Genomic DNA, 61176 nt, shown 5'->3' with positions numbered 1-61176 from the left:
AGCAAGTTCTCACGTTCAGAAGGACTAACAGAGCTATAGAAACTACTCAGTAGAGTAGCTCCCTCCTTAGGTAGTCTACTTAGAACAAAAAGCCTATACACAAAGGCCAGTAAGGTGAGAAGGGTGATATATGCCCTCAGGGTAGCAAGCTATGGACTACTAGAACGTTTCCATTTGCCAGGGAATGCACACCTAATGCATGAATTTATATGTTTAAATTTACTTGGGGTATTTTCGTCAGGATCACAAAACTTAAAAGGTGACCTCATCTTCTCATCATCCTTCTGTTCAGCAGAAGGGAAAGGCTGAAGAAAAGCACGTTTCCTTTCTGCTCCCCGCTGCTCCCCTGACAGCTCCCCGCTGCCTCTGTGCCACGTCCCACCACAGCCACCCGCGGACAGGCCGTGGCCTCGCCGGGCGTTCAGCCAGGAAACCCCTGCGGTGCTCACACCCCGCCTCCGGGTGGAAGCCACGGGAGAAGCTCCAGCCCCAGCCCAGCCTTCACCCCGCCGCCCCCGGACACGCCGTGCGGCCGGGAGCGGGGCCGTGCGGCCGGGGCTCCTCCTCCTCCTCCTCCCGCTGCCGCCGCGGGGCCGGCGCCGCTCGCAGGGTGGCAGCGCCGCGGGGCCGCCCGCCATGGCGGCCGCCCGCCGCCGCCCGGGGAGCTGACATGGCCCGGCCGAGCGGCGCGCAGCAGCTGCCGGCGGAGGCGGCCGCGGAGCCTCCGGAGAGCTACCAGCTGCGGCAGGAGAACGAGCTGCAGGCGCTGGAGTCCATCTACGGGCAGGACTTCCAGGATCTGCGGCAGGGCCGGGCCTGGAAGGTAGCGAGCGGGGCCCCGCGGCGCGGTGCGGGGAGGCGGCGGCGCTCGGTGGCCGTGCTGTATCCGCCCGCCTCGCTGGGCTTTATTTCATTTACTGTTTGCTTTATCCACGCGGGCCCTCGTCCTCCTGCCTCCTGGCTGAACGGGAAGCCCAGCGAAACAGGTCTCCGTTCTGGAGAGGAACAGAGCGGGTTTTGATTAACTGGCTTTTTATTTTTTTATTTTTTAATGCTTCCGAATTTATTCTTTAGCTGACTAATTACATACCTGCTTATCTCATTCATCTCGTCGGCATACGTGTTGCTGATCTCTGCACATTCACTCTATACTGTGGCTTATTCTCACTGTGGCTGTTTTCCATCAGAACTTGATACTTACACTTTATTTTTTTACAGTATTATTTTTTTTTAATTACAATTGATTGCCCAGGTCAGCTACTCATTACTCTTTTCCATTTCTCTTTCATGTCTGCAATGTCTTCTTGAGAATTTTTTTCCAGCTGCATCTGGTGGCACTGTTCTCCTGTACCCGGAGGTACTGGTTACTTACATCAGTCCCCCAAAACTTCACTGTTACTCGTCTGTCTGTCCTCTTTTGGCTTTAGTTTCTACAAAGTATCATGGCTGCTAATGTTTTTTCTGCCATATACACTAACCTAAAATTCTTGCAGAAACTGGTGACTTTTTTGTGGGGAGGAAAGGGACTGGAATTTAATGCTAGCAATGTCAGTAACTTCCCAAGTTCTTAGAGTTCATAGCAGTGCTGCTGGTCTCCCTCCCTATTAAATTTATACCTGACATGCTTTTGACTTTACCTGTACTTTTCCCACTTGGAAATGCAAAGGCAAAGTAGAGGGGATATTGACCATCTTTTAACTCATTCCCATATGTGTTTTTCTACGTCATCTTATTTCCATACCTGCTCCTAACATTACTAAGGTCTCTTCCCTTTAAAAAAAAAAATCTACTTGAAAATAAAAAGTTTAGAATGTTTATATGGGAATGTTCTACTTTAAAAACAAAACAAAACAACAAAAAAAAAAACTTCAAGAGAATGGCAGGAAGGGCAATGCTAGTTAAAATTACGCTTTATGTCAAAAATAAAAATATAAATACAACAAATCTACTATTTATTTGGCCATGCAAGATGTGATGTTGTCGTCTATCGTCATGTCAGAAAATAATGATTGGTGTTTGTTAGTGAGCTAAAACAAACAGAAAAGAAACAATTTTATTCGTATGTTGAATGTATTAATTTGCGATATTCCACAAATAATCTGTCACAGATTGTTAACTTTTTTCTACTACTAGCCTACAGTAAGCAAAATAGGAAGATTTTATTAGTAAGCCTCCTCTTTGCTTAGTCTGACTCATCTTTCTATTAACTGTAACTGCAAATTTATCAGATAAGCTGTGGTAAAGAACCACCTCACCTTCATTGAGCAGCATCAACACTTCAATGTATTACTTCCATGGTTTGGATGGTCTAACCTGAATTCTGCCATGATACAGGTTGTGAGAGTTGTGTGCAATAACTCCTGCTTCCATTATAACAACAACAACAAAACTTTTAAATCAAAGCTTTGTTTTCCATTTTAGGTACGACAGCCTCCTGAAATTAATTTAGTTCTGCATCCTCAGGGATTGACTGGTGGTAATGAAGTATATGCCAAAGTTGATCTGTGGGTCAAGTGTCCACATACCTACCCCGATACGTGAGTATACATTAAAATATAACCTTTTTTTTTTTTTTCTGTGAACATTTATCTCTTTTTCATATTGAAATGTATGTTGAAAGAACATGTGGTTTTATTTGTTGCTTATTTTTGCTTTCTGCATGTCTGTATTTGTTCAGCCTGTGGTATGAGGGGTGACCATAAATCTTTTTGCCTGAATTGGATGTGGTCTCTTGTGCAATGGAGAATAATAGGGCTACATTTGTCAGGAAAAGATTGCAGCCCTGAGCTGTAACTTAAAGATAAGTAAGTACAGGTGTACCTGTTAACATCTTAGTGCCCTTTTGAAACTTTTTCTCTTCACGGCCTATTCTGCTAATAGTGGGACTGACTATTTGTAAAACAATCTGTTGTCCTACTTGCACCTGGTATTCCTGTTTTCTGCTCTTGGAAGAGATCTCCACAGAGATAGTAAAAAGAATTGCATATAGTGAGCACTCCTGGTGTTTTGGGTCAGCAAGTAATTTTGGGGTATAGAATTGCTGTGCAGGCACAGACCAAAATGTTCCATTCAGTCCTTATGACACTGACTGTGTCCACAGCAGAGCTGCCTTTACCCATCCATTTGTACTGTGGCCTGAGGGGCGTTGTTCCCAGCCAAGTAGTAGCTCAGTTATACCCTGTAGCATGGGGCACAGCAGTCCCTTTACTTTCTTTTGTTTGTTTGTTTAAGTTACCATAGCTATGCAGGCTTCTTTATGTTTTTGTCACCTGTACAGTGGTGATAAATTTTAAGCACCTAAATATTATGCTAGTAATATTTGCAAAGAACTGTTACGTAAGTCACTAGTTAAGAGCTGGCTGAATCATAAGAGACTGCAGGGAGAAGACCTTGATAGGTCTTCTGTTACTTGTAGCTGACAAGTAATGTGCAACTAGAAAAACTAATGAGTATAAAATCAGATCTCTGACTTCATATCATGTATGTCATATTTATGAACTGCCTCGTTGAGTATTGACCAATTGCCAAGTGACTATGAACTCCATTCCTTTTCCATCGCTGACCATTTTACCTGCCTTCTGTCTTACACAGGAGTTTTTTACACTTCTTTTTTAATAAGGCCATTCTTTATGTTCTGTTGCTGTCCCCCAGTGTCCCTGAAATAGAACTGAAAAATGCAAAAGGCTTGTCAAATGAGAAAATAAATGAATTAAAATCCAGACTAGCTGAACTGGCAAAACAGCGCTGCGGAGAGGTAAGAACTCTTCACTTGAGAAATATGCTCTGGTCCTAAATAGTTCCAAAAATGTATAATATAATGAAATACATCCATATTGGAAGTATGATTTATCTTTTTATTATAAACGTTTCTGTTTAATGAAAGTTCAGAATTTGCACACTTCTACAATAGTGTATATGTAAAAATGCAAGCTTTATTCCTGTTTAAAGGCAGATTTAAAGGCTTAGTTTGTTCCTAGTTATTTCACAGTATGAAAGGCAAGAACTTACTCCAAAACTGAGAATTTTGTGCACTTTTCAGATTAATCTGAGTACTGTAAGTGGATATAGCTTTTAAAACAAACTGACAACATAGGGAGTTTGTCAGTATGATCTGCTTCATCCAGTGCTGAACTGGAGGGTGAGAGACCATGATTATAATACCAGCTCAACAGCTGACTTCTTCTGGGGCTGTAGCACAGTCACTCTTTTGTGCCTTTTTTCCTACTGTGGCTAAGAATGTTGATACATGACTTCCCCACTGAATATGGTAAAAAGAGAAAGGTGGATAAATATGTGAAGCATAGAAGTTGTATTTAGTTTTAAAGGACCTTATAGCTCCCCGGGTGTATTTGGTATTAAGGATACCTTTTTACATTGCTGCTGAGAACTGAAATGATTCAAAGAGTTAGTAGCAAACATCAAATTCTTTGTGAAAGCAGTGTTTATGGCATATTTCTTATCTCTATGTGGAAATGTTACAGGTGAGCACATTTGATTTGCTCTATTTGCCTTTTTGAACATGAAAGATACACAGCTGCAGAAGTTACTATATGCTGCAATAATATTCTGCTTTCAATTTCATAAGCCTGTCAACTTCACAAGTTTGGCAGGGGTTGCTCCGCTTCTAGTGTTGCCACATCAATGCCTTTTTCCATTTGTATACTACACTGCTATTTTATTTTATTTTTTGGCCAACTTTAATACAGATACTTTCAAAAGAACTCTTCTGATACTGTTTTGTTCGTTATATTTAATGCCAAGATTTCTTTTTATAATGACTGCACTATGGACAATTATAACAAACACTAGAAACAAGGTTCAAACTTTCAAAGTAACCACAAAGCCATGACATACATTCTCAGTCTGCTCACAACTGACCCTAGGAGAGCAATCCTATTGGCTTGTAGGGCTTTAAATACCATTTTGATTTCTGATCTAATTGAAAGAGGCTACAAAAATGTTACACGTTTTTCTAATAATTATCCAGAGGGAGGATCTTGCTTGATCCAGAAACAGGCAGGTACAGTTGTGAGTTACATATACAGTACATTTTTAATGAATGCAATACACAATGTAGTCTTGCATTATTTTCTCTGCAGGGAAAGGGAGTCAACTATTCTCTCTGCCTTGGAAGATATGCTTTATTAAACTGTATTCAGCAATATTGAAAAAATTAAAATGCTTCAGTTACCTGTCAAACTGAACAACAGATGGATTTTTTTAAATTACTGGGATTTTTTTCTTTTTTTATACCTTTGCACATGCATGTTTGCCTTGCATTTTTAATAGTAACCTGAGAAAGATAATCTAGTTTGCACGTCAGACATATGAATATTGTGCTATTCTTTCTATTCTGAATTGCCTTCTGTCTTCATTCTTATTTTTAAAAAAGGTGTTTCATTGTTTGAAGATGTTTGAAATGTCAGTCTGTTAGAGGCAGATGGTATAATTTGGTATGGCAGTTCTTCCAGCTATACATGCAAATTGAGCTCAGTGCTGCTTCTGAGTCTGTTGGGATGTATCTTTCTAATGCGTTCTTTGGTTTTGGAGTTGTAGTGGTCTACGAGTGCTGTGGACTGCTTGAATTAATAGAGAAATGCTACTAGGCTGAAGAAAGCTTAAGTCCTGACAGGTCAATAGGCCATCAGTGTATAACTAGTTGAAGTAAACAGTAACTGAAAATTTATTTCATCCTGGCAAGCTGTGCAGCAGAATTTAGCTAAGGTTTCAGTGCAGTTCTTATTTTAGTAGTTGTAGTTTTAGAAATGTGAAATGCCTTATGTGGCTTTACAGTTCTAACTGTGAGGCTAGATTAGAGAGAAAGGATTGGATTTATTGTTAAGAATGAAAAAAAGCAACTATTTTGTAGTAGTAGTAGCTACAGTGATGGACAATTTTAAAGGATTTATTGTTGTAGTTGATATGTCTTAAACATGTATCTTTGTGAATAGGAAAATATACCTAAAAGGAGATAAAAAAAAAAAAAAAAAAAAAAAAAAAAGATTTTGCAGGGAGGGAAGAGGGAAAGTGCTTAAATCTGTCTTTCAGTAATTTTCACCGTCTGTGCTACTGTGGTCAGGGATTTTTATTAATGAACCGTAACATGAAATAGCTCTGACAAAAAGTATTGAAATACAGTAAATTAATCTGGTAAGTAACGAAATGAACAGTCACACACAGTTGCTGCTGTATTGCTTTTCCAAGTGGGGTATCATTTTACAATGTTCTTTGAACTTGTTCTTTCAACTAGTTTGAGCTCTGCATGTCATTCATGTTTATTTTCTTTCAGGTGATGATATTTGAACTTGCAGGTCATATACAATCATTTCTCAGTGAGTATAATAAACCACCTTCCAAGTCATTTCATGAAGAAATGCTAAAAAATCATCAGAAAGAACAAGAAAGGCTGGCTCAGGAGGAATTGCGTAGGGCACAAGAAGTTAAAAGAAGAGAAGAGCAGGAGGTAAGAGAAATTAAAGAAATAACCCTGTATTGTTTATGTTATTTTAACAATCTGTAGTAGATTTATGTAGCAAAGTTTTGCTAGTGGGGGGCTGAAGGGGTGGCTTCTGTGAGAAGAATCCAGAAGCTGCCTTGTGTTAGGTAAGGGCCAGCCCCAAAGGGACCGGCTTCTGCCCAGACCCGAGCCAATAAGCGATGTTGTTTGCACCTCTGTGAGAGCAGATTTAAGAAAGGGAAAAAAACAACTGCTGCACAACAGCAGCTGGGAGAGTGAGGAGTGAGAAACAGCCTTGCATACACCAAGGTCAGTGAAGAAGGAGGGGGAGGAGGTGCTCCAGGTGCCAGATCAGAAGTTCCCCTGCAGCCCGTGGGGTACCACAGTGGAGCTGGGTTCCACGCTGCAGCCCATGGAGGAGCCCCTGGTGGAGCAGGTGGATCTGCCCTGAAGGAAGCAGCAGCCTGTGGAGGACCCCTGCAGGAGGAGGCCCCAGGCTGGGGCTGTAGCCTGTGGAGAGGAGTCCACACAGGAGCAGGTGACCTGGCAGGAGCTGCTGTCCGTGGGAGACTGATGTTGGAGCAGTTTGCTCCTGATGGATGGACCCATGCTGGAGTTCTTGAAGAGCTGCTGCCTGTGGGAAGCCCCCACAGGCTCAGTTCAGGAAGGACGGCATCTCATGGGAGGGACCTCACGTGGAGCAGGGGCAGGGAGGGACCGTGAAGGAGAAGCGGAGACGAAGAGTTAGGGACTGACCTCAGCCCCCATTCCCTGTTTCTCTGTGCTGCTCGAGGGAAGGAGGTGGAATGGGGTGGATAGGGGAAAGGTGTTTTTAGTTTTTGTTTCTCACTTCTCTAGCTTGTTAGGATTAAGCAATAAATTTCTCTAATCTCCCTACACTGAGTCTGAGTTGCTTGTGACAGTAACTGTTGAGTGATCTTCCTGTCCTTATTTCAACCCTTGAGTCCTTTTTATTGTTTTTTTCTCCCCATTTCCCTTTGAGGAAGAGGAGTGAGAGAGCAGTTGTGGTGGAGCTCAGCTACCCACCTGAGTAAAACCACCCTCCACACAGTCATGATTTTGTAAATCATCCTGCATAGCCATAGGTTTTAAGGAATTATAATTTATCAACTGACACTGACAGCTCTGACCAATAGGTACTATGTGAACTATCTGCTGCTGTTGTTGTAACATTTTACGGATGAATTTTTAACCTTGAGAAATACTTGTGTAAACTTGAATGTTTGCACTACTGAATGTTTGCAATACTGAAGCAAACTTGAATGTTGTTTACTGATCCTATGGAAACCATTTATAAAGGGGATCTTATACAAAAGTGTGAGTAAATACATTCAGTGTGTTCCAGCTTAAACTAGGAATTATTATCCAGATACATACATAATCCTACCTTTCTTCACCATAGATTGACTGCTATATTCACTATGACAAACTCCTCTAGAGAGCAGTAAATTCAATCTAAGGAGACACATTTATTCTGCACTAGAAGTGAGGGCATTCATCTGGGTCACAGAGAATTGTGGTGTGAAATCTCCACACTGTGGCAATATGGACATAATAGCTATTAATCTAAAAAATAACTTTTTAGCTTACTTCTCGATATCTTCTATGTATGAAACTTTATTCTTGGGTCTGTCAGTAGAAGTTATTTTCTTTTATCTGAATTCCATTAAACTTCATCATACAATTGATGCTATTTTGTCTTAACAGTTGATATCTTTTTATTATTAATGTTACTTTATTTTATTCTTCTGAGATCTACAAATACTCTAACACTTTCGTAAAGTCAATATCCTAGATTTTTGACAAGGTAAGATTAGCAGTTGCATTGTACGCACTGTTTGTTGCATGTTAAACAGCACTGAAATTCATTTCAGCAACGTGAAATCCTTAACGAGATTCAGAGACGGGAGGAAGAGAAAAGAGAAGAAAGAAAAAAGAAGGAAATTGCCAAACAGGTACTCTTTCTAAGCAGATGTCCTAAAAACATTGCAATACCTCTTTGTCAACTCCGTAGCACACAGGAATTTGAAAGAATAACATGACTCAACTGTTCTTGATACCTTCTCTCATCTCATGCTTTTATTAGATCTAGGTTAAAGTAACATCTGTTCTTGAATTCATGGAACTTTTTTCTGAAATAAAACTAACTGTAAGGGAAAATAATTTAGTGGCATCTTTTTAGTGTTCTGGGATGGATGTTTTTAAACAGACATAGAGTAAATCTAGTATGGTAATGTGTTAACTGTTTCATTCCAAAGCATCCTTACAGTCCTGCCCAGACAGTGCTGAAATGTGCTTTCTGAATCTCAGCACTTCTTCCTCAGCTTCATCTGTACATTTATTATGGAAATCTATTTTCTTCTCTGATCTGGATGACTTTATAGAATAGTAGTCAAGTATACCCGCATATTCTTCTGTACTTATCCAGTATTTGTCCCGATTTACAGGAACGTCTGGAAATAGCTGCTCAGACAAGTCAAGAAAATTCTCACAGGAGAGATACTGCAGGGTACAGAGTTGCTTCCAGTTTGAATGGGAACTGTTTGGAACGTGGAGTGAATAATAAACACCGCCCAAATTCAGCTGGACGTTCAAAGTATGTATGTCTCTTTGCATGTGGATTTTTTAATCACAGTTTGCATTTGGCAGTTGTTTCTGTATAGTATTTGATAATCCAGAAATCCGCTTTCCTATCTCATTGCTAATCTTAGTATAATCAAATGAGATGCTGTCTTTGCTTGTGGAACAAGACGTGTCTCAAAAGTTTGTGTTACTATGCTTTAACATCAAACGCATACAATGGACTAATACAGACTTACCACAGAACTGTTCTTGCATTATGCCTTCTTTGCATTTTGTGTTCTTAAAAAAAAAAAAAAAATAAGAGAGAGAGAGAGAAGAAAAAAGGGCAGAGTTACTTATTCTAACAATGATAAAAATAATCAAAAATGATCTAGAAGTGCCCTGGTACCATATTTGTAGAGTTAAGCAAAAGCTCAGCCTATTTAGTTTTCTGAGGTCTGTCTTTACAAGGACAGTGGTTCCCTTTGTTTGTATGTTCATGAAGCCTGAAATTTTGGCTACTGGGACTTAAACATTCAGAAGTTTATTTTAAATGTTTTTAATTTCATTTATAAAGTACATTTGAGTTCAGAAGGCCAGATGCTTTTTTTGTATATTGTTCTTTATACAGCTCTAGTGAAGTGACATCTCCAATGTATGTTTTTTTCTTTCTTAAATTCAGTATTTTGAAGGAGTTTCTACATGACCCTTCATATACTCTTGTGATCTCTATACATAATTGCATTTATTTGGAGGACACGCTGTATAATGGTGATAATTCTATTTTGAAGTAGATTGTACTAAGATATAATGGAGGTTAGTTTACATTAGTGGTTTTCAGTTCTTTCTGATCTTAAATGCAGCTCCATACATGCATGTGAGAAGGTTTGGAATGTACCACTTCATTGGTTTTTGTTGTTGTTGTTTAGGCATTTTGTGTGTGTTTTTTTTGTTTGCTTTTTTTGCAAAACTTTCTCCTTGCAGGATTAATTTAGAGGAGTAAAATCAAAAGGCAAATCCATTTTAAGTTGGGAAAAATAATTACGCTAAAGCTGGAATGATCTTTAAAAAACTGCATATATTTGCTTTTTGTTATGTTTTGAAAGATAATACAAATCAAGACACACTTAGGTATTTCTCAGAGCAGTAGTATGTTTGTTGTGGTGGTTGGTGTTATTATTTCTGTTATGTTTTCCAAACTGAAGATGTCATCCTCAGCTGCAGAAGTTTTAAGGTTTGGATTGAACTCCTTGCTGATTCAATTCCTGGCTTTGATTTTAGACACCCAGTGCAAAATGTTGTTGTTTGTGAAATGCTGGATTTCTACTCAGATGTTTACGTTTACACTAACTTTGATGAATGTTATGATTGAGTACAAAAGTGCCTGAAAACTAATCCTGTTACAGAAATGATATGTTTAGGAACTAGGGACTGCAACAATATTTTTTTGAGACAGAGAAAAATGTTCTGTCCACGTTGCAGACGAGAACGCCAGTTTTCTATTGGTAATAATGAAGAGTCCACCAGCAATTACGAGGTGTTGAACTTCAGCACAAGCGCTGGGCAACTTACTGTTCATAAAGGAAAATGTTTAGGTAAGCAAAGTAACATTTGCAGCTTGACATACTATTTTGGGAGCTGTTGTTTTTTGGGAGGGGGAAAACCTGAACAATGTTACCAGGTACAAAGTAGCAAGGGAGAGAAAATATTGTTGTGGTATATGAAATGTCATAGCCAGGACTGGGAGAGAGTAATATGCAAAATTACTTTGTGATAAATATTTAATATTTTCTTAAGATTATTTTAAGTAAATGTCCATTTCTCCTGAAACAATTACATAACTGAATAGCTATACCAAAAAAACACCCATTCAATGTTTTATATTCTCTTCATAACTAAAATAACTCCCTAAGCAGATTTTTTTTTGAATTTAAATGAATAGCTAGCTTGTCAAATACACATTGCCACCAAGCAAGAAATCATTTAACTTCAGGAAATGTGAAACCAGTGGTAAGAGCAGGGTTAGGGATACAGGCTTTTTTCTGCACCATCACAGCTGATAGCAGTGGGATGAAAGCAGCAATTCTAGTGACAACTAAATACATGCAAGAGTAGGAGACTTTTGGAGATGAAAGGCCTCCATGGAGTGCCATGTAAGTGGACCATAAAATGTTCTTGTTCTTTTTCAGCATAGCGCTTCCTCAGTGGCAGGATAAGCAATCTAAAAGTCTCTGATGCAAAAATAATTTTATTATATTGCAGTTTTATGTTAAACAGTTATGTCCATAAGAGTTTGGCATTTGTTCAGCAGGAAGAGTAATCAGTTATTGAAACCTGAAATTCTTAAAATGTGCAGCAATTTCTGCCAATTTGCTGTAGTTTTAATTTGACTAGTATTAGTTTATTTTATCTGCATAGAATTCACATTCATCAGAACTGATAATTTTCATGCCACATGTAGGTACAAATTTTGTTTAGTTGTAAGTAGTTCCGCATTTCAGGAGTTGTAGAAAGCAGTGTTTCTTTAGCATTTGCAGGAGCTCTTGTCAAGCCTTTACCAAAAAAAAAAAAAAAAAAAAGAAACTGTCTTCTCCTTCTCTCCCTTCATGTATAGGCAAGGATGAACAGCTTGGTAAATCAGTCTACAATGCATTGGAAATTCACAGTGGAGACTTTGTTTTAGTATATGAGTGGGTTCTGCACTGGCAAAAAAAGATGGGAAAATTTCTTACAACACAGGAAAGAGAAAAGATTGAGAAGTGTAAGAAGCAGGTAATGCCCATGTGTTGCACTTGGCTTGATAAAGTTTAGGGCGTGTTCGATGCTTTTGATAAAACTCTTAATTTATATTAAGCTTGGGAGGGTGGTGATGAGTCTGAAAAGTTCAGAGTTTTCCACTTCAGAGCAAAATTAACATATTGGGGTATTCAGGAGTACATTTAAAGTAATACAACTACAAGGAAGTGTACCTGCAAGCATGCATAAATAAAATAATAAAATATTACAATTCTGAAACAAGAGGAAATCAGATGTGCCTGGCAGAAACCAGAGTTGTTCTTGCCCCTTGTCTACAATGCATTTTTTTCACATGAGGATGAGGATGTCATATACTGTATATATTTTTTTGTATTATCTATTTTAATTGTGCGTTCATGAAATATGACACAATGCATGTTATGTTGTTTTTCTCTAACAGCTTCAGGGTGCAGAGACAGAGTTCAGCTCACTGACAAAGCTAAGTCACCCAAACATAGTACATTATATATGTATGAACCTTAAAGAACGGGATGATTCAATTGTGGTGGACATTTTAGTGGAGCACATAAGTGGTTACAGCCTTTCTACATACTTGCACAAAGAGACTCCGGTTCCAATTGAGCAGTTGCGCCATTATGTGACCCAGATTTTGTCAGCTCTCGACTACTTGCACAGTAATTCAGTAGTGCACAAAGTTCTTTGTGCTTCCAGTATCCTGGTAGATGCTGAAGGAAACATCAAGGTGACAGACTACAGCATTTCCAAGCGCTTAGCTGATATCTGCAAAGCAGATGTTTTTGAGCAAACCAAAGTCCGTTTTAGTGAGGATGCTCTTCCCAGCAAACCTGGAAAAAAAGGAGATGTGTGGAGTCTGGGCTTGCTTCTGCTTTCACTCAGCCAGGGCCAAGTAACGAAGGAATATCCAGTTGCTGTTCCTAGCAATTTACCTGCTGACTTCCAAGACTTTCTGGAAAAGTACGTGTTTGCTGCATTCCTGCATCTTCTTCTCTTCTATATTATTATTATTTTTATTTACTTTTAAGGCTTGAACAGTTTTTCAAAAGATCGGCTAAATCCCCCTGTGTCACTAGTCGTAGTTTTTTAGAGAAAAGGCGTTTTCTTGCTGCAGGCTCAGGCTGCTAATCTGGGATTCAGGAGAACAGATCTGGTGCTCTCTTTTGCTCTGTTCTGCCACCAGCTTTGTGTGGATAAGTCATTAGTCTCTCTTTGCCTCTGATTCCATCAGAATTGATAAAGGTGATCATTCCTTAACAGAAATCTGTTTGAACGTTTAGGTCTGATCTGGGATAGCTCTTTGAACAGTTCTCTTTTTGGGTTGCTAACAGATGTGTCTGCTTAGAAGATAAGGAAAGATGGACTCCTCAGCAGCTGTTACAACATAGTTTCATAAACATTCCACAAATGAAAACACCTGTAGCAGAAGAAAATTTAGATGGTGAGAAACTCGGTTCTTTGCGTTATGTTAAATAATAACTGGACCACATGCCTGCAGTAACAGAAAAGTTGGGCTCTGCTAGAGCATCAAAATTGTGCTTATGCAAGTGCTTTGCAATAGCTACTCCAGAAGCTAAAGACCACACCAGCTTATAGGTCCATGACTAGCTGGGTTGGTCTGACTGTTGCTTTCTCATCAGTAGAGAAAGCTGATGCTTTAATTAAGCCTGGAAATTCCTCCACCTTCTGCATGATGTAAATGTGTCAATTTCTTGTAAATTTCTTCCCCTTATTGCCTTACCCCTGCACTACTACCAGTGCTGGTAACTGTGATGTCCTCATTACAGATTCAGCAGGTGTAGATTGCATGGAAACAGTTGTACCCAGCAGTCAGATATCCAGCGCTTCATTCTTCACAGAAACACAGAGACAATTTTCACGCTATTACAATGAGTTTGAAGAGCTAAAATTACTTGGCAAAGGAGCTTTTGGAGCAGTCATCAAGGTATGGTATAAAAATTATTTCCCACTATTGAATCCTTTTTGGAATGTGTTTGTCTCCTCTGAAGCAAAACAATGTACTCAACATTTACTTGGTTTTCTTGATGATTTTCTAGTGTGCTGTGCCTGTATTATGTTTGTTTTATCTGGAATTGAGTAGGCTGATAAGTTTTGTTAGGAATTACTGGGATCATAGGGAGAGGTCCATCAGTATGGGGAAGTTTGCATTTGAATTGCAGACATTTCCCAGGTAGAGGAGGGAAAACTTCCCACTTCCATTAAATTATTCTACTTCTGACTCCATTTATTTGGTAGAGCGTTTATAAGCATTTGACTTCAGATTTGTTCAAATTTTTCAGGTGCGAAATAAGCTTGATGGTTGCTATTATGCTGTTAAACGTATCCGTATAAACACTGCCAGCAAGCAGTTTAGGAGGATTAAGGGGGAAGTAACGTTACTTTCCCGCTTGAACCATGAAAATATTGTGAGGTATTACAATGCTTGGATAGAAAAACATGAAAGTCCTGCTCCCGTTGCTCCATCATCTGAAACAGCCGAAGAGAAGAGAGTGCCCACCAAAGCAGATCTCATCCTTAATACTGAGGAGTCAAGTGATGTGGAAGCCAATGCTCCTCCCCCAGTTCTGACAAGTTCAGTTGAGTGGAGTACTTCATGTGAAAGGTCCTCCAGCAACAAGTTCAGTGGAGCTGATCAGGAGTCCAGTGATGATGACGATGATGATGGCGATGGGGTGTTCTCACATTCCTTTTTGTAAGTAGTCTTCATCATTAGCTCTGTAGGGAACAGCAGCGTGGCTGAGTATTCCAGGCTTGTGTCTTTTACCATTCTCATTTGTGTCAGATACAATTCACTGCATTTTCGTTCTGTCCTCTAGCAATAAATTACTGTATTTGCCAGCAGTTGGATAGCCAGGGAGAGGAAAATTTGTAGTTAAAGACTGTCAGCATAAGAGGAAGATGTTGGCTTAGGCTTTTAGAAATTTCTTAGCATCTGTTTCAGAATGCATGGCTGTTTACTTTTATGTTGGACTATCTTCCAACTTTAAGACATACATTTTTAATAAACAATATCAGAGAAATATTAAAAATCCTGAAAAATACCTTACTCATTCTCTCTTCTTTTGATTTTATTAACATATTCAATACCTATCACTGTGTGGGGGGTGGTTTTTTCACTTATGTTTTTGTTATTGTTGTTTAAGCATTGGATCATAAGTGAACTTATCTCAGTTTTTCTTATTGAAGGCAGAAATGACATTTTCCTCATGTAAATATATGCCTGCATTTTAAGAGGCTGAGCTGTCGAAAGAAGTTTGGCTTTGCAAGCAGGATACTTTTGTTTTCATATGTTTGTTTAAGGCATATAAGGGTCCTTCAATAGAAACTTAAATAAAAGAAGGATTTTTTTTTCCGCAAATATAGGCTCCAGGTTTCATAATAAATATTTTGGTAATATTTACTTTAGGAATACCAAAACATTTTTTTTTTTTTTAATAGGCCAACCACAGATTCTGAAAGTGAAATAATTTTTGATAACGAGGATGAAAACAGTAAAGGTCACCCTCCAGTAAGTATAAAGATAAAGGTAGTGGAAATGCTGAGATCATAAAATAGCCTTTGACATGCAAACAGGTTGGTTGGGAGGTTTTGTTTGTTTCATGTAAACACAGACTCACAGGTTTATGTTCATGAAAGCAAATGTGCCATCAGGAGCTACATAAAAATACACCTGATGCTACTAATCTGAATTCTGTTTCTCACAGTGTCATTGAGCTAAATGTGAGTCACATTTCATAGTCATGAGCCTGGTTAGTGTAAGTTTAAGACATGCATGTGCGTGATTTATCAATTCACCATCTGGATTGCCTTACATCAAGTGGAAGTTGAAATTCTTTTCTCTTTTTAGGGGACATAAATCAGTGTATTTGCTCATACTAGACACTTTCTGAAAGTGGTGACGTGTTTGTAGCAGTCAAAGAGATGGGAGGTCAGCATAATGTATGCGAGATTTTAGTTGTTCTTAAGATTTTGAATCACACCACTTTTAGTGAAAAGTCAGAGCACTGTATCACTAGAAAGCTAATACAGAACTAATACAGAACTAATACAGAACTAATATAGAACTTTCTACAGCATGTAGAATCTGTCATTGCCAATCCTGATGATTTGTAAAATGCTCCAATTGATTCTTGATCTCCTTTCTGTTGAAAGGTGTATCAGTATGACAAAGCTTTCAACATATATTTAATAAGATGGCAGTATGCTTACTATCATGGAAGGATAGAGAGGATTTATATATCAAAGTTACTGTTTTTCTGTTCATTATTAATTTTACTAGGTATGCTTTGTATATTGCAGTTTCAAAGGTGTTGTTTGTTCGTGTTGCTTGTTCTGTTGTTCGTGTGTTTGTTTTAAATATGACACATTTTGAGATGCAGATTTTATCTAGATCTTCTAGAAGACTTTTCTTCCAGTGTCTAATTATGACAAAAATGTTATTCATTCTCACTTTTGAAAGTAAGAGTTGGGTCATATCTGTTTTTCTAGCAGATTTAGAAGCAGCAGTGTTATAAAAATGTCAATATATTATTTTGCTAATATTAAAACCCAGTAGTATGCTAGTATGCATTAAAAAAAAACTGGACAGCTTCCTGTAGCTATCTCTTCTGTTATTTTTACTGTGATACAGGGTGAAGAAGGCAATGAAAAGAGTAGCCATGAAGAGGAAGACAAGATACCAGTCATTCAGACAGTGCATTACCTGTATATTCAGGTCAGTCTGCCTGTAGCCCTGGTCTGGAAGGGAGGCATAACTAGATGGAATTAGATTTCTGTGATTGTTTGCACATGCTGTGCATACACCTCATATAATTGGTTAAGGATCCAAGTAAAATAAAGCCAAAGATACTTGGAAGTTTGGTTTAAACATAGATTATGCCTAGACAGCTTTCATCTTGTTTTTAACATTCATGTATGAAAATGGACTACTAAACAAGCTAGTACCATTGTCCCTGAAAATGGAATAGGACCCATAAGTGAGATCATATTTTCTAGTTAAAATACACCTCTCCATAAAAATTCCAAACAGCTGAATATTTCCATGATAGCTGCTTCTGAACTGTGTTTTACAGAACCAGGCATTAATATGCTCACATACTCAAGTTTCTGTGATTTTGTTTGTTTGTTTGTTTACAAAATTGCTCTTTTCTCCCTCTCTTCCCTACATATGCACAACTGAAGATGGAGTATTGTGAAAAGAGCACCTTAAGGGATACCATTGACCAAGGATTATATGAAGACACCAGTCGGCTTTGGAGGCTTTTCCGAGAAATTTTAGATGGGTTAGCTTACATCCATGAAAAGGTTAGTAAGTATGACAGTTATGACCTGTCCATAATATATATGTTATGATACATTCTGCTCTACTCTACTCTATTCAATTTTGAGCATTTGATTCTGTATAATTGTCTTTATTAGCAAATTTTGTTCCTTATTCTTCCTACTATTATTCAGTTCTAGGGCTTTAGAATGCATTATCATAAATTTGAATTTTGTAATGATTCACTTCAAACCTTTCCCTTTGTCATAAAAAAAAAAACAAAAAACAAAAAACAAAAACAGCCTACCTTTAAAAACATTGCATTAGGTATCTATTAGCACTAAAGATTGTTTCTATCTTCTGGGCTAGTGGCTGTAGTCTTACTTCAAGATTAATCATCAGTGACTTAATGCACTAAATTTTCCACTCTATATGGAATAATTAAATTATGTAATACTGCTTTTCAGTCTACTGTAAAGACTTACATTTTGCATTGTGTTTCTTGTTTCATATGCTGTTGGTCTTTTTTTTGTTTTTCTCCTGCTATAACAGGGAATGATCCACAGAGACTTGAAACCTGTGAACATTTTTTTAGATTCCGATGATCATGTGAAAATTGGTGATTTTGGTTTAGCTACAGATCATCCAGCAAATGCAGTAAGTACAGCTGAAAGTGAATGAAGCAACTTTCACTTTGTGTCGTAATATTACACGAATGCTCCATGATTCCATGTAATATTACATGAATATATTATATATTACATGTAACATTACATGAATATACATTGAATATACATGAAAATAGAAAGTAATGCTCATCAGACTTTATTGTGAATGCCATAAATATTTTTATTTCTAAGAGTCTAGAATTAAATTGTGTGCTGCAAACCAAAGCAGCAAGCAAAGCCAACAGAAGCATTTCAAGTGCCATGTACAATATATCTGTTTTCCTGATTTCAGGCAATTTCTAAACAAGAAGAAAATCACTCCAATAGTTTTGCTAAGTCTGACCCATCAGGTTAGTATACATTGTAGCTTGCTTCAAATGATGTTAAGCAAAGTTCTGTTTTCTGCAATACTGTGTACACTGTTAGAACTTTGAGTCACTGTTTGAAAATGACTTTGTGTGTGTTTTGTTTGTTTGTTTGGAGAAAAAAAACACACGACTTCTGAGTGGATATGTTACATATAATCTGGCAGTTTTGCCAATTACCTGATTGAATTTGTTTCCACTGCTAGCTTTCTGCCACAGACTGGTGCTTTTATTATGGTGGGTTATGTAGAGATCCTGTGTATCTGTTCTATCTGTACTTACGTTCTCTTAACTGTGTGGCACATTTTAAGACTTCAGGGAGTTTGGTTTGGTTTTGTTGCTATTGGCTTTGCTCCATATTAGGCTGATTTTTTTGTTTGGAGAAAATGTTAGTATATGTGTATCTTAAGATGAGTGTATTGTAAGTGATACTTAGTTGTATCGTGTACTGACCTACTACAATTCTGTAAAGCAGTAGGTAGGATGTAGATAGTACAGACAGACACTTATGCTTGACATATGAAAGTAAGAACTGTTTTGCAAACTGTTCTAGCCTGGGTATCTCTTATGAAGAACTGCATTCCACCCTGAAAGCAACAAAGACAAAAGATTAGCGAGATTTCCTGACTTGGATGCTGCATTATTTTCCTGCTTTCTTGAAATTAATGTTTTTTATCTTTTGATGCGTAGGTAGTTTGACAGGAATGGTTGGTACTGCATTGTATGTCAGTCCAGAGGTCCAAGGAAACACTAAGTCTACATATAATCAGGTATGATTAAATAGACTTAATAAAAAGCCAGCATGGAATCTAAGGTACTATGTACAATGCAGGTCGCTCATGCTCAACAATGGTGAATTTGAGGTGGAAAAGGATGTGGTAGGACTTTTGAGATAATCAAGGGAATGAGAAATTTCCACCTTTGGGACCAAGGTGAAAGGATATAGGCAAGGCAGTTATTTGCGCTGTGCTGTAACTGTGTCTACATGCAAACCACCTGAAGTTGAAAGGTGGGTCTTTCTAAGTGAATGGGTTAGAAATCTTACAACCTTTAGCTAAAGTAAAACGTCATCATCTGAAGTATATATTGCTCTCCTGGATTTCTAGATTGTGATTTTGGGGGGTGGTAGTACTTTTTTTTTTCTTTACAGAGGATCCTGTTTATATGCAAATGTATATATTTCAAAGCAAGAGTGATTTCGAAGTGAAACAGAGCCCTTTATGTCATGGCAGTGCTGCGAAGATAAAAGATACTGAAGTTTTCCAAATCTGAATTGATTGCTTCATTTAACAAAAATTAAACAACAACAAAAGCCAACCCACATCTCTATTATGCTCTCTAATGTGAAATGTAAACAAAATATTATTTTTCTCTGCTGTCATCTTTGGCAGAAAATTCACAGGTACTGCATTTAGATTTCCATTTTGTCTTCCACAGAAAGTGGACCTATTCAGTCTGGGTATAATATTCTTTGAAATGTCTTACCACCCCATGAGTACTGCATCAGAAAGGATCTTTGTTCTTAGTCAGCTAAGACTGGTAAGTTTACAGGTATAAAAGATTGAATTCTGTGCATCACATAGTTTAAGAAAAGGAAAAGGATTCAAAACAGCAAAAATGTTTCCATGAGGAGTGCTTTTTTTTTTTTTTTTTTAAGGAAAAAAAAGTTAAAATATCTAATACAAAGGAAAGGATAAAGTTGGAGCTGCTAGTGACATTCTCTTAATGTAATGTAGATTTCTTTGTTATTAACATTAGTCATTATTTCAGGCATTTCAGTAACATTCTTTCTGTTACCTCTTCAAATTAACTATGCCATGTTTTTTTGTTTGTTTGTTTTTCCCCCATTGAAATAAAAATGCTTGGTCTTTCTGATTAAAAATATGGAACTTAAAAATAAGACCAGCTTGCGTAAGCTGGAGTGACTGTTCAAACTAACTGTGTTTTTTGTTTTTTTTTATAGCCCAATATTGTATTTCCTCAAGACTTTGACGAAGTCAAGCATGCAAAGCAGGTAATTTTGAAGGCATTTTAACTAGTAGGTATTCTCTGTGAATAAGAATTAATTATTATTTTTTCCACTTAAGTCTAAATTAGTAATTTCTGCCAAGCTGTTATTACCTGATATTAGAACAAAGTGAAGAGAAAAAAAAAATAAAGTTGACATGGAAATATGCTTATCCACAGAATTCCCTGAGTACAGTCATAAAGAAATGCAGAGTTCACCCATGTATATGTATCTTTTAAGCTGTCATGGACAATTTTTACTTTTTAGGCATAAACAAATTGCAGCTATGTTTTTTTAACCCTTAATTTAAACTTTAGAAAGAGATCCATGTCACAGAACAGGAAGAGATATATAGCTTAAATTGACACTCTTAGTTTGAAAATTGCTACCAAGAGCTTTTTGGGCAACTTGGGACAGCAAGAATTCAGTGGATTTGAATAGAGTTTTTGTTTGTTTGTCTTTTTTTTTTCTTTTTGTCTCATCATATTTAGTTCATGCCTCCATGGCAGAGGAATGAAGTGATAAGGTGCAGTGTAATTTTTTTCTGAACCATCTAAGAAAAATTCTTTGTTGTGCAAGGACTCTTTCATTAACCATTAGAATTAACTTTTTGTCTGTTTTGCTAGTGGAACAGCAATCTGTCTGTCACTAGTACCATAGAAATATTCCCTTTTTGTACAGTTTACCAAAATATGCTGGGAAGATTCTCTCTTTTTTTAGTGTCTGTAACTCTCTAACCTATGCATGTGACCGTGTTTTCTCTTAACTTTGTTAATAAAATGCCAGAGCTTGTATAACATATAACAGCAAAAAGCACTACATATTCTTGTCACCCCTTGAGACCTAAATGGACTAACAAATTTCTAATAATTTTAGTCATTTTTTTATTTGGATACTACCGTAATAAAAGATACTTAGAATAAGCAAAGAATTACCCACTTAAATATTCAGACCCTGCTTTCTTTTTTTTTTCCTGTATAGTCTGATGCATGTATCATTCTGTATATGTGATGTGTCTAAGAAGGTTTTTGTAAATACTGCTAGCATAAAAAAATATATAAAATTTTGATTTAATTTGTAGAGATCAGTTATTACATGGCTCTTGAACCACGATCCTGCAGCACGACCAACAGCTGTGGAGCTGTTAAAAAGCGAACATCTTCCACCACCACAGATGGAAGAGTCTGAGCTTCATGAAGTACTCCACCATACCTTAGCAAATGTGGATGGAAAGGCCTACCGGACTATGATGAGTCAAATATTTTCACAGCGTATATCTCCAGCTATAGACTATACCTATGACAGTGATATGCTTAAGGTTTGTAGGTGTTAAGGGGATGTTTTTGAGTTTTCTCATGTATTGGATTTAAAAAAAAAAAAAAAAAAAAAGTGAAGTTGATGTGGTTTTACTCAAAGCATGTTTGAGATAATTGCAATCTCTTAAGATTAACCTTCACATTAGTTCCCATTTAAAGCTACAAATCTGTACTATGGGGGCTGAATACCCTCTTCCCATTTAACTTTACATTAATTCTTCAATGATGAAATAAGCTTTATTCTTAATTTATGTCAAACTAATGCATCTGATTGCCAACGTAAATTGTGGGCTTTGGCTATTTTCTTCCTTTTCTAATGGTGGCAAAGTAACCCTTCTCTGTCTGTAAGCTCATAAATCTTTCTAAATCAAAATACAAGATAACACAGTAAAATAATGCTTTGTATAACTGTAGTTTTTTATTGTGTAAACTTTACAATTGATGATAGTGAGAGAAGGTAGCAGCGCACTTATTACCTATATTGTATAGAGTGTTCATCGCATATAAATTATATGTGTACTTTTTATTTGTGATGGTTTCAGGGTAGTTTTTCTATTTGGGCAGCCAAGATACAGCAGCATGTATGTGAGATTGTCAGCCGGATATTTAAAAGACACGGTGGGTGTGTTTACAAAAGTTGTTCATTTCCTTTTTTGTGACTGAATGGATTCAAGGGAATGGAATGGTTTTGTTGCTATCACATGAGTCACAAAGTATGTTCAGGAGTTGCATATCATTTCTAAGTTTTGTATAGTTTTTGCTGTTATTTTGGCATCCCAATAGCTGTTAACTTCAAATCTGAATGATTTAAATTTTCAATAGAAAGGACAGTCAAAATCTGAATTATGTCTTTGATTGTATCTCATTGTTCTGATGCGTCTGTGAGAGCTTTTAGATGTAGAGAGTGCTACGTAAAATGTAGGTATGAGTACGGGGATAGCTCTGTGGTGAGAAACCAAACATCCACGTGCATAGTAACTTGCCTGTGAACAAAGCCAGAATATGAATGCCTTAAAAAAGAATGTAAAAACAGAGCAAGTGTGCCTTCAGCTATACTGCCCTTAGATTTGCAGTTCAGGAATTAAATGAGCTGGAGCTAGTGTCATGATGATTTTCTTTCCGTTACTTTATCCAAACAGTAGTAATAGTATTTAATTAATTTTTCTTCCTTTAAAAAAAATATATATATATATATATATGTATACACTGTCCCATTCAAAATGTTTTAATTCATATTATTTTATAGGAGTTAATTGTGTTTTCTATAAAAGTGGATAATCTTTAAAATAGAAACTGGAAGATTTCCTAGTAGATATACTAGTAGCAAATAATCTGATTAAGTATAAGGATATGGCAATACAAAATAAGAGAAACAGAAACCTGAAGTGAAATAAAAAGTTACCTTTTTTTCCCCTCCATTTAAAGCTTGACAAACTTTGGAAAGCAAAGTTTGGATATCTGATTTTTTTCAGTCTTTTAGTGGGGGGAAAACGTTTTCCATTAGTTTTTATCTCTATCTGCAATGATTATAAGCATTTCCCTATATTTGGGAAGCTTTCTGGTTGATTGCGTTGATTTAAGGCTTGTGTTGAAATCTAGTTGAAGATTTTGGTAAAGCATCTATAATAAAGTAGCAGTTTAAGAGTCAGTAGAGAATTTAAAACAAGAAAGTATTTTCTAAATGATTAGTAATTATATTGTTTATAGTAGAGTTTCCTCTGAGGATTAGATTCATGCAGATAGATGGTTGCAAAATATATATAAAAAAAAAAAAAAAAAAAAAAAAAAAGGTATTTAATGAGGATTTTAAAATGATCCACAAACATTTGAGGCAGTTTTTGGAGAAATGGGATACATTTTTGAACAAAATTTGTTCCCTACAGAAGTGCCGCTAGACCAAAACAGTACTACCACTGTCTATAGAGTTTTTAATTTGTCCCTTTTGCATGTTTTTCTGAAACGTGTTTAAAGAGGGAGGGCAAGGTGAGGATTCTGCAGGGGCTGTGGAATTGGCACTTCTCTGTTTATTTGAGGGCTGCCTTTTGATTCCAAGAACTGTGGAAGATAGAACATCAGAGTTTGGTTGATGTGTTGCTTTAATAGACTTTCCTCTTCCACCACTAAAGGATGTTTAAAATAATGCAGTTTTTTTAAAAGTATTGGCTGAGATTAAGCAACCTTGCAGAGTATGATATAAACTTGTAAAAAGTAGATGTTAATTTTGAAATGGAAGATTAATGGGAGATTTTACTATTTTTATGTAGGAGCCATCAAGCTGCATACGCCACTGCTCATGCCTAGAAATAAAAAACTGTACGAACATAACGAAGCTTCATATTTCATGGATCACAGTGGGATGCTTGTTATGCTTCCTTATGACCTCAGAGTAAGTAGTATCTTCTCTGCAGGCAAAGCTGGGTTTGAAGAGTGCTGTGGTGTTTGTCAATACCTTTGATTTACCGGTTATGAATTCGGTTTATGCTTATACTTCCTCAAACTACTGAAGCAGTCTATCTTTCAGTGCCTGTTGTATTCTTCTTAGTGCTCAGAAAACCAGTCATCCTGGTTTTCACAGCTGGAACTGTTAAAAGAAATATTTTTTTTATTTTTTATTTTTTTTTACCATAGGTGAAAATAATACCGTATTATCAATGTGGTAGATGTCACTGCTGCTTTCATTTTTTGTCTTGCACATGTATGAGACAAAGGACTTTTCCTATGACCAGTGAAAATATTCTTATCCCCTATTTATATGTCTTTTCTAGAGAATGTATGTAACATTCTGCCCAGTTTTATGTTCCCCTTGAGCATATATTGTAAAGGGTCATTCTCCTCTGGAGAGGAATTGTATGTGCAGTTGAAATTTTAGTGTCTGTGATTCAGTACTGCCCAATTAAATGCAATGTTGGTGTAGTTAATTGCTTTGCACTTAATTAAAACCTAAATGCTTTAAGTTATATTTTTTCATTTATTACTGACAGTTAAAGAACCTGACCTTTTATATTCCATATTATTAATTTAAGGTCAATGTGACTCACTCTTCCTTTGCATTTATAACATCAAGCTATATATACAGTGTGATTCACAGCTAAGGACTTGTGCAGGATCTACAATATTGATTTTTCTGTTGGATTTGCTTGTTTTGGAAAATGTATTGGCCAAAGTTTTATTAAACAAATACTCCTTTATATCTTCATGTAAACGAAAAAATACTTGCTAGTACATTTCAATAGGCTCATAGTCAAGTTAATGATGATGCATTTTGCATTCATTAGGATACTTAAGAAAGGTCCTTGTTTCCTTCTCCAAGCTATTAGAGAAGTTTTTTTGTTTGTTATTTTTTTTGCCCTTTTTTAAGGCTTGTCACAAAGAGGATTGATCTTATTTGGCTTTGGCAAATATTTAAGGCATTATTACACATGAGAAGTGTTGACTATGTGGTAGTAATTCATTTCCAGTTTAAGAGCAGAGCCAGACTGAAGGTTTTGTTTCCACAATTTTTATGCATTCTATTTTTCAGATTCCTTTTGCGAGATTTGTAGCTAGAAACAACATATCAAACTTGAAAAGGTAAGGGACTTAAAGACACTTTGCACAGATGAACTGCTTTATGACAGTGAACACTGAAGATGCTGATTCGTTCTTCAATGTTTCCTTTAGATACTGTATAGAGCGAGTTTTCAGACCTCGGAAGTTAGACCGCTGTCATCCCAAAGAACTTCTAGAATGTGCATTTGACATTATTACATCTACTGGAAATAGTTTTTTGCCTATAGCAGAAACAATTTATGCCATTTCAGAAATCATTCAAGAGTTTCCAGTGCTACAGGTAGATTCTCTAATGATGCTTCTTGATTTTTTAAAAATATTTTTTGCTCCTTTTCCATATAAAATTTTAATCTAAGTAAATATTCAATCTATTGTGTTCAAAAAGGGTAGGTCCTCTAATGAGTATAGAACTTTGTGATCACAAATTTTGTCAATAGTCAGGTACAGAGCAATTGTCATTTAAATAAAAATGTGTTTTGTAGGTAACCTTAAAATGAAGCAAATGTTTGTATGTATCATAAATACTAATTGAACCCTTACAGTGCCATTGAAATAATGTCTGTCTTCTGTCAGGCAAGTGATTACTGTAGAATGGGACAGACCTTGCCATTCTTTATTTATAAATGGAAGGTAAGGTGATGGACGAAGTCTGGAGTTACTTTTGAACAATGGGAGAAGTTATTAAAGGTTTAAGAAACATCTTTTTTGGTATGCATTTAGGGGTGTTTGTGGTGGATTTGTTTTGTTTTGTTTTAAGCAAATTAGAGTGCTAATAAAATATTTTTATTGTTTGATTGTTTCTTCCTTTCTTTTTCTCTTTTTTTTTTTTTTCCCCTTTGTTAGGAAAGAAATTACAGTATTTATTTGAACCATACTTCCTTATTGAAAGCTATACTTTTGCATTGTGGGATACCAGAGGATAAACTAAATCAAGTTTACATCATTCTGTATGATGCTGTGGTAAGATACTGGATATTAAACTAATCTTTGTAATGATCACTTAAGTTATCTTATTTTGTGGAGCAATTTCTAAAAATGAGGAACAGAGAATTGCCAGCATAACAAGGAACATCTTTTTCATACTTAAAATGTCTCACTATCTTTGGGCTGTAAAATTAGATTAATAACTTTTCTGTTACTTCTGGAATAGGGTGTTTTAAGATACTTTTAAAATTTATATTTACGAGAGAATTATTCACCTGTATAGTGAAGAACTGGTAGGCAATTCAATAAAAACTTCAAAATGTGTATTAGTAACATTTTGATCTTTTCCACCATGCAGAGAAAATAGTTTAAATTCATTTGCATAATTAAGATAGTGTTTAAATCCCAACAAAAATGTGTATTTCTTAACTCTTATACTTTTATCCTTTAATTTTTCAAATTTATTCTTTTTGGGTTTATGTTAATTTGCATAAACAATCTTGTATTTGTTTATGCAGAAGTACTTTTCAACAGAAGTTGGTAGTTTTTACTTATGTATGTTTCTTGAACCAAGCCAAATATGACCTCACTAAAAGATAAGTGGAAAGTGTTATTTATCATTTTCACTCTTCTAAAGTATGATTGAAGTTTGTAACTAGAACCTTTAATTAAAAGGATTGGAAAGTTATGTTTTAATTCTTCTCATCACTAATAATGTTTGTTGTAACCCAGTTGTTTTGAATATGTTTACATCTGTTTCTCTTGCAGACTGAAAAGCTAACTAAAAGAGAAGTAGAAGCCAAATTCTGTAATCTCTCTCTGTCATCTAATAGTGTAAGTAATTTTAATTCAGTGTTAAATTACTTGAAACTTTCCAGAATATTACACTGACTTTGAAATTTACTCAACCAGAGTGAGAAGAATCAACTGTTACATCCACTGTCCAAAATAAATTAGTCTCTTTGAAAGTGGTCTGATTTTGTTCTCTGCTCTCTCTTGAAGACAGTATTGCTGCTTTCCATGCATCTGTCTTCTCTTAAATGTGTTTTGTATTATGAAAATGGTGAAAAGGTAGATGGAACACTGTACTGAGTGATATCTAGTAAAATGAAAGAAACTTTAAAAAAAAAAAAAAAATGAATTGTCTGCAATTGTTGGCAAGTCTGCCTCAAGAGAGTTGAGGCTGATTTCTGGATGCTCTGATAGGTTGCTAGGAGGAACAAGGGAAAAAAAAAGGCCGATACTTCACTCACACAGAAAATTATGTATATATTTTTTTAATGTGATCTGTTATGAGCACTGTCAGTCATGCTATCTATATTTTTATTTTATTTTTGCTTTTAGCTTTCTCGACTCTACAAATTCATTGAGCAGAAGGGAGAAGCAAGTAATGTATTTCCATTTTTAAACACAACAATAAAACAAAAGCCAGGTGTGACTCAGCTGTTGAAGCATGGCATGAAGGATCTAGAGGAAATAATTGCTCTGTTAAAGCAGCTTGGAATAAAGCTTCAGGTTTGTAAAAACGCTCTACTAATAAGTTTGTTGTTTTGTAGGCTACTGGGCCATGTAATTTGTCATGAAACAAACTAATGATATGTTAGGGTACAAAAAGCACACCAAAATAAATGTTGTTTATACTTGTTTTGATGACAAGTAATAATACTGGCATTGATTTTGAGAGATTCATTTTAAGAATAAGTCTCTGGATCGATTTCTGTCTTAACTGCACAGAGATTTTCTTCCCAGCAAAGACTGAAGTCATTACCCAGAGCATAAAGAAATTTTAAATTTTGAAATAAACTGCAAATATTTTTAAAATACAGAAAGCTGATTACTGAAGGCATCCCCTTCCACCTTCCTTGAGGCTTGCTGTTTGGAGTTTGTGTTACAAGTCTGTTGTGATGCATTAAGCTTAAAGCATTATTTCCTTATTTTTAATTGTATTTTAAGCTTTTGGAGATAGTGTTTTCATATGCCTTCCTAATGTGGGGACATTGTTGTCAATACATGCTGCTAAAAGCAAATGAAATATATTAACCAGTAATATTGGTACAGGACTTGTTCATTTATTCATTTTTATTTTTACAGGTTTCTATAAATCTGGGACTAGTTTACAAAATACAGCAACACAATGGTATTATCTTTCAGTTTGTAGCATACATCAAAAGAAGACAAAGAACTGTGCCTGAAATCCTTGCTGCAGGGGGCAGATATGATCATTTGGTATGTGCACATCTCTTTTAATGAGTTCAGATGAAAAGAAGAACATGAAAAAGATCAAAAACCTTTTTTGACATTTTTCAAAGATAAATGTTTGGTTCTTCTGCTTTGTCTTGTTTTGAGATTCCACAATTTAGAGGACCACAGACAGTAGGACCAGTTCCTTCAGCTGTTGGAGTCAGCATAGCTATAGACAAAATAACTGCTGCCGTTTCCAGTATGGAGGATTCTGTAAGTTTGTTTTCAGGGAGGTGTGGTTGTTTCTTTGCTTATTCCTGACTGCTCAGTAACCTAGTTATACCTACAGATAGGCAAAAAATAAGAGATGCAGATGTGTTCCAAAATACTGTACTGAAATAGAAAACATCAAGATGACTTGTTTTCTTCTGTGTCTCTCTACATAGCATTGTTTAATAAAGTAAGGGGAACAGCGGATGTTCAGGTTTATACCCTTTGATTTTTAATTAAATGAGGCATTTTTCTCAGTCTGAGCATTGTTTCAGATGAAAAATTACAACTGTTGATATTTAGCTATTGTTACTTTGCCCCTACAAGGAAGGAACCTTAAGGAAATGGACTCTATATGTCACAGTTTCATTTGGTTGTGGAATGTGTATTTTACTAACTTTTACTTATAAGAATAAATTAACATTTTTCAGTTTAATTAGAAGGAAAGAATGGAAATGGCTAGGATACTTGGTGGGACATGCAGTTGCCTTTTGTCAAAAATTAAAATTCAGCACCTTTTAAAGATGCTCAGGAGTATGGTGGCTCTAAAAAGAGGTGATCTAACCCCTCTTTTCAGGTTGATGCATTCTGAAAAATGTTAGTATATATATCCTTCTTTGTTACTTTAACTGCCTTATGAAGGTTAAAAGGTGGTCTGGCGGTTACTATTGTCCCTCTTGTTTTCACTTTTCCTTCAGATTTCTGTCAGCTCATGTGACCTACTGGTTGTAAGTGTTGGTCAGATGTCCATGGGTAGAGCTATCAATATTGTTCAGAAACTCTGGACTGCAGGAATTCCAGCTGAAATAATGTACGACTGGTCCCAGGTAGAATTTCTTTCTACATGTGTATATTGCTCTACTCTAAGATTAACACAGACTGACACCATCTTTTTTTATTTTTTTTATTTTTTTTTGAATCACAGACTCATAAAGCTGAGAATGCAGAGTGCTACTAAGATACAGTAATGTTAAGAAGGTCTCACTGGCCTTGCAGTGCTCTTCCTCTCTAGCTGCCAGTCTTTAAAAATCTGTTGAAGGATCTTTATGTGCATCTCAGAGCACAGAGGAGTTAAGTGACCTGCCCCATTATAAATCGTGAGTGCAGAGTCCAAGTCCTGTTGAAATCAAGGAGGTGGAAATCACATAAGTTAAATCAGGGCTAAGCAGCCTCATTTTAATTGAAGTGAAGATGCTTCAAGGCAGAAGCATACATATTTTGTACCAGTGGAGGTAATAAAGGAGGTGAGATGAAGATGCCAGCAGAGCAAATCTCCATAGCCCTTCTTCACAGACCCTTCACAGATTCTTCATAGATTTCTTGGTTCAAAGAATCTTCTGAATCTGTTGAAATGCACGACAGGCTAAGTCTACATTGGGGGCAGTTGTGATGTGCAGACTGTTCTTGCACCTTTATCCATGCTGAAAGGAGGCTCAACTGCATTTCACTAGTTCTGCATTACTTGTGCTTCTTCTGTGAGGACAGCTGGCAAGGAGGAAGTAGTAGTTTACTGTAGCTAGGACAGAGGCTGTGCTGCTGAGCATGTCTTGTCCATAAAGTGGATCCAGATAGTCTTTCCATATGGGAACTAGGACTGCAGGGCTTAGGAATTCAGACTGCCTAGTATAGATTTCAATTTCAATTTTTAAGGAACATTGGGTGAACATATGAATCCAAAATGAAGTTTCACCTCCTGGACTTGTTAATAAAGCTTTTCTCACTTAGCAGCATTTATATTCAGTGTAACAGCTGCATATTGAGTTTTTCTAATCGAAGACAGGAGACTTTGATTACTTAAAGTGATCATTTTATAATCTGTCAAATTTCCATTCCATTCTCCTTCCCCTCTTCCTATTTCAGTCCCAGGAGGAACTGCAGGAATATTGCCGATGCTCTGGGATTACATATGTGGCTCTTGTGTCAGATAAAGAAGGAAGTCACGTTAAGGTAAGCATGGTAGCCAAGGATGTTCAGTGCTATTTCAGATTGATAGTCTGTTTTACATTTTTTTATTCTTTTAAGATCAGGAACATTTTATTTTCTGTAAAACTTTAAGTAGATGGAATTCAGGTAAACGTGGGTTTGGTTGTTAAGTATCAGAAAGTTCTTCCGAAAAAGCCAGCTTATTATCCCTCACTACACTGTTGTTCAAACATACAAAGAGTCTGAACCACGCTGTTCTTCTCTGTAAGATAAGGCTAAGACAGAAAGATATGACTGTGTTAAAGCCTGAATTACCTATCACCTTCTGTACTATATCTGCTCTACAGCCTCTAGTTTTGGTACCTTCTTAGAAGTCAAAAGTTTTACAGTATCTTTGATTCTGGATCATTTGGAAAAAAAAAAAAAGATTTTTTTTTTTAATTGAAATTCATTCTTTGATGGAAAAAGATTTGATGGAAAAATCATTTGACAGGAGATGGCATGGCCATGTCATCTATTTAATGAGAGTTACTAAAATATTTTTTACTTAACTTGTTAATCACTTGCCTTCTCATTGCAACAGAGAGAGTAAATAAGTGCGGTAACTATATGAAGAAGTAGATTTTGATTATGAGAATGAGACGTGTGTTTGTCTTCTATGGGACAATTACAGAGTGTTATTTTAAATATGACTTTATTGAAGCAAAATCAACAAAGAACACTAATGAGATGAATGCTGTTGTGACTGGTTAATCTCTTACCAGTAAAGATGGAGCAGATATTTTAAGTTTTTAATGTTTGAGTGTAATCTTTGAAAACTGCAAGGCAACCCTAATTCTAACATAATTCCTTAACTAAAAATAAAAAAAAGCCCCAAACCAAATATGCTTTTATTAATACAGTATTTGCACCTCAGAACCAATTTGTTAAATATTACTTATCACATATAAGGTACGTGCGGACAAGATAGTTCAAGCTTTGGGAATAAGGAGGAAAGTGGTTGGAAAAAAAATATATAAAATCAAAGATTTAACTGTCAGTAATTGATTGGTTATGATGACAACTTCCTCCCTTGACTGCTTCACCTTTAATGGGTGAATAATCCAGTTTGGTTTTGATTAAATTTGAGTAGTTTATTCATATGCCATTTTAAGAATCAACAATCCTAAGAATCACTGAAATACATCATAGGTGAAATCCTTTGAGAAAGACAGACAGACGGAGAAAAGGATTTTTGAATCTGACTTATTAGATCACCTGATCCAGAAAATGAAAACTAAAATCTGTGATGAAAGATGTAGTAGGTAAGTAGCAAAACGCGTACACGAATAGTCAAAATTAGACAAATGCTTGTTTTTTAAATGAAATAATTTTTAAGATATGCCTAGTTAAACCTTGATTTTATTCAATAAGGAACAAGAACTTTGAGTTCCTTTTGAGGGGAAAAGAAAGCAAAAAGCTCGGTTATAGAATTTCATTAAGAGATTGACTTTCCTAGCAGCTGTTATATTCAAACATCCTTAGAGCTTCAAAAATTAGAAGACCATGTGGTCGTCCAGCTGGAATGCTACTACAACAGCAGTACTGTTTGTACGGCAGGACTGCCTGCAAGTCCCCGTTACTGAACAGAAGTCATTTCCATTCAAGCACTGTGTAACTGAAGGATGAAAGCAGCAAGTCCCTTTCATTCTGAGGCAGTGCTCATATGGTAAAAACGAAGGTGTGACTCCTGCACGCCTTGGCTGGCCCAAGTGACAGTAACACCTGGCCAAAGAATTGGGGTATACAGCAGTACTCTACGTCTGTTAAAATTATTGTTTACTGTGACAAATAGAACTTAGCACAGAAATCACAGGAATGGCTGCTACAGCCACAATGATACGCTTAAACAGTAGAGCTGTTACTCATACATATATATCCTATAAAATATATAACTACACACAGATCTATACATGTTTATGTATCTGCATTATGTGTGTGTACATATATATGTATGTAGTGGCAGAAGGAACTGTTTCTGAATTCTAGGCTGTATGAATAAACCAACAGATTTGATACCCATATTTCTGAGTAGACTTAACAGTAAAGGAAATATTTAAGCTGGGAAAGGCTTAACTCAAATGTAGTGTGTACAAGTGGGTGATACCTCTTGATACCCACCTCTGAATTCTCCTTTATCTGGCCTCTGCCAGTCTTAGCATTTAACTTCACAGCTAACCTTATCCTTATGTGTTTTGTGACAGATCTACAAGGATCCATTAGAAGTTGTGAAAGAAAAGCATACTTTCTAAAAGTTGTCTTATATCTAAATCCTGAGAACAGAACATAGAAGGGAAAAAAATTGGTAATTCTAAATAGAGAAATGAAGTAATTATGATCATAATAACACTGACAAATTTTTCTCCTAATGAATCCTGAATGGGGAAAGTAAATGGATCCAAATAATCAAAAGCATCTTTTAATTCGTGATCAATATTACTTTGATATTGTAGTATCATCTCTCAGAAATCTATACATTGTAGATTAAAATAGTAATATAAAGACAGTATTCTCATAATATATTCTGGTATTAGGATCTAAATCACTCTTGAATGAAGGGGAGCACAGTTTTTTGTATCCATAGGAAACCCAAAGATTGCTGGACTACAGCAGTAGTCCAATACAATAGCAATACAATTGTTTGTGTAGTTCGCTGGGCCTAGTACCTCAGTAATGTAAGTTATAGGATATCCTGTCTGTTCCAGAATAGAACACAAGTTTATCTGTTGAATTAAAATAAATATATTTGTATGATAGTCTAGAACCATGTGTATTACAGCATGCATTTGTTATTGTTAACTTGCTTCCCTAACTGTCTTTATTTTTAGAGAAACGTCAGATAATCTCTCCGTACCAAATCAAAAGGGATCATTTGCTAATATTTCAGGTATTTAGTTACTGAACATACAAAATGGTTTCTCTTTCTGCTTAAAACAAGTTTTGCAAGAAAATCTGGTTGGAACATAATTTTTAAAAGTATTACCAAGGTCTGTGTAGGAAAATGTGTTCTAGCAGCACATCTGGTTAGAGACATCTTCCCCATTCTCAGGTTTTGTTCCAAGCGATCTAAAACTGAAATTTTCTCTGAAGTAATAACTGCTCAGACCAACATACAGAACATGTCTGATATAAGCAGTCATTGATACAGTGAGAGAGAAAGGGGAAAAAGACAAAAACTTTTTAAGCTAAGAAATTAAACGTTATCTTGATGAAAAATGAATGATTACCATTCTAAGGTTTTTCTTCTTCACATGAAAATACCTGTGAATTTATAGATACTTATTTGCACTGCTTAGCCTGAAAATAGAAGCTTGTGTTTTAAAAAATAAGTAATATTAAGTACTTCTTATAGTTTGTCATTTTGATAAGTACTTCAGTAAGTACTTGTTTAGTATCTGACTTTGTTTTTAAAAAAATGCTTTTTTTTTCTTGCCTGAAAGTCAGGAACACTGCCATGCTTAACTTTGTGGGTTTGGTGGTTTTTTTGTGTTTTTTTTTTTGTGATTACCTGAAATGTCGATTTGAATTTCAAAAGAAACCATTTCAAATTTTTAATTGCTGTTGTTTGGGGAAGCTTGTAGGTATGGTATTTGTTTTGTCATTGACTTTTCTATGGGATGGAGCATTAAGTAGTCGCCTCAATCCTGTAATAGCTTTTCTTTTTGGATATTATGTCTACTACATTCTTTTATAAATTCTGTAAGTCATATGAAACTTTTTATTAGTTTCAGATAACGCTGATTTAAAATACTATTTTTTTATACCTAGAAAGTCTCTCAGTCATAAGTATGCATTTTGAGAATTTACATGAACGTTTCACAATCCTCTCCACTTGACTGTATTTTTAGCATCTTTTTGAATAATACAGTAAATCTTAAACATATCAATATTTGTGAATTTTTCTGTTTCTTGCTACTTTTTGTAAAAAGAAAAACTATAATCTAAAACTGTGTGTTTGTATTTTAGGTGTGTTTGAATCGCATGGAACTCTTGCAGTGCCTAAAGTTAGTGTTATAGCTCCTGAAAAATTATCTGCCAGTGCCAGGCGTCGTCAAGAAGTTCAGGTACACACATCCCATAAGTATTAAGAAGTAATCATAAGAACTTAAGGAATGTCAGAATTTATATTTTCATTATCACCTTAGACAAATGCATTCTGATTGTTTGTATTCATAAAATAGACTATAAACAACACAAACAGTTGAAGTCAAAGAATAATTTTTTGAAAAAAAAATATTTAGGATCTTGGGGGTTACCTGTGACATTGTTGTGGCTCAGCCATTATCATATATTAGAAATCCCACTCTAGTAGGAAAAATGGCTGCAATTTGCTATTTTTTTTATAAATACTTACATGCTAAACTACAGTAGTTATAGTAATGTAGAAAGATGAAGTGATACTGTAAAAGCAAATGCCAGTTTGCTTATTTAGGGTTAGTGGCTTCAAGATACTTAAGAGTACATAGTAAAACAAAACTGTAATCTTACCCCCTTTTTAGTCCAAATTCATAGGTACAACAAAAATGACCGCTGTAAATACTTCTTGGAACCAAAAGAAATAAATGGATACTATTCATTGAGCTAAACAGGGTTGCTGCTTTCAGTTTTTTAATACAAGCATCTTTCCAGGGTACAAGACTATTTTAATGCAAGGCTACAACTATTTCTGTCAAATGCTATGTTTGCAGAACTGTTACAGCTTGCTTTGCAAAAAGTGTTGAGAGGAACAAGCCATGCTTTGCTATGGCTTTCCAATCAGTCATTTCTCGTCAGCTATAGATGATTCAATGTATCCACATGCAGGTTCTTCCTCCTTCTAGAAAGTTGTGTAAGGCCCACAAAGGCAGCTTTTTTAAGTACATACCTGAGACTTTACAACGTAACATGCAGTTCAGTCTGCTTTAGCACAATACCGGTATTACCAAATCTTTATTACTGCTGCAAGAGTGGTGCAGCCCGTCTCCTTCCTGTCTACCCATCCAGGTCTGTTGTGGATTTGTTACTGAAAATTATATTGAACATGAAGTTTAGTTTAAATATGATGTACAACTTGTGCTAGAATCAGCCTTTTCTGCTCTCCTATCTATGAAACAGAAAACAAGTGTTCCCAGCCTGGGTCACAGAAGTGGTGTATTTTATTTTTGCCCATCTTTTGTTGGCAGGTACAAACAAGGCTTCAGACATTCATTTCTAGCCTGCAACAGAAAACAAGTGAGATTGAGATTTTAGCAGTAAGTATTTTGGCAAAAGCTTTCATCTCAGATTTGTAATTGAATTGGATGATGCAGTTGTTACCTATAACACGTTACTACCAATAGCCTCACTTTCCTGCTAGATTTGCTCTTACATTTAAACCAACACAGCATTTGCACATGGCTTTTAGACTGCTGACCAGGTCACAGAGGACTCTAAATAGCATATGCTTTTCAAGAAATATTTCCTATTTGCCTGTGCCTATTTTGAACTTTCCATAATGCAATCTGTCATGAACAGTTTGTTTAAAATGCTTAAAACCTTAGCATATTCCCAGTGCTGTCAGCATGAATGCTTCCTTGGAATTCAAAAAGTGACTCCCTTTAGTACAACTAATCTACAGTTAGCAAACCAGTGATAGAACTGTTAAATATTTGATTTCTTAATATTTTTGCAGGTAGATCTGCCGAAAGAAACTGTGATACACTTCTTATTATTAGAGGTAAGCAATTAATTATTATAGTGTAATTGAACAACAGATTATAAGTTTTGTTCCTAATGAAAATGAATGTACAGTTTACCCATTGTGGTGTTAAAACTTGAGAGGACTTTTTACTCAAATTGCTTGAATGAAGCTAGAAAAATCTTCTTGTCAAATTCCCTAGCTACAGAAGACACCAATAGGAGGTCCTAATCCAAAACTGGATTTTTCCCAGAAGTTACCTGAAATTAAGTCTCACTGTGCATTTTTCAAAACCAGTAAGTGTTAATGGGTAGTTTCAGGAAGTGTTTCCTGAAGCTGTTAATGAAGGAGTCCCCCAAACTAGAGGCAATTGGTTTGAGTACAGCAGATGAAGCATCTGTTCCTAGTGAAGATTAGATAAATGGAGGATACGTAAGTATTATATTGACCCCTTTAAAAATTCAGAAGCTACATGATTGGTTTTTGTTTTGTTTTGTTTTTTCCCCTGAAGACAAAGCTCTTTACCTCCCCCAAAGAGAGCAGTTGTTTTAAAGTCAGAAATTCCTATCAGAGGTGGAAATCTCTCACTGCCCACCCTTCCCTCCCCCCCCCCAAAAAAAAAAAAAAAATACAATTGACATCCTGCCTGGAAATGGATTTAGATTTAATACTTACTTTTATGCTCTATACTTGTTGTTCTGAAGCAGTATTTGTCTAGACCTCAGTGAAACATCAAAAATTTTCAAAATACTTAGTCTAGTCTACCCAAATCTCAGAGAGCATTCATCACCTCTTAGTTCAGAAAAGGGAGCAGGCACACAATCAGCTTCCATCATTTACTTTTCACTGCCCTTATGGTAAAGTTCTCATCTTTCACCCAGCATCACTAAACTGTCTTAAGAAACTGATCACTAACAAGTCTCATTCTTAATACCTTAAGTCAAGTTGCACTTATTAACATGAATTACGTTTAAAACCTGTTAATACCCTGTTTAATTAAGGGATGTTGATGTTAGGCAGTGTTCAGAGGACTGAATCCTACCAGTAGAAGTATTTCCTTCACTAAAGAATGTAGTACTGTTTTACAGTTCCTTGTCCATTTTTTTCCCAGTTTGATGGAGACAGGCAAGCCTTTGATGCTACTGTGAGACAACTGATGTCACGATGGCCAAAACAAAGATGTTCATATCTGCAAGCAATCTGTGATGAAATTTACAGCATCAAAATGGAAAAGAGGTAAATTTAAGTTCTTATAGGTACATAACACATCTCATTGTTTCCTGAATTTGAAATTCATTTAACCAACTGCTCTTAATTTGTCCTCCCCTCTCCCTGGAAAAAAAAAAAAAAAAGAAGTATTTGGGAAGTACATATATATTTCTTTGAGTACTATTTCTGCAAACATGAAACAAAATGGAAAGTCAACAGTATCTAATTCTCACTTGTGGTAATCTGAATTCTGCATTTTGTAAACCTTTTCAAGAAATTCTAAAATGTACTCCCAGTGTTTTCATTTACTGCTTTGTTCAAACAACTAAATAGTAAATAATTATACATCCAAATATACTACTACTATATAATAATCCTCTTTTCTCATGGGAGGGACTCTTAAAATTGAGTGCTTTCTAGTTCCTCCTGTTCTGAAGGAATGTGATGGCCATCCAGCAAACCTGAGAGACTGCCTCTCTTCAAGCAAACATAGTGCATGTTCTCTCACACATACAGTAAAGCCCACTTCTGTTTTCTAAGCATAAAAACATTTATGTTCAACTCAGTCCCCTTGTTGGATCTGGCAAGGCTGAAACAGTGTATTCTAGGCATGTTGTTTTAAGCCCTAAACTTTCAATTTTTGCAAGTACTGACACAGTTAAGTGGGATTTGGATATTCATTCCCCAATGAGCATTTCATTTATAATACATTTTCTTAAATGTTCAATTTGAACATATAACATTTAAGACTAAAAATTGGCTTTAATTTCTTTTTCTTAGAGATGCACCAAAATTGCTTTATCTGCCAATGTTTACTAAGGCAACTAAATACTAAACAAAGCACTTTCTTTCCTATGACTTCCAAACCTGTGAGCAACAGAACCCAATTACTACAATTATTTTATTACTTCATACAGTGTTGGGTGTCTGTCTTCCTTTCCCATCTTATGGCTAAGCAATGTTTTGTGTGCAGGCATAAGCCTTCAAAAAATTAAATTACTAGCTAAAGAGAAAGGGAACTAAGGGGAAAATTGTAGTGACAGCGCAAATGATTTAAAGCTACTGCTTTTCTACTGAATCTTTGCTATTAGCTGAGTGCCATGATTGGTCATATGATTTACAGATTTTTAATCCATAGCTTCAAAGTTTTAAAACTAATTTTTTTTCCCTTTGCAGGGTTCCTGCTCTCATCCTGTACAGTTACCGAGATGAATATAAGGTTTTGTTTTAGTGCTTTAAGCATTTAAGCATCTTTTCTGGGATGCTTTTACTAATAGACAATAGTGTTTCGCACAAAGGAATTTCATAATGTTGTCTTAAAGCAAGACAGGCAGCCTTTTTAAGTGTCCAGATTGAATTTCACGTGTAATATAAAACTGTAAATTTATTCCAAAAAGTGAAATATTTTATAGGTAATTAAGGAACAGTCTGACTACAGCTAGATATGTGTTACTGTGTAAATTCTTGCACCATTATGTTGCGAGAGAGATTATTAGCTGTGCCAGGTATAAATTGACTTTTTTTTTTTTTTTAAGAATGCCTTGTATGTCCATATGCAATAGTGCTGAAATAAGCATCTCAGTTCAAGGATTAGAGATGTATTATCTTCACCTCTAAAACTCTTTTAAACTTTTTTGAGGAAGGGCTTTGTGTAATAAAAGATTTGGCTACTAAGCCTTTTGAAGTACATATTACAAGGTTTTGTGATTTTTCTTTTTTGAAGAAAATTCTGCCTTAATCTTAAATCTCGATATAAAAGACAGTAAAAGACATCAAGCTGAGAGTTGTGCAAACCTGGTTGCCTGTGTTTGTCCCATCCCCTCACTCCCGCATTCACATCAAACAGCTGCTATCTGAGAGACAAAAATAAAACCTGATGCAGGACACAAACTTGTTTCAGACCAAAAGGCCCTCAAGGTAAGACTTGAGAAAGAGTAACCTGCATGTGCTTAGAGGTATAACTGAAGTTTTGATCTAGCTTTCTTCACATGGATTGTCAGATTAAGTTTGCATTTGAAGACATGTAAGTAATGAAAGGAAGGTTAGAATTACTGTCTTGAAGCTACAGCTTCCCAGTCAATGCTTTTTAGAATTACCACTATATTTAAGTTGGAATTAAATTAAAATTAAGTTGTAACACATCAGGAAAAAAGCTAAACAAATGTAAATAACAATTACAGCAGCCTTTGTTGCTGTAAATAATTATATTTCATATCAAACTAGCAAATATGAAAAAAAAATATGTATTTCTGCACATAGACTGGTCTTCACCCTTTCTCCCCAACCAGTACCTTGCTCACGCTTATTTTTCTTATCACAAAAGGTTGTCTTCAGTACTGCAGGCTCACTGCATTAAGACCTACTTCTTCTGCAGCCTTTTCCTTTTAGTGAAAAGGAAGGCGAAGTTAAAATATGCAAAGAGTTAACTTTTAAGACAACCCCAGACATCTGAGAACTGCCAACCCTGCCATAGCAATGCACAGAAGTAACGCTGGGGGAGGGTCAGTCCTAACAGCACAGACAACTATCATTAGCAAGACACATCACAGCAGTCATTACAACCAAATCCATTTCTCATTGTGTTTAATAGGAACAAGTAAGTATTCACCTTTTACATCTGCTCATATGAAGGAGCTACTTTAAGATGCAAGGATGGGGAAATCCCTGAATACGTTGAAGGATGAAGTTTTAAAAAACAAACATTCAGGTGACATGAGCATTCTTAAGCTATGCCTGAAGGGACCGTGATGCAGAGTCCTGCACTGCCCCACCCTGAGCCAGGATCAGCACAGCTGGATGGGCACAGGGTAAGGCAGAGCTGATGAGCTGAGAGCTCAAGCATGGGACTGGCTGCCTTCAAGGCATCTGCACTGCATCGGATAAACACGGCCCTCAAAATAAGACAGAAACAGGAAAGCTGCTGTTCCTGGATAATAGGTTGGCACCCACTTTCCCTAGTACTACCAAGACTTATCTTTAAAACTGGGCATCTGTCACAGAGACTCCTGTTCCAATCTCACTTTGCTCATGGTGCTGTGCACTTCTCTTCACCCTCTGTTATCCCCCAGATGGGTTTTACACCGCCCACTTGCATAATACAAAACAAACAGCAGTATAAGTACGAAACTAGTTGGCAGACGAGTGTAAAGCTATTTTGGTATAACCCTGTAAATACTCCTGCCATACAACAATCCACAGAAAGCATCTCCTGCTTTCAGTTTAAACAAAAGTACTGATCACATCCCAGTATCCTGCTGGAAGGAAAGCCAAAGACAAGTGGTAACTCAAAAAGAAATGGACTTTGCTTTGAGCAAGGGTCAAGTCTGTTGCAGTGATGGTGGGACACTTCCATCACTGTGTTGCTTTACTCTTCTTGTTTTTGCTTTTCTTGTCCTTTTTCTTCAAGCCATCCATGTTAGCTCTCAGCAAATTAGAATATGCCTGAAACAAAAATTAGAACTGTTAACAGAGCAAACACTTAAATGCCAATGTAGAGGCAACACTTCACCTATTGTTTGTGGATATCTATCTTCATTTTTTCGGTTCTCAGTTACTGGCCCTGAGCAGCCTGATCTCATGGGTAGCATCCCTGCCCACAGCAGGGGGTTGGAACTGGATGATCTTTAAGGTCCCTTCCAACCCGAGCCATTCTCCACATGCCTTCACACTACTGCACTGGGAAACTATTGTTTCTAAGCCAATGCAGGAAGTTAGGTAAGACAGAGTGCACACATTCGTGGAAAACAAAATCCAGTTCTAAGGTTAATCTGTGTGTCAGTTCAGCATTGATTCAGCTCAGTCACACCAATCCACTGCTTCCTACTGACTACTCCCCAACAGGTACAGAAAAGGAAGATAAGGCACACAAAACTTACCATCTGGAATTTATTTACTTCCTTTGAGCTCACCTACAAAAGTAATACGAGATGTTAACCACAAACACAACAGCTTCAACATTACAAACTAAAACATTAGTACTTGTTTTCCCACCAGGGACCATCTAATGTCTTCAGTAGCAGCTGGATCAGGCCATGACAGTCAGCAGTACCCAGGCTGTACTGACACGGCGTAACACCTCACTAACTCAGAAAAGTGAGAAGACTCCACATTAGATTAAGCAAATCTTCTGAAGGCTGTTCTCCCCAAATCTGTGTTTTCAAATGGGAAGGAGGTGAAGAAACATTCTACGGAAGGTTTTATTTCACTGTAGGGCCAGAACTTAACTGACGTGTCAGAATGCAAGTCCTGGTATGAAACATTACAGCCCTGATTCTCCCCGCTATTTCTCAAAGCAACATTTTTCCTTGGATTACTTCACTAAGAAGATGTGAAGTCAGCTAAAGCCTCTCTCAATCTCACATTCAGAGGAAACGCATCAGGCTCTCAACTTCTAAAGTTAACACCTCCTGAAATATAAATAGCCCTCTAAATAAGAAAGAACACTGGGTGTGCTAAGTGAGTCTACCCCATGCCTGTGTATTATTGGCAAGAAACACAAATCCCTTTCCTATTGTTTCAAAGTCAGGGAACATTCTGTTGTTCGACGGGGTGCAATAACCTTCAGTAATTACACTGAGGTCTACAAGAAGTCGCCTCTCTCAGCCAAAGTTGACTGCGGGGCCTTTCTTCTCCTTAGAGACACACCATTTGTCCTCACACTGCAGGTTCCGTCACTGTCCTCTTTCCTTCTGTCTCTTTGGAGACATCACCCTTGTCTCCAAAAGGAGCTTCCCCCTTCCCTCCCTCCAGTTCCACCTGACTGAGAACACAACAGCCATGGTTGCTGAAAACAGGCAGAGAGCCTTCCTGCTTGTCTGGCAACACCATTTTGAAGCCAAATGCTGTATACAAAAACAAAACCAAACAACTGTCCCATCTGCAACACGAACTGCAACTGCAACACTTTGGCATCCCGATTTCAGTTGTACTTTTAGCTACCATACAGTTTCTCTGTAGAATTAAGGGGGCAATTCTCATGAAATTGATGCAACGACAAGCTTCACTTAAAACACAAGGTATTACATGAAAGCCAGGTAGGGCTGCTCATCATTCTAGCCCCAGGTTATCCCTTACCACTGTGCTGATTTTCTTCTTTCCATCCGTTGCTCTGAGAAGACACTTATTGTCTGCGGGTTCAAAGCTTTCTACGTGGCCTTTGCGTGGGACTGGTTTTGTTCGACCATCATCTGCATTGAAATATAGAGAATGTTTATTTGTATTTGGCTAAAAATTGTGGGATGTCTCCTGACTTGAGATGTTAAAAATCACTCATCTGCAAAAATACCTGGAAATTTAGGGCCATCTGAACTGTACTGTGAAACTGCACAGATCCCTTCATCTGTAATCGCATAAACTAGGGCTGCCTGGGCTACCTGACTGACCCAGCACAGACACACAAACCTGTACACAGACACGCTGCATGAACTGCACGTTTCAAATGCACTTCAACCTGCAGCACTCAGCACAGAGCCATAGAAAAGCCCAGGCCGTGAGGAACCTCAGAGACCGCCTGGTTCAACTCCTCATGGGAGAAGCAGGGCCTGGGCAGGATTCCCTCAACACCCCGTGTGGCTGAACCCTGTACGCCTCAAAATGCTGGGGGGACGCACCACATCCCCGGGGACATGGCAGCACCACCACAATTCCCCACTGCAGCAGCCCGTGGATTTTCAGTTACCGCTTAGCAATCAGAAAGCCTCCCTGCTCGGCGTGCTTCGGAGCAGCGCCTGCCTTTATGGCTCCCAGCCCCGCAGCAGAGGGGCCGCGTCGTGTCGTCCCCCCCCCCCATTAAGCCCTTGGCGCCCGCCCCGCCCCCACTCACACTTCTTCAGCGTGATGAAGACGCTCCCGGACGTGCGGCACTTCTGGAACAGCCGGGTCAGCTCGGTCAGGAACTGCAAGAGAAGGCAGCACAGGGCCTCGCCTGGGGGCCCACACCGCGATAACGGCCCCCGGCCTGGGCCCAGCCCCCCCAGCGCCCCGACGCCCCCCTCTCCCCCCGGCACCTGCTCGCTCTCCAGCAGCACCATCGCGCCCGCCCCGCTCCGCGCTCCGCCGCCGGCCCGGAAACGCCGCGCGCACGCACGCACGGCACGCACAGCGCGCACGCACGGCCCCTGCGCACGCGCGGCGCCTCGAGGCTCCGCCCCCGCCCCGCCGCCGGGCAGCGCCACGTCAGCCCCGGGAGGGGGGGGGCGGGGCCGGGGGGGGGCTGTGAGGGGCCGCAGGGGGGGTGGCGCGGCCCGGCCGTTAGCAGCCGTTGGGCCCCGCAGCGGCCGCTCCCCGCGCTGTGCCCGCTGCCCCCGCGCGGCAGCAGGGGGAGCTGTGAGCGCGCGCAGCGGGCGCCGGGCAGCGCCTGAGCAGGGCTGGGCTGGGCTGGCCCCGGGCCGCCCTCCCGCACCCCGCGTTTGTCCCTGTGTTTGTAGGGTTGTGTTGTACCGGAGACCCGAACGAGGACAGTGCGGGCGTGTTGCGGGTTTTTATAGGCAGCTTGTGAAAGCAAAACAGAAATGGAAAAACTAAGCACGTGCAACGTTCTCCCTTGGGAACTACCGTGGGCACAGAAACTGGAAGCCCAAAGCCAGGCACTGCCAGTCATGCTCGCCAAAAGAGCGGACGGGTGGCCGTGTAGCTGAAGCACGGGGGCGAGAGCTCTCAAACAAATTCTGCCCCTCAAATCCACCAGAGGATTCGTGCGTGGCCCTGAACCATTCTCCCCTCTCTTCTGTAGGACAGCTCCTCTCTCCTAACGATGAGAGAAGATAGAGAGTTTTTCTCCACACTTTATGCAACAAAACCCGTTAACTCTTGTAGGATGAGCACCACTGAGTCTTTCCCCTCTTCTGCACAAAAATCTCAACCCGCTATTGGGAGCTCCTGCTGCTGCTGAGGTGTGCCTTTGGCACTGCAGACATAGCCCTGGCCAGTCGAAGCCAGCAATCGAGGTAGCAGTAGCAGCGTAGCTACAGCATCTGGGACAGGGGGATTGGGCAGCTGCCTCCTGAGGTAGATTCCTTGAAGGAATCGGTGATACCAGGATTTCTGATAGCACTGTATGCTGGGAGAAACCACTGACAGAACATTTCTCTGAATACAGACAGACGCTCCTAATTCAGGAAGGAAAGTATTTTGGAGCAGAGGAGCAAGAAAAACAAACCACAAGTGGGGAGACCACAGGATCCAGACAAAGGGAATACAGAGAAGCAGGGGACAACTGTTCAAAATCTGTTGGAGAATAGCACGTGTGTCTCCAGTGTGTGACAAATGACTTACTGTAGGTATCTAAAACATGAGAAGTTTTTAGAAATGTACGGTTTTGGAGAGCCTTTGTTTCACAATAGGTTATATACCAAGGTATGCAAACAGAGAGAGAGAGTGAAACTTGTACCAGAAGCTCTGACTGTTCGATTCCTCTTGACATTGCTTGGTGTCAGTAAAATACAGATTACACAGCGAGGAGCCCTACCACCTCCTGTTGCACTCACAGATGTTCGCATACTGTAACTGTCAGTCCTGTGCAATGCCACAGCTTCCAGCTTACAATTTCAATTTCTGCCTCTTCACAAGGTAGTGCTGGGATTGCTTTTGTACAAACTGAAAGGTTTTCCCTGTTAATAGAGGATTTTACTGTTATGATATAGAACTCTAGAGTTGTGTAAAGTTAACATTTTTAAAATCTACGTTTCATCAGCTTTTTTTTTTTTTTTTTTTTTTTTTTTTTTTTTTTTTTCTGAAAAGATTTGGATCTCACTGCTAATAAAAGAAGCAGTTCCACTGACTTGCTGAATTTCTTTCCATAAGTGCAGCAGAGGATTTTTGTTGTTGCTGTTAGCTTATCTTCCCAATCGTGGAGCTGTTTTTCAAGCCAGAATGTCACAATTTAATTAGGGGAGAAGCCTTCATCGCAACTTGCAAACAAGGTGAAAATGTAATATTTTTAACAATTCTTTTCCAAAAAATAGATGGAACAGGGAAATGCTGACATTGCTTTAACTTTGCCAAAGGCTGCCAACACTCAGAGGCAATAAGCTACTCAGCTGGTGAAAAAGTGCTGAACAAACACAGAAGGAGCTAAAGGGATACTCCCAATCATGATACACTTGCTTTTCACTTTATCTCCTGCCCCAGTGCAATACCTTTCCCCTCACCCTCTACCCCCAGCAAAAAATAAAAAATAAACAAAAGGAAAAAGACAAGGCAGGTTGGATTAAAACAGTAGCAGGAGGAATTGGTGGATCCTGAGAGCTGGCAGGGGCACGAATATTTTGTAACCTGATCTGTCATGTGACCAGAGCCGGGCAATAAAAATAAGTCTCCTACCAACCCTCCTGTTTGCTCAACTTTATTATATGGTGTCAGTAGAGAACTACTTTTTTTGGCAAAAATTTAGCAAATGAAGCCACCTGAATCATTAAATCCTGAAGGAAATCTGGCAGAGAACTGGAGGAGGTTGCTGCTGTGCTTCCAAGTTTTCCTGGAAGCAGGCTTGTACTGGAGAGAAACAGAGAAGGTGAAACCTCTGCTCTGCTCAGCGTGCTGGGAGGGGCAGGAAGCAGAAAAACAGGATTATCAGAAGCAAATTAAATTCTTAATCAACTTTAGAAGAAGTTGGCAAAGATCTATTTGAACTAGCTAGAAAAGATTACTGCTCGTTCTGGGCTATCTCACACACACACACTCAGCTGCCGCACACCGCAGCGCAGAAATGTAATAACATACTGCAAATTACAGTTTGCTGACCATGCTGCTCAAGATGAGTTAATAACAGATAATGGCCCACAGCTCACAAGTGGATCATTCTGGTAACTCACTTTGATCTGTGAGTTCAGGCATACCTCGTCACAGTATAACTATGCGCAGCAAAAAGAGGCAGTACCACAGCAAAACCCCAGGAACACCACCACCCCTTTACCACCCTATCATTAGCACTGGAAAAACAGAGATGCACACCTCAGTGCCCTCCTAGCCTCACCAGATCAGAGATCAATGGGCAAAGGGAAAGTTTTCTGGGCCCAAAATTTAACAGCAGCTGGTTGGGCAGAAAGGCAGTTAACCCTGAAACAGCTGCCAAAATATCCCCAAGTTCTGTGCCAGAGAAAAAAAGAAGAAAAATTCTAACAAGAGATGTGAACACTTTTTCCTAGTGCTAAGTAGATTTCCAACACAGCAGTCAGCAGATGACCAAGGTACAGGCAAATGTCAGCCTGTAAAGAAGTAAAGGACATGCAGAGGAACAACAATCAGAGAGCTACTGAACATGATATAAGTACACAAAGTGGTATGATTTGCCTGATCAGCCAATAATAATGAAAAGGAAATTCTGAATATAGATTCAGAACTAAACTGGGCATTTCTGAAAGATCTTTCTGAGAGCAAGATATGCCACCAGGAAACTGCTGAGGCAACAGTGAGGTCAACTTCCAGAGAGAAGCTCTCCATAACAAACCAAAGGTCTTCTGTCATGTCTTAGGATCCAGTGCATGTGCCCTGAGCTTTATCCTAAACACCGCTATTCATCTTCGTGAATACCTCATATTTTATTTAATATTATTTTTTATTTCCATAGAATTGTTGTCACAGATAGGCTACGTGTAACCCTGCATCCAACAAACACTGACTTTCATTGTGTAATAGCAACGTTAGCTGTGATTTATTGATTGTGAGGGAAACCAGGAAATAGATAAGTTTCTTGAAACTCTGATGCACCACGTTACTATAGTAGTGAAAACCAAAGCCTATCTGCAGTGAGACACAAAAAGATTGTTTGCTGGAAAGGGACTTCATGGATTTGAAGTACCACCCAGATTTTGGAAAGCTTCTCTGTCAGGGAAGATAAGGGATGCATATTTACTGTATTATTAAGTGCCTGGGTTGAGCTCCCCGTTTATATTCTCCATGGACAAAATTATAGTAACTTGGTGCTTATACCTTATATTATTTTGTACTCTTAAAATTAGCATGTTACCAATTCTCAAGGCTGTGAAATAAAGTTTCAGTGTGTACCTTGCTTACATTTTGGAGGGTTACTGGAATAAAACAGGGCTACTGAAATGGCAGCCCTAGGCCTGTGTTTGAACCAGGAGGAAGTTTTGCGTGGGGTTCAAACACTTCCCACACAGACACTTTGAGGTATGGACTTTCACACAAAGCTCAAAAACTTTCTGAAAATAAACCATCAAATTCGTCTGTCTTGCAGTCCCACTGGCGTCAGTACAGTCATAGTGAGACACAGGAGGTCAGAATTTGGTAGCTGGTAGCGTAACTTCTGTCTTTGGAGCTGTAAACAATAAACCACAAATTTATTGGGGTTAAAACTTTGTTATTATCTTTAAATGAATTTTGCGATATGACCTTCGAGCCTGGTTTCGGTGGGTCTTTGTAAGTCATCTGTGAACTCCAGTAAGTTGTCTGCGGTGCGGAACCAGGCCTGCCCAATGTGATGCACCTTCTGGGTTCTCTAGAAATTATATTTACCAAACCTCACAGCTCATCTCCCAGCAGAAAGAGGATATATAGTCATCACTTCATTTTGTATGGCAGATTTTTAAGCAGACACCGCATGTCTGGTTAAGAGCTGTGCAAAGCATCAGGGAGGTAATTAAGCTGGAGCTCAAGAGTAATGAGGTGACAGAGATTGGGTTGAGCATCATTTCTTTCACACTGATGTGTCCTACTTTCAGAAACATAGAAATGCAGTTGTGAAAAATTTCCACCAGACATTCCCAGTGAGGTTACAGGATATTTTTTTTCTATGTATGTACTTAAGAGACAGAATGAAGAATATCACACCATGTTAAAAAAAAAAATAGAGAAAAGAAAAAACAGTCAATGGGAATTGTAGGTCAACAGAATGACACTAGGGAGGACAACATTGTCCTTGATACCAGCGAGCACGAGGGGATGTGTAATTACAAAAGGAGTCACAAGGTCTTTGCTCTCCTCCGTTTTCACTCTCCTCAAAAGGACAGACCTGCAAGCAGCGTATGTTCTCTTGACACCGTGGGGTGTTGCTTTCTCAGGAAGAAAAGGGTCACCTACCAACTCACCAGCACCGTTTCCTGTCTCTGCTGAGGCTGACACGAGACCTGGCTGGACTTCTGAGATTTAAGGATCACAACACAAGCTGCAGTGCTGTGAAACAATGGTTTCTTCACAGCCTGAGCGGGGATGTCTGACACAAGAGCTGCACAGCACAACAAAGAAACAATCAAGTTAGCCACCAGATGAGTGAGGTGTCAGAGATTGGCTGAGACATTACTGCTCTCATTTCCATAAGCCGTAGTTTTGGGAAAACAGAGACAGTTTTGACTGTTATCGCCAGATATTTCCAGTATGACTCCTTTCTTTTAAGAGCTGCCAAGTTTACCTGCTTATTTAAGCTTTACTTGTATTTCTCACTCTTCCTTAGTGCTCCTCCAAACGCCTAGATACTTTCTAGGAACAGGGTGGTGTGGGGAGGCCGCTCCGGGCAGTAGCAGCTGGGCCGCACTCACTGGGTCAGAGGCTGGAGGAAGCAGTTTCCTGTTTTGCTGGTGTTCAATGCCATTTAACAATAGGGGGAAAGAAAAAAACTGCAGGACCTAAGCACAGCAAAGCTGTTTTCTACATGAGCTGTCTGCCTGTTCCCCCGCTCTGCCCCAGCCTCACCCCAGCCGAGGAAAGGCGGCAGCAGGGGAAAGGAGGCAGAGGCTCCAGAGGCCAAGGGAATGAGTGCTTGAAGGCATTGCTGCCATGTTAGCGGCCTTGGCAGCCGGTCTGAATATTGCTAGTTTTTATGCTGCCTCCCAGGAGAGAGAAAATGAGGTACTTGTGCAACACTTCTGGAGCAGCGGTGTCAGCAAGAGTCACTCATGCCTTCTGACAACACCCAAACCGTATTGTCCCTCCCAGTAGATGGCTTTCAGCACCATCTTGAGATAATGATTTTCAAGAGTGGTCAGTTCATTAGAGCAGGAACTACACTAAGAGATTCCTCGCTTTGCCTTTCTTAATGTCATCCTTCTCCAATGGTCTGCTCAGTGCCAAATCCCTACTCCACTTTTATCGGCTCAGAGTGCCCTCGCTCTCTTACTCTCCTCCTCCTACCTCCACACTCTGGCAGCATCCCTTGCTACCATGGAGCTGGGCTCCTGTGATCCATACAGAAATCTTACCTCGCTTACTGGCCTTATTTTTCAAAAGCATCTTCCACGATTAAGGGCTGCAGGGTGTAGCTCTGTAAAGCAGATTAAGCTAAGCATTATAACTACAACTGGAGTCATTCAAAAACAGGAAACACGGGTACAAAAACTGTAATTTGAGTTTGTTTCTGTCCCTTTCCCTTTATTTCGGCATCCCCCTCTCTCTTCCTGAATACATGTTGTCTGCAGACACACACTGAGCGGCAGACAGGAGCCCCAGGCAGATTGGAAGTCACAGGCTCTTTGTTAGTGCTCAGGCTATAGAAATCCCAAGTGAGTCATCCCTGCTTGCAGTAGCAGGTAGCCCAGCCATTGCCAATCACAGAGCCTTAAACACAGCCCTGCCAAGGAAATTCTCAGAAGCAACACAGGTATTACAAATGCAATCCCTTTGTTATTGCCCATAGCCTTAAAAACCTGTGACAATTAAACCTTATGGCTGTTAAAGTTCAGGAATGGCATTGCTCGACAATATTGCGTTCAGGTGGTGCAGTAGGTTTACTGAACAGTGTGCCAGAAACCTCCACATTAAAGCATTTCCATTTCTTTTCCCATTTCTTTTTCTTTTTCTAATTCTTTTTCCTTTTCCTTTCCCCCTCATTTTCATTTATTTTTTTTTTATTTTAAAGAAAAAAAAATTCCATAATATCTTTTTTTTTTCTTTTTTTCTTTTTTTCTTTTTTTTTTTTTTTCCCCAGGCAAGTTGTCTAACAAAAAGCTGGAAACTAACAGGTACTAACAAAAAGCAGGAAAGTTTTCAGAACTTAATCTGCCGAGGACACAATGATTTTTTTGCATAGAGCCCAATCAGTGAGACATGCTAATGTAGGAAATCTATCATGCTTAAACCTTACAATGACCCAAGAGTGTTTTATTGTCAGTTGAATATAGCAAGAGAGCTAGAGCTCCACTGAACTCCCCTGGAAGAAGAGTGCTCAAGGTCTTAATGGAGAACATCACAAAAAGGCTATGTTCAAGACCAAAAAATCCCTCCCACAAACCCTAGGATGAAACCGATTTCATCTGCGCTAAAAGCTTACCTAAGATAATTTTGCACTTAAGGTATGACTGTCCTGGTTTCAGTTAGAACAGAATTAATTTTCTTCCTAGTAGCTGGTGGAATGCTGTGTTTTGGCTTAGAATGAGAAGAGTGCTGATAACACCCCGATGTTTTAATTGTTGCAGAGCAGTGCTTATACCAAGCCAAGGACACCTCAGACTTTTGCTCTGTCCTGCCAACAGGCAGGCTGGGGGTACAGTAAGAGCTGGGAGGGGACAGACCCAGGACAGGTGACCCGAACTAGCCAAAGGGGTATTCCATACCATCTGACGTCATGCTAAACAATATATAGGGGTGGCTAGCCGGGGGGAGGGGGCCGGACTGCTCGGGGTTAAGCTGGGCATCGGTCAGCGGGTGGTGAGCAATTGCATTGTGCATCACTTGTTTGTACATATTATTAGTAGTAGTACTATTATCATCATTGTATTATTATTATTATTATTATTATTATTTTCCTGTCTTATTAAACTGTCTTTATCTCAACTCACGAGCTTCACTTTCCATTTCTCTCCCCCGTCCCAGAGAGGGAGGGGGGAGGGTGAGCGAACGGCTGCGTGGTGTTTAGCTGCCAGCCGGGTTAAACCACGACAATGACGTTCTCTCACCTTCATCTTTTCCTTCCTTGCTTTTCCAGGCAAGATTGAAGGCTATCATTAGAGCAAGTCTCTCAGAAGGGTACTGTCACTGTCACCTGTGTTTGCCTGCCTGTGGTGTGCACCCTGGGAAAATCCCACAGCGCTCCCGAGGGAGGATAAGGAGCACAGGGGTGAGCAGGAGCACGGCACCAGCCGCACGTGGGGCAGCGCTGTCCTGCACGCTGTGTGGCACTCGGTGCTGCTGAGACAAGGTGGCTGCAGGCTAGAGGAAGGCAATGGAAATAGGAAACAACATCGCTATTCAGCAGGACACCAGCTGCTGTTTCAGGTGCCTGTTCCTCTCGCCCCACCAGTTGGGTTGTTACGGTGTGTTAGTCATCCCACCGCCTTCAACACCAATCCTCCGCTCCTCACACTGCCCTCAGCTACAAGCTGTAGGCTAGGCTTGCTGTGTCCTGTAATTACAATATATAGCTCGTTGCTATCTATTGTGCCTAGAGGTCAGACTCCAGAAACAAATTAATTAATTGCACTTTCTGCACTTCTAGGCCGAGATAAGATTTTTACTTTTTTTTCAGTAGAAGGCTCTGCTTTTTCCATAGCACAAACGGCTTCCCGTAATAAGGAGCCTGTCAACATGATACTCTTCAGCTAGAGGCAAGCAACAGGCATTTTATCTTCGCCGGGCGCCTGATTATCAGTATTATACGGCTATCTTTTGGCAGAAAAGTCCTGGCAGCAAGCAGCCGCCTCAATCAGAAAGCGATTAGCTGTGCACCAGGCGTACCCCAGCGAGGAGGCAGCCTCCCGGTGCGCGCCGCGGGACCTGCACCTCTCCACGAGTCGGGTGCTCCTCGGCTCGGCGTGGTGACAAGCCCAGCGGCCGTGCCTGGCAGTGGGGTACGAGCCGAAACTGGGTGGGAGTCGGGTGACAAGTGATCAGCTGGACAGCAAGTGTTGGGGTGGCCTTCGGGCTGCTGGAACACAAAAGCCTGGAGAAAACCCGCATTTGGGTGTAGCTGTAAATAAGGATTTCCTCGCTCTGTGGATGACCGGACCCCAAATCTGGCTTCCCCACAGTCTTGCTGCTTGAGGACCGAGTGTGGGACAGGTCTTGGCCCCGCAGGTGCTCTGGCTGCAGGGGGTAGCTTCAGCCAGGCACCAGAGAGAAGGCTGAGGGCGGTGCTCCTTCTCCCAAGGATGACTCGGTCACACAGGCCCTTTTATTTACCTGGTTTCCTACACACACTTTTTTTGGAGGTGTGTTTCAATTCCTTTTTTCTTCCCAATTTTTTCCTCTCGTCCCCCTCTCCCTATGTCTCCTTCCCACCATTCACTTCTCTGTCACTAATTGCCATTCTTCGTTACCCCCTTCGTCACGTGCCTGGCTGTCACCCACGAGGACTTTCACCATGCAGGGCAGCGATTTCTCTGACACCGGGGCTTGTGTACTCAGGGTGGGGGGAGTCCTTCTGCTACTCAAGACCAAACAGTTCTTGCACTGCAGCAACCTGAGAAGAAACAGCCACTGCTGACGGGCGAGCTGCCGTGCTATTTGTGTCAGCGTGCGGTGTTTGGGTGCCATCAGTCAGGATTATTGGGGGAGTGCAGCACACCTATACAAAACAATGGTTGCTTTCCCGAAGCACTCACTGCTTAAGTGATGACAGCGTTCTTTCATAAACCAAGCGTGCTTAAAATCTCTAGTGAAAGCTGACATATGCTCAGAGAGACTGCTGGGGAAGTCCCGCTCTACGCGGAATGAAAGTCCCATCACTCCGGGTGAGAACGAAGACGTGTATCACTTTCTCTCCTTTTCTCCACTGTTTTGCTGCTGATTGTAAGCTCCCAAACAAAACCGAGCTTGCAGGGAATGTACAGACTGCAGCTTGTTCTCAGCTGATCCTGTTGCAGGGAGCAAGTTCCTGGCTGATTCACGAGCAGTAAAAATAAACACAGTCTGGGGAAGGCAGGGAGGAGGGAGGGAGACTGGAGGGTACTGAGGAAAAAGTAGGAGCTACAGCAGCTGGTGTTTTCTTTGCTGGTTCTTTTCAGAGGATTTAGGCAGGTTGGAGATGTAAGTGATTAATGTCGAATGATAACACCTCGCCCCCCTCCTCCTTCTGGAAGGAACACAAGTCTTTATGCGTATCACTGTTCTCTCAGCTTTAACCTTTCCAAGATTTACACACTCCATCCACTCCGGTGCAGTGCTGTGGGGCTGACAGCACATCTGGGTGTATTAACTGTACACTCTGTGGTTTCTGCAAATGCCTAGGGTTTGTTCTAAGTGTTTTGAAAGGCTACACTCGAAGCCCTGAGACTTCCCCTTTGGAGTTGACCAGACTGAAGGCAAGGTACTGCCACACGAACTTGAGACAGATGGTTTCTCTAGCTTGTTTTTTCCGTGCCAGCCCGTTGCAGTAAAGGGCATAGCTAGATGCTGCTGAGCTCCAGTACAACTCGCTTCCACAGCAACTCCCAGGTTGCTCCCAAACAAAGCACGGACAAGTACCAGAAAGCTTTTTCTGTCCCCCTTTGTAGGTATGTCAGCTGCTTGGCCACATACATCCAGGAGCCCTGCCCTTGGCTCCGCTCAAGGGCAATGGTATCAGAGCGTGCTCCTGTGCTGTGCGGATAAGAAGTCTGCTTTTGTCTTGCCTTTCTTCCGCTGAAGAAAAACACATGGCAGATATAGCTGGGCAAAGGTGGCTACGTAGCTTCTACCATTGATAAAAAAGAGTTTCAACAGAAGTTTTATGTTGTAACTTAAGGAATGAGGTTCCCACCAGGAACAGCATAAGCCAAAAGTTAAGGAGACTTTTTTAATCATTTATCTTAAGCGGGGCTGATGGAGGCATAAAAAATTATAACGTGCTAATGAAATGTCCTGAAGAAACAAAGTTGAGATGTCTCATCAACAGCGAGGATGAGCAGAATATCAGGAAAAAATTTGATGACTTCAGAAATTCACGGTGCAAAAGGTCATACACCTAGATAACAGGAAAGACAGGGACACACCATTTGGAAGACACAGGGGTGAAGAAAAACCAAGATAGAGTCATGCATTACAGGGAACTGAGCCAGCCATGGAAAAGGTAGAGGCAGTCAAGAGGTGTGTTGGACAAGATACTGTGGGTAATTAGCATTACCACCATTGTGTAAAGCTGAACCCAAACCTCGTGTGTTTGGAACAACAGATACTGCTCTTGTCAGCCATATTTACAAAAAGGCAGGCTTAAACAAATGGTCGGGGAAATTAAGAGTCTGTCTTAGAACACCATAAAGAAACTGACTTACACAGCAACAAACCGATGAGAACAGGTGAGCAGGGACAGGAGTGTTTAAATATGTCAGAGAGGCAAATGCCAAGGAGAGAAAAACAGCTATTTAAACTACAGCTTAACCTTCACACAAGAACAACGTGGTATAACATAATGACTAGCGGAGTAAACTCTTAGAAAAACTTTCCACTGTTTTTTTTTTAACAGCGAAGTAGAGAACATGCTCAGGATGGCACTTCACAGATTACTGACAGTGTCTTCTGATGTGGAAGACCCAGTAGGTCCCTTTCCATCCTAAGTCCTTACGTGGGCTTCATAGACACTTATATATGGATGTTTATTCTCCATGTGATTTAGGTTTTAATGATTAGGACATTGATCAACACACCGTTAGGTACTGGGAAGGAGAACTAAAGCTTTTCATGTCCCTGGTTGAGGTCCAGTCCAGGCTGAGCGGGGCTGAAGGAGAATTTGTGCTTTATCATGTGGCTGATGGTTGGTAGCTTCTTTGGAAAATGAACTGCTGCACAATTCCTAACAGGCAGCCTGCTGTATCATGATATCACCACTGCCAAAAGATAGTTTTGCTGGCAATGTTTCTGGAAAGGCCAAACATTGACTGGACAGGGAGAGTGAGCGAGCCAGTAGCTTTGTGCGTGTAGTGGAGGGTGGTGGGTGGAAATTGCACCACAGTCAGCTGATTTTACCTGTCCTGTGTACAAAAAAGGGATCCTGGTCCCTAAGACTGCCAGCAAAGCACTTCTTAGTTTAACTTCCCCATTGAAAGTACAGACCAGGACCATACCGGACGGCAATGCCCTATTATTCTCACGTGGTGCTTGGCGCATGCGATTGTCTGCCTGTAAGGTACGTGCATGTACATGCACTTAAAATTGTGCTTCTGACATGGCCCTGATTTATGAGGGCATGAATTACGTGTTTGCCTCGCGGATGCCCCTCTGCTGTGCCTCCCTGGAGCAGACCAAGACACTCTCTTCTCTTGGTGTGCACTGGGGCGGGGAGGAGAGGAGCCCTGGTAAAGGCTGAGTCAGTCACGGACAGACTGGAGTTTTCTTCGGTTTTGAGATCCAAGACTGGCTTTTGCCAAGACAAGTGCTGGCACATCCCACAGCAAAAAGGAGGGGGAGCACGGGGGAGGTGAGGGGTGGGAAGGAGAGGGAGACCAAAAGACAACTGATTATCCTTTTTTCTACTGTGCTAGTCCTGTGAGAAAGGAGGAATTTATAACACACATACACGCTTCAGGTTTTTCAAAAGCTGTCTTTAGCTGTATATCATATTTCCAGGGGTCAAATGTTTATGCATTTTGTCTACAACAGTAAAAATGTGTATTTTTAATACAGAGTGACTGATCACGCAAGTGAGCCAAAGCGAAATGCATTAAAACAAAGGCCAGACACGTCACTTTTTCTGCAAGGTTAGCTGGATGGTGTAAGCTTTGCACCCTGCCTTGACCAGAACTGGTTTATCCATCAGACTGCAATACCTTGACTACGTTGCATCTGTACTTCCAAACAAAACCAAACCACCTCAAACAACAGCTCACAAGGCTTGTTTATGAGGTTTATACTGTTTTTGAGAATTCTTACATCTTTTGATTGTAGACACTTTCCCCGTCTCAATCTGCCTACGTCACTGGTGTAACCCACAAAGCACCTCAGTTACAAGCAGCACCCTGTGCATCCATACAACATGTGTACAAATCATGCTGTTGTCATACTGGCAAAATGTCTCGAAATGGAGCAAGTCTTTTAACACTACCAAAGTTACTGTTACCTAAACAAAGCAGTGTAGCTTTATTAAATTAGTTCTGAAGGAGAAATGTAGTCGGATCTTCAGCACTGAGTGAAAGGGAGCAAGGTAAGAGCAGATCACTACACACAGAGATCTTTTCTTATTCTGGAAACGAGAACACCCAAGCACTGTTTGGATGCTCACCACTATGAGACCAAACACAGTATATTATCCAAACAGGTTTTTAACCACTTTCTTCTCAGGTGTGACCCTGCCATTCCTACTTAAGGTGAAGGAAAGATCTCTGCTTCAAAACACAAAAATTTCTTATGACTCATCTTTATTTACCAAGTTTTAGGGAATAAGGTGGGATTTCTTCTGCTAAAGCCAGAAGTCTCATTAACAGCCTACGGGGAAAATGAGTAAATATTTCACACAGAGATAACTAACTGCTGCCCTCTGATTCTGCTTTACTCACCTCCTCTGAGGTATACAAGGACGATTTTGTAAGTGCTGAGTAATAGGTTCTCTCAAAGTTGTTGGGGAGATGCTTTCCATGGGACAGGGAGTCCCACAGCCCTTCAAGCTGCTCAGCAGCCCCATGTGGGCCAAGAAGACCCCACAAGCCATGGGTACTGCTGGAGCCAGTTCAGCTCTGTCTTCTCTTGACCCCTGAGCTGGCTGGCACGAGGCAGCCAGTGCCAGGCTTTTGTTTTCCACGCTCAGCCAGCTCAAGCTCTTCCCACCCAGAACTGCAACCCATGGGGACTTTTTGTAGCTGCCCTTAAAGTAAACTCACGTGGTCCGTCCCAGCTTGGCCTCAAGTATCCTTCTGGGTCATCTGCCGCATGCTGTACAAACAGGCGAACTTGCCAAATGACCAGTTCAGCAAAGAGCACGCTGAGGTGTGGGCTGTTAAATAAGGATGACTTGCAAGGGCTGACAACATGCTTGGCACAGCACGAGGCACTGAGGAAGACAAAACCCAACCTCAGTGTGAAACCGTACCCGGCTCCCGCGTGTGTTTGTACAAGGCCAGCGGCTCGGGAGGACAGTGTCACGCTTTCATCTGTGTTTACACAGGCCTAGCACAACAGCGTCCTAATCCAAACCGGAGCTCCTAAGTATCACAGCAATGCAAATTCAATAACACTAATGACAAGCTTTCCCTCCGTGCTCACCGGGTGAGGCACGGGAGAGCCGTCCCTGCTGGGAAGGAGCAGGGCCTCGCACCGGGCTGGGACAGCTTCAGGCTGACCCCGGCCCGGCCGCGCCGCCAGGCCTGCCATGGCGCCTCCCGCTGCGGGCGAGGCCTGGGCGCCTGCGCTGCGGGGAGAAGTCGGCCTCATTTGTCTTCTGCTTGCCCCGGCTGAAAGCGCGTGTGCGTGCAATTCCCGGGGTTCAGCTAACGCTGGTATTTTCGTAAGCCACAGCAACTTGGCTGTGTCAGTCGATGGGTCCTTTTTTTAGAAAGCAGATAAAATGGAGTTGGTAGGGAGAAGCATTCTGCTGACACTTGCTCAAAGTGCTTTCCCTAGGACTTCATAAAGCGGTCAGGGCAACTGTCTGTCACAAGATTTAACGAAAATTTTAGAACTTTTAGCAAAGTATTCCTGACCAAATCTGAAAGAAAACACGTTTCAGTCATTTCCATCTATTCTTTAATCCAACATTATTAGTTGGCTCACGTCCCACAGGCAGCGTACCGTACAGCAGGTAATCCTACAGACATAAAACTTGTAACAAAGTTCACCTCCTGCCACGAAAATATGCTGTACTGAATGAAAGCTAACGATCTGTACGTGAGTGTGGGTTTTACCTCTTCTACTTACAGGAGGCTGTGAAGAATTATTAAAATAATAATAAAATTATAACAAAATGCGCACATCTCTGTCATTAATCAATAAGGAAATCCCACTGGATATTTGACAAACAGGATTTAACCACTCAGTGAACCTGGTGGACAATGGAAAACTGTCTTCACAAATACCAGCACTGACAGAAAAACATAATTAAGAACGTTATCCCCAAGTAACATAGAAAACAATGTCTAGAACAAATGTGCAGCATTCAGATAATTGCATCCAACAGATGTCTTCAGTTAGCTGTTCATATAAGAGGGATATCATTTGAGAAGAGGAGGCTCCAGACGCTATACAAGATTAGCATTGTACCTTTTAACACTGTAAAGTCTTAAATAGAGAAGTTTAAGAAGGGAAGCGAGATGGTAATTTTAGAAACACCCTTATTAGTAACCGTGCTTTTTGTTGTGTTTGTTTTGGTTTGGTTTTGAAGGTGAATGTTGAGAAAGATGAGCAATACTAGGATAAGATTAAAAGCATGTCCTTTGGTAGGGCATTTGGAGATAAATTCTGCACATAAATGAGCAGGGTTCATAGTCTCTTTCATATTGTAATAGTATCCCCAGTGGGATTTGCCTCCTCGGCTGTTCCCAGTCCCCTCCCCCAGCACCGTGAGATGAGAAATGCAGTGTTTTTAATGACTGGAGCAGGAGGGATCTTGTTATTGTGGCTGCATCACCCCTCCAGGACACAGTTCAGTAGGAGTTTGTCATGTGGCTGAGCAGAAACGATGAATGCAGGTTTTATGAAGTTCATTCCCCAAATACAAAGGAACAAGGGTGGAAAAAAAAAATCACCACCGCCACCACATTCATGGCTACAGGCTGCAACAGTATACAGTTCACAGCCTGAGCTCTACATTGATCACTGTCAAGCTCCTGGGCTGCAATACACCTGTGATCTCTCCCCTAGCGCACACAGCAAGCCTTTACCTGCACTCCTGCCTTCACCCACAGCATCTCTCCCCTGCTACCTTACTCCTTTTCTAGGTGGAGGCATTCAGTGCTATAGTGTCCCTCCAATTCCTGGCTTGGGCCTGGAAAAAACTTAACTGCCCTCTGCTTGGGGACAAGCAGTTATTTGTAGATTAATACCCTCCCAAATACACACACACACGCTTGTTTCCTCCCAGCCCTGCTGCAAGTTGCCCGCCTTACCTCGGGCATTGCTTCATTTCCTGTTTGCTCCCACCAGCCGCCTCCTTTGATTCAGCTCTGTGCCATTATGCAGGCTAATATCAAACGGGTGGAAGAGGTAAACACTAAAAAAACAACCCAACGTGTCCTTCCTCTCCTCAATGGGCACGATGATATTGCCAGGAAATGGGTAACAGCTGCAGGTGCTAGAAATGAACTGCATGTATAGGAAGGTCTGGAGTCTGTGTGTTCAAAACATGTATGCAGATAATATTTACTGCAAACAGGTTGTTTTAAATGGGTAAACACTAACACAGAGTCTCCTTGAGAAAGCACCCTGCACACACTCGTGCTGTGACAGCAGCTGCCTTGCACCATCCGAGCCCCCTGCATTGAGGGTTCCGGGGCAGGTGGGCTGGCCCCCCAGGAGGAGTGGGGCAGCAGGGGGGAGGCAGCCAGAACAGCCCCCGACACGGCTCGCAACGCCAAACCCTCTACCAGGGACCACTGCACCACCACCTCCCCAATCCCATTTTGCTCCATGGGACTTTGGGGACTGGTTGTAGGAAGGGGGTGGCAGTACTGGGAAAAAGCAAATGCCATCCTGCTGTGGCAGACCCATACTTATGTCCATGTGTACCTAGGTCTGCTCACGCCAATCCCATCTGACCATTTGAGGCTTGAATGCTAAGCTTTGCAGGTTAGCTGCTCGGGGAAACAGTTTTGCTTTGAGCTGGATCATTTAGCTTGTTGGTATCTACACAGAAAGTGCTGCAGGCTTTCTCTTCCCTAGCAGAAAGGCAAGCAAGGCATGGCAGTCGCAGGAGTTGTTCACTAGGCTTTATTTGCTCACTTAAGTCCGAGAAACCGTATCCCTGAGCCCATTTCATCAGCTTTCTTTTGGAAAGCAGTGTCATTGTCAGCTGTCAGTAACTCACTCCATTTACCTGCTCTCAGCTTCTCAGGAGGACACAGCAAAGCCTAAGCCGGCTAAGGTTACTGAATGATAACAGCAATTCTTAAGTCAAAGGGTATAATGAGGCTCTCCCTAGACAGTGACAAGCGTTGGATTTCTTATAGAGGCCGGTGATTGTGTCTGTGTCTGTTTGTGCCTGCTGGGTTGTGGACTCCCCCTCTTCTCCTCCGCAGGTCTGGCTCCCCCACCCCCAGCCGGGCTGTGGTGGAGCTGAGAGGCTGTGGGCACTTGATGCTGATTAAATTCTGCTGACTGAGGAAGATGTCAAATTCTACCCAAAGCAGAGAGCCGCCAAGGAAAAGCTGCTTTTCTTTGCTTTTGACAGCTGGAGCCATGAATTTAAGCAGAGGTCTCACCTTCAGGCAAGTCAACAGCTGGGCAGAGAGCAGTCTTTCTTAAAGAGAGAGCGCTCCGTATTTTCTGGAGCTCAGTGTTACCAGGAGGTGAACGAGTGCAAGAGAACATTTTGTAAAAAAAAAAAAATCAAAAAAACAAAAAAACAGGTGCAGCTGGGTTTTTTGTTGTTGCATTTTTTTTTTCTTTCACTAGAGAAGGACCAAGTAACAAACAAGAAAGAGGAAATGAAAACACAGTCTTATTTCCCACCCTTGGTGTTTCTCTTCTTCCATTTCCCCTCCAGTGCTTACAAAGAGGAGACAGAGCCTGTGTCTGTGCAGGAAGTTCCTGGAGTCCTTTCCCTAAGAAGATTCTGCACTGAGTCACGCCTGCTTTCATGTTGGTGTGCCAGCCATGCTGCAGAAGTGGTGGCTCCGGCCCTGCTGGGTCCAGAGGAGGAACTCTGGCACTGCAGGGCCAGGCTTCATGCTACCCAATTTTCAGTCCCACAGAGAAGAAGCCAGAACATGGAGGAAGCTCAGACCTCTTAGGACATATGGACAGACACAGGCCTGACCTAAACATGGAGGGAAATATGTAGTGCACAGTTTCATGGCCACTGTCACGTCACCTAATTCATGAGTACATGATGTATTAGCAGGTGCTATTGGCCACAAGTGTGAAATGCACCGAAACTGTGCTATTGCCTTCTGCTACACCTCCACCTCCCGACAAAGCCACAGCTGCTCAGAGGACTCTGGCCACTAGACAAGAGGTTTCAGGGTACTCCC

The 61176-nt window shown here is 39.9% G+C and overlaps 2 protein-coding genes across 5 annotated transcripts; one reads left to right on the top strand and one right to left on the bottom strand.

Moving 5' to 3' along the window:
- The first annotated feature begins 458 nt into the window (after positions 1 to 458).
- EIF2AK4 (eukaryotic translation initiation factor 2 alpha kinase 4) lies at positions 459 to 39620 on the top strand. Of its 4 annotated transcripts, none has more exons than XM_082761458.1 (39): positions 459 to 823; positions 2422 to 2537; positions 3652 to 3754; positions 6290 to 6463; positions 8353 to 8433; positions 8926 to 9074; positions 10523 to 10635; positions 11655 to 11812; positions 12237 to 12772; positions 13144 to 13253; positions 13600 to 13757; positions 14113 to 14525; positions 15272 to 15341; positions 16464 to 16547; positions 17015 to 17137; positions 17646 to 17750; positions 18054 to 18111; positions 18817 to 18896; positions 19564 to 19665; positions 20090 to 20140; positions 21216 to 21452; positions 21993 to 22068; positions 23715 to 23836; positions 24971 to 25020; positions 25111 to 25279; positions 25843 to 25959; positions 26692 to 26757; positions 27268 to 27438; positions 28015 to 28149; positions 28270 to 28377; positions 29073 to 29201; positions 30235 to 30321; positions 31489 to 31601; positions 33165 to 33223; positions 34303 to 34400; positions 35499 to 35567; positions 35987 to 36031; positions 36195 to 36288; positions 37104 to 37228. In XM_082761458.1, the coding sequence occupies exons 1-39, from the start codon at positions 671 to 673 to the stop codon at positions 37106 to 37108; spliced, it is 4887 nt and encodes a 1628-aa protein (XP_082617584.1). In that variant the 5' UTR covers positions 459 to 670; the 3' UTR covers positions 37109 to 37228. The 4 variants fall into 4 exon arrangements, with proteins under 4 accessions (XP_082617584.1, XP_082617586.1, XP_082617583.1 ...); XM_082761457.1 differs by lacking the exon at positions 36195 to 36288 and adding an exon at positions 38378 to 39620 and having other exon boundaries at positions 461 to 823; XM_082761459.1 differs by lacking the exons at positions 459 to 823; positions 36195 to 36288 and adding exons at positions 919 to 986; positions 38378 to 39620.
- A 147-nt stretch (positions 39621 to 39767) lies between these two features.
- SRP14 (signal recognition particle 14) lies at positions 39768 to 43324 on the bottom strand. The gene is made up of 5 exons (XM_082761461.1): positions 43207 to 43324; positions 43023 to 43095; positions 42275 to 42387; positions 41077 to 41109; positions 39768 to 40642 (listed from the first exon to the last, which is right to left on the bottom strand). The coding sequence occupies exons 1-5, from the start codon at positions 43228 to 43230 to the stop codon at positions 40553 to 40555; spliced, it is 333 nt and encodes a 110-aa protein (XP_082617587.1). The 5' UTR covers positions 43231 to 43324; the 3' UTR covers positions 39768 to 40552.
- Positions 43325 to 61176: the final 17852 nt, after the last annotated feature.

This window comes from Aythya marila (genome assembly GCF_965140915.1).
Source record: "Aythya marila genome assembly, chromosome: 5".
In the NCBI taxonomy this organism is placed as follows: domain Eukaryota; kingdom Metazoa; phylum Chordata; class Aves; order Anseriformes; family Anatidae; genus Aythya; species Aythya marila.
Note: the sequence above shows the minus strand (reverse complement) of the source record. Positions and strands in the feature narration are given on the sequence as shown.

What these genes read in the sequence shown, in the direction of transcription:
- EIF2AK4 (XM_082761457.1), top strand. Translation starts at nt 671, where the DNA reads ATGGCCCGGCCGAGCGGCGCGCAGCAGCTGCCGGCGGAGGCGGCCGCG. An exon ending in TGCTAAGTCTGACCCATCAG is followed by an intron (nt 18,112 to 18,816) that starts GTTAGTATACAT and finishes TTTGATGCGTAG; the next exon opens with GTAGTTTGACAGGAATGGTT. An exon ending in TGCTTCCTTATGACCTCAGA is followed by an intron (nt 23,837 to 24,970) that starts GTAAGTAGTATC and finishes TCTATTTTTCAG; the next exon opens with ATTCCTTTTGCGAGATTTGT.
- SRP14 (XM_082761461.1), bottom strand. Translation starts at nt 43,230, where the DNA reads ATGGTGCTGCTGGAGAGCGAGCAG. An exon ending in AGAAGAAAATCAGCACAGTG is followed by an intron (nt 41,110 to 42,274) that starts GTAAGGGATAAC and finishes TTACTTTTGTAG; the next exon opens with GTGAGCTCAAAGGAAGTAAA. An exon ending in AAGTAAATAAATTCCAGATG is followed by an intron (nt 40,643 to 41,076) that starts GTAAGTTTTGTG and finishes TTTTTGTTTCAG; the next exon opens with GCATATTCTAATTTGCTGAG.